Below are 72089 nucleotides of genomic sequence, written 5' to 3' on the forward strand. Positions count from 1 at the left end.
ATAAAACAGGGAAAGATCAGTATTGAGGGGGGAGATTTGAGAGCTGAATTCAGAAGCAAATTGAAAACCAGATGTAGTAAAGAAGAGTAAACAGCCCATAAAGGAGCATGGTACTACGATGAGTGTCCTGAACTAGGACCAGAGACCTGGATTCTAGTCCCACTTCTGCCTCAAACTCTGAGCAAGTCACTCCATCTTCCTGGGCTTGTCTCTTTGTATGTAAAGTGATGGGCTCAGACTAGGGGACCTTGAACATCCCCTCCCTCTTCTATAGCCATAGACTCAGTGAAATCAGAGACTTATATAAATGGAACCTTCCAGACTGGAACATGTATTTAGCTTTTCTAAGTAAAAAATGCTTTGAATTGAGGGGAGAAAAGGTTCCACTCAACACTTGGCGAGCAGTATTTGTTCTGTAAAATAATTAGCAAGTAAGCATTATTGAACTGGGTTGTCCCATAATTACAAGAGAATTAAAAGGGGAAAAAAAGAATTTAGGAGACTCAATTTTCCCTCACATAGATCAGAAGAGTGATTAACATAAACTATGGGTGGATGGCTAATAAAGATATAAGCAGGAGGAGAAAGCTAAGATCAGATTAAAAGAGTGCCAGTCCAGGGGTCAGGAGCCTTGAGTTCAGTTCCAACTCTGACTCTTCCAGGATCTGGACATGTTATTTCTCCTCTGTACCCCAACTTCCAAAGGAACCTAAAGATGATGGATGCCAGCCTCTCATCATGTGTTCATCCACCTGTAATCATTAAAATAGTCTTTCTGCTCTCTGTATGTCTAAACTAAGAAGATCCAACTAGGAAGAAGAAGCTAGTTTATGTATTTTCAGGAGTAGTGCGGGGAACTGGGCACAGAGGTGACTGAAGAGCTGAGAAGGCAGAAAGAGGAGAGCAAAGCAAGAGACATTAGCAACAGCAAGGAGCCACTGCCACACTGAGCTGGAGGGACTGAAGAGAGGAGGTGCTGTTGTTGGAACCCAGAGGCTGTGGTCACCTGATAGAAGCTCCAACCACAGTGGGTCCATCTGGTGGAAGCTGGAGGGGCCACGGAGGAGATGTGGCCACTGTCAGAGGTGCCAAGATCTAAGGGATAGACAGCGGCAGAGAACATCCCTGGCAAATGCAGACTGCCGGGGTCAGCACTTCCTCCACACAGAGCAGGGAAATGGCAAGAAAAGGATCTGAGGACAAGCAGGCCAGGACTGGCATGAAATCCAAAGTCTACCTTCTTACCGTGTTCACCTATGGATACTGCAACAGCCTAGGGTCCGGGTCTTCCACACATTTGAGGACATCCCTGCTGTCATGCCTCGTTTTCTTTCTTTCCCAGCATGATGATCAAACTTCCTCACACAGAATGGTTTTCAAACCTCTCTCATCATCCTAATTCCTCTCCTCTGGGAGCTTCCTGCTCTGTCCCCTTAAAATGGGGCTCCAGATGTTCACAAGACCCCAGGTGTCCATAATACCAGGTCATACACAGGACTATTCCCGCCCTTCTCCTGGCAATGTAGCTGTTCTCTCACTGTTGACTCACACTGAGTTTATGAACAATCAAGACGACATATCTCTCCCCTGTGGTTCCAAGTCTTCTCTGACTTGTCCTAGCAGGGTAATGTACATATTTGATAAACACAACTAAATTCATCTTCTAAATCACGGATTAAAAAAAAAAAGTAGAACAGACCAAGGACAGAACCTTGCGTCACTCCACTCAAGACTTTTGTCCAAATGAACTCGGAACAATGACTCAAGGCTGACTGGGTAGGGTTGTTCAACCAGCTTCAGATTCACCTAACAACAAGAGAATTGGGCAAGATTTCATCAAAATCTTTACTTAAATAACAATTATGGCATCTGTGGCAATCAGTTCCCTTCACTTTGCACCTGAAGAACAGAGAGTACTCAACTAATATTTGCTACTTTGAAGGCAAATAAAATTATCTTGATTTATACACCTCAACACCTAGTGACCCTGTGTAAAGGAAGTCCACATGGTCATTTTAATGAGACATGAGAATGTATCCATATTGGCTGCTGGTGAGCACCGTTTTCTTCTCGAAGTTTGTTCTAGACTTCTGCTAGCAGGCACCAAAAATGTCACCAATCTGTTACTCCTGGCATTTATTCCTTTCTTCCTTTTGAAAACTGGGGCAATATTGCCCCATCCAGTATTTGAGTACTCCCCTATTTTCCTGAAAATCCAATATACCCCAGAAGGAGCTGGGCCAGAGCATAAGAGAAATTGGGCCCACATAGCTTTGTTCTTTCTCCCTCATTCTCTTCCTCCTTCCTCTCTCAATTTCCTTCTCCCTGTGAATCAGTTATTTATTTATTTATTTATTTATTTATTTATTTATTTATTTCTGGGGTGGAGGAGGAAGAGAAAGACTCCTAAGCAGTTTCCACACTTAGCACGTGGAGCCTGATATGGGGCTCGATCTCAGGACCCGGAGATAATGACCTGAGCCGAAATCCAGAGTCAGATGCTTAACCAGTTGAGCCACCCAGAAAACCTTGAATCAGTGCTTTAGAGTCACTATAACTGCATTAGCTGCTCCAGAAGCTATCCTATAGGCAACTCATGAGGGTAAAAGCTAAGAACATAGAACAACTTAATGCCCAACTGCCCAGGTCCCCACACCCTGTCTCCTACAAGGTGGCTTGATTTGGATAGGGCTGTGCAGGGGACATACTATCCACAAAGAAAAGGTGAAAAGAAATTTTCCACTCCTCTCCTCAACACAGAAGAATCCCCTCTGGGCTCAATGAGTGCTTAGAAAATGCAAAAATGAACTCAAATGACTCACTTCCTACTGAGAAGGGACAATGCCCATGACGATTCTTGATAATCTTAAACTCTTGATATATATACAGCAATTATTTTGTTAGATGCAATCGTCCATCTCTCTCCCCACTATGAAAAAACAAATGAAGTTGTTGAAAGTTCACAGACATTGATTAAAGATGTACACAAAGATTTAGGCATGAAGTGTTCACTAATGCTGTCAGTTATACCAGAAAATTGGAAACAACCTCAATGCCCAATAATAAAGGATTGTTTAACTACATGATGGTATATCCCCATACAGTAGAATACTGTGCAGATATTAAACATCGTGGCAAAAAGTAGATGGAATGATGTTCATAACATACTATTAAAAGGAAAAAGCAAGTTAAAAAAGCAGAATGCTACACACACAGAGAGAAAAGTTTTTCAAAAGATGTGTTATAGTTACTATAACTAGTGCAATTATGACTAGATTTTAATTTTTCCACAGTGATACTCCTGAAATGAGGAATGGAGGACAATAAAAATTTATTTTTGCTAGCCAGAAAGAAAGAGGAAAGGCCCCTCCTTTCAAGGTTGTCTTCTGCCAGATGAATATGAAGCCAGTTCAGACCCCACAGTCCAGCTTGCCTAGAGCCCATGAAGGCCACCTCACTCTGGGCAGAGCTTCCTGGGTGCCACGATCCACCTCAAGACAAGTTATTTAAAATGGGGCTGTCCTAGCCAACCTCTCATCCTGAAATACCAAGGGCCAAGTCAGCCTAGAAAAAATGGCAGTGCCAGAGCCCTGTGGGGTTTTGAAGCCGAGCAGCAGCCCTTAGCGCATGAGAGGAACCTCCCTCCTCTCTCCAGGCTGCTTGCCCAAAGGTTTACAGACAGCTCCCTTGCCATCCCACAAGAGGAGACAGGCAGATGAGTCACAGCACTGGCTTAGATTAAAGGAGTATTATTGTGTTCGCAGAAATGGATCTACTTTATTATCCGTTTCTTGACACCTTACATATAGATAGGCTTTTCCCACCAGACTGGGCAAGTGTCTTTAAAAGCCAATGACTTCGTTAGCTAAAGCTAAGGAATGACCAATAAGAGTTAGAAACTCATCTGTCTGAAAAGCTGCCAGGCTGAAAAGATGTAGTGGAAACCCTGAGGAAAGTGGTTTATAACCCTCAGACTTTAGATTCAAGTCTGCAAAGTGATGCCATTCTTCTAAAAATATACAGAGGAACTATGGAAATCCTTTCCTCTTTTCTAAGAGCTTTTCCTCTCCTTCTTTTTCTTTTTAAAGAAATATACTAGGTCTGGCTTGTAAAGGAGATTCACCACCTCAGATTTCACTGTTTTCGTGGGGGTGACGGTCGTGAGATACTATTTTAAGGACTTCCTTCTCTTATACAGATTTTTCCACACTGGGAGGACAGATAAGGTATGTTCCACTAATGTTCCTCATTAAACCCACATGTGTGCCAGCAGTCATTTCCCTTTGTCTTGCTCTCCCATGACAACAGATTGCATGTCATAGGAAATTGGAATGGGGACCTTATTTGGTTTGGATCTCTCTTCTCCATTGTTTAATTCCACATTCAATTTTTCATTCTAGGTCTGCTTTTTTTTTGCAGAAATATACTATGACTGAATATAGGAATAAATAAATGAATAGGTGTTGTTTTTCTGGGCTCATACACTTTTCTGAAGCACTTTGACCAGCATCCCCCACCCCCGGCATTCTATCTCTAGGATGAATGTACTAGTTATTCAGTAAAGATCCAATGACTGATGGGCCTGTATGTACCATAAATGTGTGCTCTCCATACCTTGTTTACTGTTAACCAAGTTCCAGTAGTGGCTTCCCCATTTCCTTTATTGCTGTGATGTACAGATACCTCCGTGGGACTCTGTCTCTCTCATCCCTCAACCTAGACCATCTGTCCATTAAAACAAACAAATAAATAATCATTAAAAAGCTTCTACCAAGTGCCAGGAAAGGATGTGTAAGAGAGCAGAGAAAGTTTCACATTTCCTGTTGTTGAATCTAGGGTTGGCTTTCAGAGGAAGCTGGATGTCTTTTCAATCTAATATACTCTGTTCTCTGCTACCGTTCTTGTTTTTCCTTAAGAATGCAAAGCTATGGGGCATAACTAACTGGGTAGCTCAGTTAGTTAAACAAATCTCTTGATTTTGGCTCAGGTCAAGCCTTTGGCAAGGTCTTGAGCTCCAACCCTGACTGGAGCTCTCCAGTCAAAGCAGAAAGTAGAGTCTGCTTGGGGTTCTCTCTCCCTCTCCCTCAGCCCATCCCCGCCCCCGCTTCAGCGCACAATATAAATAAATAAATAAATTTTTAAATCTTAAAAAAAAAAAGGAATGCAAAGCTATGATGGCAAACTCTTGAAAGGATACCAGCTATTATTTTTTGAGTATCAACTTTTACACAACTGTCGCTGTTACTTTTTTCATTTAAAAATCCGATTTTAAAATATTTTTTTCTAAATGGGATCCATTAGATCTAAGAAGTAATGTTCTTCCCACTTATCAAACATTAACTGTGTGTCAGGCATTGAGTAATAGCTTCCACAGTCATTATTTCATTTACTCCCTTACAACTATCCTATGAAGGAGATGCCAACATACAAGGAAACTGAGAGTTTAAGCCATTTGCCCAAGATCACACGGCTAGAATGGGCATCTTTTGACTATTCCACAGAAACCCATCCAGCTTTTGTCAACTAAAGCCCATGAGTTTGGCCACCTAGAAAAATGTTTTCTGAGGACGCAAAGTAGAACCGTACTTGTATTCTATGAAGCCCATACCTTCATTAAAAGAGGCAGTCATCAGGTAGCCAAAAGGCCAAACTGACTTGTTACACTCTACCCTACCAGCTGGGAGCAGGTCTGGACATCAGACAAGCCTGATTTCAAGTCACAGCTCACTCACCCACTGGACATGCAACCACAGAAAATTATTTGCTCTCCCTGATATTCAGTTTCCACATGTATAAAATGGAGACAGCAATATAGGTCGGATTCTATGAAAATACCAACTTTCAGCTCTTTTTGAACCCCAAAAAAGGCATCTGCACGTGGTTCAACCCAAACTCTTCAGTAGGTCGCTGTACAGATTAAACAAGAGCGCACAGGAAACAATTAAATGGCACTTTTAGGTAGACTGTGTCCTCCTGACTTCATTTCGCTCACGTCAATATAGTCTGCATTTTCGGTGGCACATTATAAACATAGAGGCTGGCCTGAAGTTACGGAAGTGCTGGGAGTTGATAATTCGGGAGACAGTATGACTGCATGGATGGTCGAGAATTCACCACCAGCGATCTCCCGATCTCCTGAGGCCTTACAGCTCCAGCTCAGGGCGTCCCCCCCCCCACCGGCCCCCGTAATTTTGTCTCTTAATTACTAAGTAAATTCACAAATACCTCTTTCTACAAAGTGAAAGGGTAGGCGCTTCGGAGCATGTGGCGCACTCCTCATTAACACGAGGTTTGAAAATCCCACTCTCCGCCCGAGTCCGGGGCGCCAAGGGGCGGGGCCGGGGCGGGCAGGGTGTGTCCGCAGCGCGCGACGGCCCCGAGTTAGGCTCCCAGCTCGGGCCCCCAGCTGGGCCCCGCTGCGCTCGGCCGCCAGCCCGTCCGGCCCACGCGGGCAAGAAGCGCAGCCGGAGCGTGCGTACCTGCCGAGTCCTGTTCCCTTCCTCGCCAGGTGCCAGGCCCTGCTCTCGGCTCCTCACGTGCATTATCTTATTTACTCCCCCACAACATTCCCGGCAAAAGGCAACTGTCATTTCCCCATCTGCCAAGTGAGGAAACACCTCAGGGAGGTTGAGTTTCTCGCCCAAGGTCCCGGAGCGGTGGACTCGGATTCCAGCCAAGGCAGCCCCAGGACTCCCACACGGAACCCTTTTTTTGTTTGTTTCCCTTACGGGGTAGGGGCGCTTTTTCGCCTCAAAAGCCAACCAACTTGGCCATCCGCAAGCGACCGCGCTCGGTCTCGCCAACCGGCACGACCTCACCGCGCGCTCAAGTCCAGGGCTGCGGGCGCGGGGCGCGGGTAGGAGGAGCGGCACCGCCCCCGGGGTATTTAAGCCCTGTCTGGAGTCCACGGGGCCGGCCGCTCCCGCTCCTCCCAGCTCGCGCCTCCCCTCCCCCTCCCCGCTCTCTCCCTGCGCGCCCCCACCCTCCGCCCCGCGCTCGCCTGGCGCGCAGGCAACGGCCGGCCGGGCGCTGGGAGCCGGGCGCGGGCGGCGCTCGCCTCTGCGGAGCCGCCCCCCGGCCGCCGCCGCGCATTGCCCAGCCCGCGCCGCCAGCGCTGCCGCCGTCCGGCTGCGCGTCCCGAGTGTGCCGCGGTCGCCGGAGCCTGGACGCCGGCCCCGAGCAGCCCCGCAGACGGGCGAGCGGCTGTGGACGTCCGGCCAGCAGCCCGCAGCATGGATTCGGATTCCGGCGAGCAGAGTGAGGGCGAGCCCGTGACCGCCGCAGGTACCGAGGGGCCGCGGCAGCCCAGCCGGGAGGGCCTGGGCCGGGAGGAGGGGAGGTTGGGGCAGGAAATCGCGAGTATATCTCGGAGCTGCCGGGCGGGAGGCCGATCCCTTCCAGGCCAGGACCGGGGATTGCTCCGCGCCGTGAGTTTGCCGTGAGGTTTTCCACTGCACTTGGGCGCGCGGGAGGGAGAAGAGGTCCATCTGCGGGTGGCTCTCCGCGTAGCTGCGTCCTGCGGCGGGCTCGGGTCGCCCGGGCTGGGTGGGGGTGGGGAAGAGTTCGGGAAATCCGCGTCCTGTAGTTTGCTGCAGCGAGGGTTGCAACACATCTGCCCTTTGAAATAACTTTCTGTGCGCCGACCCTGTCCGCGAACCCTGGCGCCAGGGACGCTGCGGGACAGGTGACCCGGTCCGAAGGCGTGACAGGGGACTCCGGCAAGGAAAGGACCCGCGGGTGGACGGGCAGGGGTCAAACCACAGCTAGTGGCTGCGGTTCCCGAGGCTGCTACACCAGCGGAGCAGAGGGGTTCGCCCATCGCTGCCCCACAGAGGCAGAGGAGGTCCCAGCGGAGGAGTCCGGGAACACAGCCACGGTGGGGGGGTGGAGGAGGGGGGTGCTGCGGGGGCGCAGACGCAGGAGTCGGGCTTCGCCTTTAAGAGTCGCCGCCGGCTTTTCACAATTGATAGTTATCGAAGCAATGGGTGGATGCTTACTTTGGAAAAAATGAATGTCCTCCCCCGCCTCTCCCTGATACTGAGCAACAGGAGGAAGCCACCCACAGCCTTGGGTCGACTTACCGCTGGGTTCTGCCCGCCTTCACCGGTCGGCTCCACCTGCCGCCCACGGGTCCACGCACGGTAGAACTGATCGCCCAGCCCACCTGTCCCCGGCTCTCGGCACCCTCAGGGGCCCTGAAGGCTAGCCGCGGCCGGCCGGCGGACTTGTGACCTTAGAGTTGACCCTCCTGTCAACTCTAAGACCCGAGGTCCTAGACTAGTCCCCACTCTTCCTATGTCAGACCAGCATCCTGAGAGTGGGGACCAAGTGCCAGGAGGCACTCTCAGCCCAGGCGTCCAGGCGTGGGTGTAGGAAAGGCAAGCTCAGGAACCAGGCAGGACAGCGCCAGGCGCTGTGCCAAAAGCCCTGCATAGATGATTCCTCTACATCTTCACAGCATCTAGCCAGGTGGTTATTAGTTCCATTTTACAGAAGCCCAGAGAAGCTGCGTAGCTTGCCCACATCTCACAGCAGGGAGTAGCCAAGGGCAGAGTGATTCCCTGTCCACTACATGGTACCCCTCCGCCTCTCACAGGTTGGCTGTGGTCAACACCTTTGGGTGGGTGGAAGAGATAAGGCTGGTCAAGAGGCACGGTGGCATTACCAAGATGCCTGCGTTGAGGATTCCTCCGTGTGTGTGTGTTTGAGTGTATGTGTAAGGGTCACCTCCTTTGTGCAGGTAGGTGTGGATATAACAAATTGACCTGAGCCCTTTGCCTACTTGTATGTTTCTGTGGCTAGGAAGCACCAAGATTTTGTATCATGCGGGACTTGTGGATCTCCTCACATCTGTTTAAGGTTCCAGTAGGTGTTTATGTATGTATCTAAGTCTATCTGGAAAGCTGGGGCAGGGTTGGGGGATGCTGACCTTGACACTTTACTGTTTCAAAATCCCAGGAACTAACATGCTGTCCCCACCCCACCCTCAGGTCTCTTACACAGGTTGATGTTTCAAGGAGAGGAGAAGGAAGCTTAGAGAAAGAAGAGGGAGGAGAAGAAGGGGGAGGAGACACTCCAGAGGAGGAGTTGGTGCTTTGGTAAAAGGGGAGGGAAGGAGTTCTCAAGAGTCCTGTTTCTTCTCCACCAAGTCTTCCCAGCCCCGGGTATCCCAGATGTGTGTGTGTCTGTTTGTGTCAGGCCCCTGCGCTAACAGCAGACCTTACCACTGAGGTCAGATGGGTCCCATGAAGAATAGGACAGCCAACTCTATGAGCTGTCACCATGTGTTTGTGCCTTGCTGTTTCCTACAGTCATTTCTTCTCTGTGTGTGCACGAATCTCTCAAGCTGAACATTTAATTGAATATCACAAGCCATTCTGCTAAGTGGCATTCCATCTCATTATTCATAGTCTTAAACTATTTTTCGTGACAAAGCTTCAGAACTAGATGCTAATTCATTGCTTTGCTGTAGTTGCATCCTGTCAAATGGAAACCCTTGCTGCAACTTCAGATACAGGTTAAATGAAGCTATGTTATCCTTAGGGGTTGACCTTTGTCTCCATAAGGACCTTTGTCTCCATACAGGTACATCTGTGGACCTGTATCTATGCAAGCTGGGTGTGTTTGTAGCTGGGGACAACAGAGAAGTGGGACTTCTTGGAGTATTCATTGTGTGTGTGTCTGTGTGAACCTACCTCTTGAGGAGTTAAGATGTGAGGACTGCTTCTTCCTGAGTGGCCTTCCCTTCTAGAACTTGTAAAAAAAAAAAAAAATCCCTGCCATGAGATGTACCCTATTAAGGTCAAGAGCCTGTAGTCTTGGAATCAGAAGGACCTAGGTTTCATTCTCTACCTGTTGGGCAAGTATGTTAACCTCTCCAAACCTGTTTCTCCATCTGTCGAATGGAGATAACAGTAGTACCACAAAGAGGTTGTGAGGATTAAATAAAATACCACATGAAGTGTTCCCAGTAATCTTTCAGTACATGGTAGCTGCTATGTTGATTATCACCTGACTGGATTATTTATTGTAAGAATACTGCTAAATAATGTACACCAGTGCTTTATAAATTGTAAATCAGTAGACATGTGTAACACGTATTATTGTCATTATTATCATATTAATGTAATTGCCTGAGAACGTTTGTTTTGAATTTCACTCTCTCATTCTCTCTGGGGTGTGTGTGTGTGTGTGTGTGTGTGTGTGTGTTTGCTTGCTAGCTGGTTTGGGGGAGGTTATCTTTAATTTACCTCTTCTTATCCTCCTCCTCTTCCAGCTCAAGGCATGAAGATGGAGACATTCAGAACTATTACCTTCACCATCCCCCTTTCCTCTAACTCTAGGTAAAGTAACACAAAGCAGAAAAGCCCTTATCCAACCCACCGGCAAACTTGGAGATATCCACTTTCATGCCATTTCAAATGAAACAAGAGGAGGTAACCCTTCCAACCAGTGAACCGTTTTCCTTCAAGGTAGCAGGAGGCCCAGGAAGTCCTCATCATTCCCCTTCCATTTTTACCCATCTCAGTCACCTTCCCAGTTACAAATTGGCAGAAGAGTAAGAAAGTCTCCGAGGACAACCTACTCTTGACCCCTTTCAAGAGATGTTTCCAAAGATCTCCCCGGTGCCTGTGGTACCCTCATCGAGCAGGACAGCACTGTGCATAGTGGGTGAAGCGGGGAGATGAGATTTGTCTCCAGCTGCACTGTTTTTCAGGAAGCACAGGATGAGGCTTCTGTGTCATTCTGCTGCCTGAAACTCTACTCTGCCTTTCTGTCATTTGGGGTTCTTTCTATGATTAGGAAAGAGGCAGGGTTTATGGAACACTGGATTCATTCCAGAGACCCAACTTGGCAGTCTGTCATTTGGCAAACCCACCATCCATCTCTCAGAAATTTTAGCACTTGGTATATTAACTCGACAGTGATTAAGAATCTTTCCTAAGAAGCAACAAGCAAGTAAACATTAGCAGTGTCAGCTTTTTCTCTTTTAGGCCTGTAAAACAAAGACAGTCTACCCAGCTGAGGGCAAACAGGCTCCTTCCACTCACAGCTAGGTGGTCTGGGGCCGTCAAGCTGGTGGGGTTTCTTCACAATCCAGACAGGTGCAACAGAAAAGCATTTCCAAGCAATGGAGTCAAGATATGGTAGGGAAGCTTCCACACAGTAAAGGAAATGGGAAGACAGCAGGCCTCTAACCCTGCCTTTTCTATCCTTCACATCTCCTAGGTCCTCAGTGTGGTCCTTGTGAACATAGTAGCAAGGTGGATTAGGCAGGTAGGGTTCAAGTAGGTAGGATTCCGTAGGTGATTAAGAAGAGGAAAGGTGTTCCAGAAGTCAGACACCACTTGAGCAAAGACCCGCATAAGCAGGGAGGTGACTGGAGTGGAGGGCATATTCTAGGGAATACTGGGAAATAAAGGTATTGGAGTGATAGGGAGGGCCACATAGAAAAAGATTCTTAGTGACTAGTCCTGATGGGGCCAGAGAGGGCCCTGATGAGCTGACCGTTATGCAGATACCAGACTGACTGAGAGCTGGGTTTGCAGGAACCGCATCCGACAGACACGGAGTGCGGGACTGCCTAGGCTTGGAGCACCGGTGACTGGGGTGGCCGCAGTATCAGGGCAAGTGGCAGCTCTCAGGAGAAGCAGAAGAGGGAAGATGCAAGTGCCATTTCTGAGAAGCAGACAACAGAAGTGCTCACAGACTGTATAAAAGCAGTGAAAGGAGAGGGAGAGTGGAAGAAGACTGGCATGTTGAGTCGGGGTGAGGGCCAGGAAATACAGAAGATGGACTCCCCGACCCACGCTTCCCAGCCGACCCCTTCTTTCCATCAGGCACTTAGCGGTGGTGTTTTGCTTACAGGCACTTGTCCGCTGTGAACAGTAGACCATGCTAGAGCACTAGCTTCAGGGGATTATGAGGTTTGGCAGTCTGTTGATTCTCATTGTTAGGTTCCTGGTGGAGACTGTTGGGTAACCCTTGTTAACTGACAGATTGACAGTGGATGGGCTGGCCAGCCTGGGACGGAGACCATCTGAGGATGAGGTACCACGTGCCTGTTAGTCACTGTCTTGTGTCTTTTTCCTGTTTGTGGACATTTCCAGGGGCCTCTGCCTTGTCCACACACTGTCTGTAACTGCTTTATGGGTCAGGACCTTGTCTTGTGCTTTCAGGTTCCTGAGATTTTATGGGCATAATAAATGAATGTGCATCTTGAGGAGCCTCCTGGGAACTCTGCACTGAGAGACCAGACAGCCAGAAACCTTTCCTATGCAGTGGAACTGCCAAAGCTTGCCTTCGGTGTTTTTTAAGATTTCTAATGCTGTCTGGGACCCCGTGTTGGGAAGTATGGGGAAGGCAGAGAGGTAAGGACACTATCCATTCTGGCTTCCAGGGCTTAAGATCAGATGGGGAGACAGGACACATACAGAAATGGCCACAGCCTGCACCAGTGCATGAAGACTCCTGACCCCTTGCCCTGGGATTGTACCTAGCCAAATTTCTGTTGTCTTAGTAACAGCCACTTCCCATTGTGTGCTTTGGGGTTATTCTGGTACATTCTCGTCTCTTGTCCTGGATTGTTAGATCCCTAAGGGCAAGGATGGGGTCATTTTCACCTGTATCACCTCCCACTAACACCTTGGATCCTGAACACAGTGGTAGGTTTCTGGCTGGCTGGCTGGCTGGCTGGCTGTGTGCCTGCATAGATAAGTGAAGACAGGCACAGCACAGGGATACTGCAGGTTCAGTTCCAGACCACTGCAATAAAGCAAATATTGCAGTAAAGGTAGGCCAGGGAATTTTTAGCTTCCCCAATGCATATGAAAGTCACATTTACACTGTAGCATAGTCTCTTAAGTGTGCAATTGCATGATATCTTTAAAAAACAATTTACATACCTTTATTTAAAAATCCTTTATTGCTCAGGCACCTGGGTGGCTCAGTCAGATAAGCATCTGACTCTTGATTTCAGATCAGGTCATGATCTAAGGGTGAGATGGAACCCCACGTGGAGCCTGCTTAAGATTCTCTCTTTATGGGGCGCCTGGGTGGCTCAGTGGGTTAAGTCTCTGCCTTCGGCTCAGGTCATGATCTCAGGGTCCTGGGATGGAGCACTGCATCAGGCTCTCTGCTCAGCGGGGAGCCTGCTTCCACTTCTTTCTCTGCCTGCCTCTCTGCCTACTTGTGATCTCTCTCTCTCTCTGTCAAATAAATAAATAAAATCTTTAAAAAAAAAAAAAAGTAAAATTGGGTGTCATAGTGGTACTTGTAGCCAATGTGTAAGTTTCTAGAGCTGGAACAAGAATATGTGTGAGTGTATAAATATAAAGCCCTATTTCCTATGCTATTTTTTTCTTTAAAAATATGGCACCTGTTTTTTTATTTGTCAGCAAAACCAAATTATATTCACACTTTCCATTAGCACTCTCCACTAACTGGTTCCTTTTCCTCCAGAGTTACCATTGGCTCCTACTTGAATTCACATGCAGATCTCTATAAAGACACTATATACATAATTTGGTTTTGTTTTTTGCAGTCACTTAGCTTGTAGCTCTTCATGTAAAATGCCTATGTAGGTGGGTGTTTGGGCTGTATTCTGTGCAAGTATAGAAATAAAGGATAGAGAAAAATTTAAAAAACAAGTTTTCTCTAACAACCTGATCTAAGGAAACATATGAGAGTGAGTACCCTTTTCCCCACATATATTAAGGTATGCCAAAAAAATCTATTACTTTTTTATACATCAGAGATGGGTTTGTTTGTTTGTTTATTTGTTTGTTTGTTTTTAGGCAGTTGCGTGGTCCAAATTCTGATGCTGCTTTCAAACAGTCTTCACGTTCATATTGGCTTGCCTAAACATCATTGCCTGGGAATAAATTTGAGCCTGTTCATGGAAAATCTCCTAGTGTGCAGACTATAAAAATGGAAAGCTTGGCGGCACAGAAAGTGCTAGACACACCCTAATAGAAACCAGTATTTTGTAACTCGGTTCTCCAGAAAAAAAGAAGAAAAAAAGACACTTTGGTGGTGTCCAAATACTGGTTTAAACTGTTGAAAAACCCCAGGAGCAGCCACTGTCTTGTAGGTTCTCTTCTCAAAAGTAAAATATGCTTTCTGTGAAACTGTTCTAACCATGCAAGGAAACATTTTGGTGATACGTAGTTTTATGGAGATTCCTAATTGATATTTTTATAGTGGAGGCCTCTTGTTTCACGCAAGGGAAGAAGTTCTGTCACGGGCTGTTCTGGTGAGCACGCATGTCCAGCAGGTCTGATTTGGGGTCTGTGGGTTGTGCTGGGAAAGTCAACAAAGATTTCAGTGTAGAATGTGGGAGGGAGATGATGGGGCCTTCTGCAGGGCAGACCTCAACAGCGACTGTCTACCAGTGTGCTTCCTTGGTTTCCTTAGGATAACACTGACACAGCGAGGGAATACTGGGGTTGGGGTTATAGAGGAGAGGGCATGGGGTTTAAGAAGTTGTTGCAAATATCTAACAAGATGAGAAGCTGTGAGGATGCTCTTTGCCAGCCAGAGTCCAGTCCCAGAGGGCTAGTCCTAAATGTAAAATAATAGTGATGTTTTGAATTTTATTCATTTATTTCACATTAACTAAACACATATAATGTATTCAAATCTGGACTGATTATTTATGTGATATTGAACCCTTATACCAGCCTTCTAGGATATGTACTAGAAATAGCCTCATTTTATAAACTCGGAAACTGAGGCACAGAGAGGTTAAATAACTTGCTCAGGAATGTGCATCTTGTCAGTGGATATGAAGTCAGGGGAACTCCAAAAATAGTGCTCTTGTACAAGGTAGATTAGGTAGTTAAGTTGTTGGATGCCACCAGGCTCGTTTGTATCCCCCTCCAGCTCCCACGGGGCCTAGAATCCTGACCGTTAGGTTCCTTCATGAGGCTCCTTCTGGTAGGACGTGCCATCTCCAGAAGGCCCTGTGTTAAGCACCAGACATCACCTGCACTAGCCCAGTTGCACATTGGCAAGGACTGGCTGGCCCAGATTCCTGTTCTAGAGCTGGTGAAGTGTGGTTTGGGAGGGAGATGGAGAGAGGGGCACCAAGCTCCTACCGGGGAGAGAAGGTTGTAGAAGGACCCTGAAGCCATGCACATCTCCAGACCAGGGGACGTGGTGGGTGGTGAATGTAGCAAACACTAGGACAAGAGAAGGACTGAAAAGCAGTCAGGAGAGGTGCTGAAGACAGACAAACATTCTTTTTATCAAAGTGTACTTAAGCTTGCTGGGTCCTCAGGCATTTTTTTTCCACTCCAACATTAAATCATCTCAGATAAAGAATTCCAAGGGCATGGTAACCCATTGGATTCGAGGATGAGCAGAAACCCAAGGATGAGCCTGCCTCACAGTGAAGAGAAGTTGAGATTCAGAGCTTGATTATTGGGGTTTGGGTGTCCCTGTAGTCTCTTACTTGCTGCTTTTTAGTAACATTAGTTTCTGACCAAAGGAATGCAAGCTCATGGTAGAATATGTGTAAAAATCGGTACAAAGAAGGAAATTAGACTGAGCCCTAAGAATAGATGTGCTTTTCCGAAGCCAAAAAACAATCCTGAAAAGATGCAAGGGAACTTTCTTAGGGGAGGGAGCAGTCTTTTTAAGAGAACAAAAGCCCCCCCAACGCAATGTTTTCTTGGGGACAGTAAAGCCTCTGGTTATGCTGCCAAGCAGTGTCAGAACCAGAGCTGGAGACCAGATCCTCTGGCTCCTCTGTCCTTCCCAAAATCATACATAATTTTTAGAAAAGGATCAGAGTTATTCTGGATGTTGTGATATCAAAGAGACCCCTGCTCTGTGTCCTCCCAACACCCTGTCCTGTGTTCTTGCCACCCCTTCCCCACCAGGCACGTCTGCCCAGAACTCAGGCCACCACAGACCCACACTAGGCCTTACCCTTCTGCATGGCCCCTCCTCCCCTTCGTCAGAAGGGCCCTACACAGAGCCCTCAGAAGATTTTCGTGGTGTTTAATAGCCAAAAGCTGTTTACTGGGTTTTATAGATGCCCAGTGACAATTGCAAAGGCTAATCTACTTTTGAGTTTAATATTTACTGGCTTCAGGAAAGATTTATTGACTTCTAGTTCTCCAGTTATGATTTTTATCTGTGTTTAGATTGGCTGTTTTTGTAAGGAAACAGGGAAATTTGTTCATCTGTGTTAACCTCTCTACCCTAGGATTTAAGGGTATTCATATTGAATGATTCAGTCTCCGTGAAACAAGGCAGGCAGAGTTCAGTTAAAACAGAGTCAACTTTGAGAGAGCCCAGAGTAGGATCCAGTGGGAATTCAACAATAATATCTTGGCTTTTTTTTTTTTTCCTTTCGAATTCTCCGACCATATGTAATCCTGGTTTTCCCAGACCCTTCTTCCATTGCTCCTCATGTGTCCATCATTAATACTTTTTTCCTACACATGTCTCTTCAGGCTGAGCCCTCAGCCTGGTCTTTTCTGACAATATACTTTCATTTGGGAGAGACTATTCATTCTAAAGGCGCAAGGCCAAAAATTCCCAAAGCTGCAGTCTCGCCCAGTCCTCTCTCCAAAAAAATCCTGCCTTTCAGGGCATCTGGGCCTCTCCTCCTCACTGGCCAGGAGGCCCCTCATCTCAGCACCTCCACACCCAGACCATTACCTCTCCCTCAGCTTTCCCCAGGTTTTCTGTGGCCTCCTTAACCACTAAGTTATTCGGAGTGAAACAACGGTAAAGGCGGAAGAACAATGAAATACCCTGTACACTTGATCCACGGCAAAACCAGGACATGGATAAAGCAGGCATTATTATTCTCAGTGTACAGATGAAGATACAGAATCAGAGATTACCCAAAATCACAAAACAGGTGCTGAATTTTCACTATTAAAAACTGCACCTCCACCCCCACCAAAATGAAGGCAGCAGCAAACCTACGTATCCAACCTAAAAAACAACATTCGGTCAAATAGCTACTGAACGATTAAATACATAACGACATTTCCACAATGCAGACTATTATTCAGCTGTTAAGAACAATTTTGGGGGTGCCTAGGTGGCTCAGTGGGTTAAAGCCTCTCAGGTCATGATCCCAGGGTCCTGGGATGGAGCCCTGCATCGGGATCTCTGCTCAGCAGGGAGCCTGCTTCCCTTCCTCTCTCTCTGCCTGCCTCTGCCTACTTGTGATCTCTGTCTTTTAAATAAATAAATAAAATCTTTAAAAAAAAAGAAAAATTAATTTGAAGAACATATAATAATATAGGGAAGAGTTTGCAGTATCATGCATAATGAAAGCTTGATAATCTGTGATCTCACTTGTGCTCCATACATGCATATACACACATATTATATGTACATATATTTACTTATACACACGCCCCTATACATACATATATATACTCTCGTTTTTATAGAGAAAAGGGGAAGAGTCTCCTTTACACTCATTCACATAAACTTTTTTTTAACTTTTTAATTCTGGAACAGAATTAACCATTCTGTATGATGAGTTTATGGGTAATTATAATTTCCTTCTTTGTACTTTTCTTCCAGATATTTCACAATGAGTATGTATAACTTTTAGCAGGACATGTTAATTTAAAAGCAACAATCGAGTAAGATCTGGTGGCCTAGGCCACTGCTCATCCTGTGGGCTTTCTTTTAGTTTTGTCCCAGTTCCCTCCATCTTCTTCCTCGAAAGTAGTTCTTCCCTCACTTCCCTGTGATCTTCTTTCCCCTCAGACAAGTCCTCCCTGAGTCCCTCTCAGGGCTTCTTCTGGTGGGGGCATGCTCCAGGCTTCTCAGCCCTCTTCGTGCTCACCCACTGCCCGGGCTGTGGCCCTCCACTCTCCCTGGTGCCTCCCCAATCTGGGGCCACCTGGCCTAGCCTTCGTGGAGAATAGGTAATGAGTAGGTAATGAGCTCATAGATTTGGGGTTCAGAGTCCGGCACAGGGTACCAGAGCCTCTCAAGCCAAATGCAGTGCTGGAATGAGCTTGCTGACTCAGCCATCTTGGCCCCTGAACGTGGCCTCACTGATGCTAACTGACTGTCAGTGTATGCAGCTGGCATGACATTTCTCTATCCCTGACCTCTATCCCAAATACAAATGACTATGACTTTCCACTTCTTCATTTACACATTGATTTTGTGTCTTTATTACTTTTACAATTAGAAAAAAAGAGGGGTGAGCATTTAAAATCCTATTATAGAAGGATTATTAGCTTTTAGGAGGTACTAGTCTACTGCTACCATTGGTCTGCCATTCTGAAACAAAATTATTATTGAGGAGCTGTATGATATTAAATATCATGTGTATCTATTTGTGTGTGTGTGTGTGTGTGTGTGTGTGTGTGTGTGTGTTTCTAATGGAATTAGAAATTTAACTGAGGATTTCTTATGCAGAGGGTTTCTTGGAGCTGAAAATAAGAGACATTGTGGCCCCAGTGTTCTTTTACTGCCTCCCTATGTCCACCTTATTCTACTCTAGCCAATCAAATAGGGTTAGCCCAGTCAAGAAGCTTATAGGAAACAGAACTGCTAACCATTTCGATTCACCTTTATCAGAATTTTTAACCTAGGATTTTGTCTATCTTTACTTTCTTGGTTTGTAATATACAAAATGATTTATTTTTACCTCTTTTCAGATATAAAAATATATATTGACTATGTTCACCCTCCAAGAAAACTTCATCCTCCCATTTAAAAAAAAAAAAAAGTCACTTAATTTTCCCATGGAAAGCAATGTCAGTTCTTTATTAAGCAGCCATATCTCCTTCTTATCAATTGCATGTGAGTGAATATGACCACTGTGATTTTTAAAAGAGAGATCAGGGAATAGGAAAGGCAGAATAATCAAGATAGGAGTGAGTTCTTAGAGAAAGTAGGTATTTATGCCAATAATGGATGATACATCCTAAGACCAGCATTTGTAGTAAGCACCCAGGAATTATCTCCAGAAAGCTGTCACCAAATACCCCCACCCCAGGCTTTCCTTCACCCCAGGAGGGAGTTCAATGATGAACTGAGGCATGGGTGGGATGAAGATGTCTGGTTCCAAACATCCTTGGGTTTTGTTTGTTTCATTTTTGGTTAAGAAAATAAAATCACATAAAAATAATTCTGCCAAATTGTCATAACTCAATGAGAGAAACTGGAGTCTAAGTCTGAAGATAGTTGATAATTAAGGGGCCAAGATTATCTTAAGGCAGCCTGGAGGCAGGCAAGAACGAAGAGCAGCTGGTCAGGACATCAGGAAGTCGGGTCACATGGCAGGGAGGCCAGAGGGGCAGGGGTTGCAAGAAGGGCCACTCTCTTGAGTCACTAGGCCTGCAGCGGTCCTGCCTTTCATGGTTGCCTAGCCTTCTTGGACCTCTTCACCTGGAGGATAGTACCTCTTAAAGAGTCCAACATTGAGAAAAGCTGGCTCCCCAGCAACAGCCTCCTGACCTCTTACCTCTTGCCAGAAGCAAGTCTGACTCCTGACCTGTCCCCTTCTGTCCTGTCTCCCTGGCCCCAGATCACTGTCTCATCCTTAATGCTCCCCTTCCCTGCAGCCTTTCCCACCCAGGTGCATCTCTCCATTTCCTCTCCCTGGACCCCCCACTCACCTCACAAGCCCTCCTAAGCATTAGAGGAATGAAGGCAGAGGAAATTCTGAGACATGCGGCCATGAGTGGTCATGAAACAAAGATCTTAAAGCTTCCAGAGAGAATAACCAGGCCCTTTTACCAATGGACTAGTTTTCCAACTAGCAGCACCAAGAGCTAAACAACAGTGGTACAATGCCTTTGAATTCTCAAAGCAAAGGATTTCCCAGGTAGAGTTCTGAACCCCATCAAACCATCAGTCAAGTGTGTGGATGGAATAAAGTCATCGTAAGACACATTAGGTATCCAGAACATTACCCTACCACTTTCCCTTCCTTAGGGAGCTGCTAGATCAGGAGTCAGCCAGCTGAGGCCCCCAGGCCATGTCTGGCCTGCCACCTGTTTTTGGATGTCCCATGAGCACTTTTACTTTTTCTTTAATGGCTACATTTAAATGGCTCTATAAGTACCCAAATATATTTTGCCTTTTGGCCCTTTGCTGTCGGGCTCTTTCAGGTAGTTTGCTGATGCCTGTGCTGCACAATGTGTTCCACTGAAACGGGGTATAAGTTAAGAAAGAGGAAGCCATGAGATAGACACAGGAGAGAAGGGAAGAAGGATGGAAGGAGCACCAGGGTGGGGGCCTAATGGGGGCTTAAGAGGGAGAGGTGCCCAGATTTGGACCAGCGCACCGAGAGCACCCCAGCAAGTCTCCAAGAAAGAAAATTAAAGTAAAAGATGAGTTGATGTGTCTGAGCCCATTGAGAACGTTGTATTGTGCTAGGAACTTTGGGAGTAAATTAGTGCTAGGCAGATAGAAAACCAACCGGAAGAAAAACAAGGCAGTGTTTAACTCCTGAGAAAATAAGATGAATAAAAAAGGAAATGCAGTCACGGAAGCGATAGAGCATACATGAGTCAGCTATGAACGGTATCCAAGTCACAGTAATGTAAATCACTGAAGTCTGATTTAACCAAATATTATAAACCAGAACTAAATGGGAAAGTGGAAGGAGAAATGAATGGGGGAGAGCTAATTTCTCAGCTTCCATAATAGGAAGTTAAAAGCGAAGTGGAGGACTAACAGTATAAGCATGTAATTTATGTCTTTATGTAAACATAAAGAGGTAATTTTTAGTTGAAATAGCTAAAAGAGTTTGAAGTGTTTTGCCATGAAGAGCCAGCATCCAAAGTGGGCCAGAAGATGCTGCATTTTGGATAAGCTCTAGAGTGACCAGACTTTTAAAATAATGTACACATATCACTTTGAAAATAGATTTCTAAAATAATAAAAAGGAAGCGTGACTGGTGAACTGGAAGAGTGATGTCCTGGCAAGCATGCCCAGGTGGGAAAGAAGCTCAGTGGGGGGTCACCTCAGGCCCCTGGTTGGAGGAGACAGGCTTCAGTGTCCTGGGGCCACACTGGTTCTTATTATCGTTATTTCTCCTGACCTAAGTGTGAAGACATTTCAATAAAATGTCAAGACTGATAACCACTTGCTCACGCAATGAATGTTCTCTGCGTTTCAGTCCCTGGCTGGAGCCATCGGATGACTACATCATGATGCCTGCCGCCCAGCCACTCACAGACAGGCGGCACATGACGTCACTAATCCAGCTGGTGTGCGGTGGCTCTGCACTGGGACGAGTAGACTAGAGGGAAATGTGGTGGCAAGGATGCATGCTCAGAGGTCAGAAGTCCTTCTGTGGAGCCTGGCTGGTCAGATAGGAAGCAGGACGAAGGGGACGAGGGAGGCATCCATGTCCAAACACCAGGGAGCAGGACGTGCAGAGGCGCAGAGAGGACCTGGGAGTGATCAAGCCTGGTACTGGGAGACCTGGGTGTGGCCGGCAGTCAGGAACTCAGAGTCTAGAGAGAATGAAGCTGGAGAGGGGAACAGAACATAGATTCTTGGCCCTGCAAGGTGGCATGCCATGATAGAGCCTGTCCTTGTCTTCCCCCCACAACATTGCTTCCTGACTTGTCACTACTGGTTTTTTGAGGTTTAAATTTATTTGAGCTCCTACTATGTGTCAGAGACAGAACTGTGGACACAGCAGGCAGGTCTCCACTTCTGCAGTTTGCAGTGGATAAACCAGTGAAATCAGGCAGGAGGTCCTTAAATAGGCCCTGTGTTGGGGGTGGGGGGTTCTGGCTAGAAGGACTGTTCAGGGGAGGGGTGTAAGGGAGAGCAGCACAACATGTTTGCATTCAGGTAGAAGCTGCATAGAGTAAAGTGTGCGGGGCTGGGGCAAGGATGATCCATTTTCCTTTGGGCAGAAAGGTGGGATGACAGGGAAGTGAGACCTGGCAGGAAGAGCTGGCCCTGAGGGTTTGGGCAGAGCTCCCACTGGCAGCTATGTCAGCACAGTGTGGCCTGCTGGGGCTGGCAGTCTGTGGCTTGGTCTGTGGGAGCTGAGGCCAGCACAGGGACAGGCCTCGGGGAGAGTCTGCTGACCGCCTGTTCTGTGGTGACCACAGGCTGTGGTCTGATGGAAGAGGCAAGGGCCCCAGGAAATTTATGGAGGGGACATTCTGGAGGGAAACCACAGAAAAGGAAAGCTGGAGTCTCCAACGTCAGTGCCCTGGGTTTTTCAAGGAGAGAAAAAGGAGGCATTGCATTGCTGAAATGGGCAGTTGCAGAGCAGAGCGAGAGCTCGGTGGATGAAGGAGAATCTGAGAGAAAGGAGCCTGAGAATCCAACCTACGGGTATCTGCTCATATGTTGTGTATGCTCGGTGCTGTTCTTCTATGGACTTAAAAGCTCCATTTCTGATTCTGAAAAAGTTAGTATAAAATTAGCAGAATCATCTAGTCCAGCTCCCCTGGAAACCAGGAAGGTGAAGGCTTGGGCCCATGATACACAGTAAGCACAATGGGGGCAGTGGGGCAGCCTGGGGTCGGCCTCGGTCCTCCACACCCTGCTGTCTGCACAGTGACTGGACACAGGGATAGGGGAACAACTCCATGGCCACAGCTCTGTATCCTGACCTCACAGGCGGCCATTGTCAGCATCTGGGGGTGACCACACCAAATGACTTGATTTGAAATGGTAAAACAAATCATTTAGAGACATCTCCTGCCATGGGACAAGTATGGAGAAAGTTTAATTTAGAAAGGAAGCCTCAAAGAAAGACACATTTGTGTGTAACTTCCAGGAACACGAGTTCTCCACAACTTGTTTGGTTCCTGAGTGATGTGAGTGGGACCCTCTTGGCTGACAGCAGTTCTGTCTGAAGAGGGGTCCCAGCTGAGCCCAGGAGTCCAACCTTGGAGACTTTGCAGGTGAATGAGAGACCTGCCGTCTCACCTCCCCTCTGCAAACTCCATTCCCTGACATGGCCTTTCCCCTGGGCCAGAAATGACCACGGCCTCAGTGGATATCCCGAATGTGGTCTGACTTACGTCTTAGATCTCAAATCCATGGACAAAAAAACAAAAAACAAAAAAACCCCACAATTACTACTGAATATATGTAAGGGGTATTATTAATGATATATTACATGTGCCCCTTTCCTGTTCTTCCGCTTTCAGATTGACTGAAATCCAAAAATGTCATTGTACAAAATTTATTATTTCACTTTAAAAAGAAAAGTAAGTAGAACATTGAGCAAGGCACTGTATTGTCTGCCAAATCATCTCCCATCTAGAAGTACCTTCTGGTTTCTTCTCCCTCATGTGTTCTGACCTCTCTAGTACAGCTACTGTTTATTTATTTATTTTCTTTTTAAATTTTTTTATAAACATATAATGTACTATTAGCCCCAGGGGTACAGGTCTGTGAATTGTCAGGCTTACATACTTCACAGCACTCACCATAGCACATACCCTCCCCAGTGTCCATAACCCACCCCCCTCTTATTTATTTATTTTCTTTAAACTCACTAAGCTGTGTTAATCTAATCACAGTACCTTCCAAGAGCCTCATTCCTTTAGGCTTACCTGCCCACTATCTCAGGCCATTATTTTGTTTATTTTCTTTTCCAGTATAGACTGGAATGTGTTCCATCTTATTGCCTGATTTTTTTTAAGGTTTTAGGTTTTATATCTACACTCCAAACTTGAAGAATTCCAAAGGCTGACATTTTTATTACATCAGTCTGTTTACAAATTTCACATATTACCAAGTTGGCATCCTCCCATGGCTCTGAATGCAGCATCCTACTGGTGTCCTTGTTAGCAGTCTGCTGGCCTGAGCCTGGGTTTTCAGCGCCTGCCATGGAGAACAGTGTGGGAGCCACCGGCAGAGAGGGGGTCACCCAGAGAGACAGATGTGGCCCATGCTACTGTGATCCCCTGCTCCTGGTGTTAAAATATCGAGTAAGCCTGAAGGGATGTGAATGGGAAGGCTCCGGGGGTGGCAGGAGGGTGGGGGCTGCTGCCATGGAGAGAGAGCTCCTGCCGGAGTTGAACACAGAGGGTGTGGTGGGCAGCACCGCTGGTGCCGCGGGGAACGCTGCCACGTGCAGGGGTGCAGATGGGCAGGACCCAGCTGGGCTGCACAGGTGACTTTCTGGGAAAGGCAGGGCATGAACTTGTGCAGAGCCCGGAATGTTCAGCAGGTACGTCATGCCTCCGCACACCGCGCCAGTGTGGATCCTGAGCAGACAGACTCTGGGCCTCGAAGAATGAGAAGGAGCACCTACATCGTTCAATCGGTTACTTGTTTACAGACATTTCTTGAACAACTTGTACGTGGCAAATGCTGCCCTCACTGGGAGGACACACAAGTCCTCTGAGCATCAGTCCCAGAATAACTCAGTGCTGATCACAGTGCAGCACTGGAAAAGGACCACACTGGACATGGGTGCGAGCATGGGTGCGAGGGTCCCCCGTCCTGGAAGGAGGCGAGTGCTGGAGAACAAACCTTCGCTGCCCCTCTGCCGCCTGGGCAGGGATCCGTGGGATTCCGTAATGGGCACGGAAGACCAGGGCAGCTGGGGTCAGGGCACTAGCCCCAGAGGAAGCCCATGAATTTCTGGTACTGCTTGGCTGTCACCTGCCTGTCTTCAGCCATTTGGGCTAGGGCAGAGCCATCCATGTGAAGGGATGAGCTGCCCTTTGGCGTCTGATTTCAACGTGTCCTCTAACGTCCAACAAGCAGGCATCTGATGGGATGAGGTGGATGGAACCAGGACTTCTGTGGGAGGTGCTCCTCCTCGTTGTCTCCTGCCACCTCATGGCTTAGGAAGGGGCAGTAGAACGGACTCCTGGATGTGCAGGTAGACACCTTTGGACACCCTTTCCCCCATCACACACCTGCTGCTGGTTATTTGTTACTTTCTATAGGTTAGAATATAGGGTTCTTTGATCATGTGTCTGTGGATATGAAAGTGTGTATGCCTGGGAGAGTGTTTGGTAGAATATACACATGGTGACTGTGACGCATGGAGGGGTTATGGGAGACTCACTTTCTTCCTTTAGTGTATGCATCTTTTCTGACTTTTCTCAATACTCATTAATCATTTTTTGTAATAAAATTGTTAAAGAAAATATTTTGAGAAATATTTTATCTTAAAATAGAACAAGGAGAACAGTATTGAAAATTATACCTGTGGATAGTGTTAATTGCTTTATTCCTGAGAGTGACCCATCATTCACAGCAGCTACCTATTTTGTGGGTGCTCTAGGGAAAGAAAAGAAAAATCTAGAGACCTTAAAATAAATGTTAAAAAAAATCGTAAGTATGTGTTGATTTTAGGGGATTATTGCTCTTCTACACATGAATAAACATTGAAGAAATTGATTCTCCACTCATCCCCAGTCTCAAAACACAACACTTGTCACAAGTGGCTTTATGGGTGAGTTTTACTAAACCTTTAAAAAAGCAAGGAAGCTACACAATCCATTTCATGAGGCTAGTTTACTCAACATCAAAATCAGACAGGGACTGTACTAGGAGAAAGTTATAGTTCAATCTCACCTTTGAGCATAGTTGCAAAATGCTGAATACAGTACTTACTATGGAATTCCTCAGTATATTATATGTGTGTATGTTACATACATACTTATACACTATACTATATATAATGTACATATGTAATATGCATTATGATGAAGGGGGTTTTATTGTGGGAAGGCAATGATGATTTAAATCAGAAAGTCATTTAATAATTGGTTAGATTCACATGTTAAAAGGGATAAACCATATGGGGATCTCAATAGGTACAAAGGAAGCATTTGATAAAATTAGATACACATTTCTACCTTCAAACAAAGCCTTACTAGCAAAACTGGAGCAGATGGAAGATTCTTCCACTTGATAAGTGGTATCCATCAAAAACCCATAGCAGAGATCATATGTGGCCAAGGTCAGGGGTCGGGAGGATTTTAGAGGCAATTCTGGTAGTTGAGAACAAGACAGGGATGCCAAATAGCACGCTTATGATTCAGCATTACACCGGAGGCCCCCAACAGTGTAACAAGGCAAGAAGAAGAAATGGGAGGTAGAAGAAAATCATTTTGTGCTGGCAATGTACTTGTCCATATAAAAACATCTGAGAGATGCTACCGAAAATCAATTAGAATTAATTACAGAACTCAGGAAAATTTCTCAATTAGAGATAAATATACAGGAATCAGTTGGATTCCTACATATCACCAACAACCATTTAGAAACTATAATAGAAAAAAATTATACTTGCAGTAGCAACCAAAACCGTATGATACCCAGAAGTAAATCTGACAAAAGATATGCGAGAATTTCACAGGAATGACTCTTAAAGCATTATGGAAGGACACAGATCTGACAAATGGAGAGATATATCATGCTAATGGATGGGAGGCTTGATAGCATAAAGATCCCTGTTTGCTCTAGGTTAATATACCATGTTCATGGCACTTGGTCAAAAGATCCTTAAATTCATGTGGAAGAGTAAAGGCAAGAAGAGTCAGGACAATTTTTTTTTTAAGATTTTATTTATTTATTTATTTATTTGAGAGAAAGATAATAAAAGAAATAGAGTGCAAGCAGGAAGGAGGGAGAAGCAAGCTGCCCTCTGAGCAGGGAGCCAGATGCAGGGCTCGATTCCAGGATCCTGGGATCATAACTGAGCCAAAGGTAGAAGCTTAACCGACAGAGCCACCGAGGTACCCCAGTCAAGACAATTTCTAGGAAGAATAAAATGGTGGGGGGGAGCCTTCCCTGCAGCCTATCAAGATTTATTATGAGTTCCAATAGTGAATACGGTGTGGTGCTGGTACTAAAATAGTTTAGTAGAACACAGTACAAGACACAGGCCTGTTGTAATTTGGAAATTTGATAAGAAAAAAGGTGACCCAATGGGTGAGTGGGACAAGGATGAACTATTCGATAAATTGAATAAATTGTGAGGAGACAAATGTACCTCATGCAGAATGCAGGAATAAATGCCAAATGGATTAACGACCTGCAGGTGGGAAGCAAAACCTTTAAACTTCTGGAAGATATATGAGATTCACTTCCCACCTCGTGGCAGGAAAGGATTTCTTAAAACAAGATACAAAACCCACTAACAATAGAGGAAAACATTGATAAATTGGACTATGTTAAAAATCTTAACTTCTGTATGACTAAAGACACCACAAATAAAGTGAAAAGGTAATGCTACAGACTGGAAGGAGATGGTTGCAATTCATGTGACCAGCAGAGGATTAGAGTCCATAGCATACTAAAAGCTCCTGCAGGGGAGCCTGGGTGGCTCAGTCGGATGACCGTCCCGTCTGCCTTTGGCTCAGGTCATGATCTCAGCGTCCTGGGATCGAGTCCCGTGTCAGCCTCCCTACTCAGCCAGGAGTCTGCTTGTCCCTCTCTCTCTGCTCCTCCCCCTGCTTGTGCTTGCTTTCTCTGTCTCTCAAATAAATAAATAAATAAATTATTTTTTTAAAAAAAGAAAAGAAAAAGAAGCCCCTACAAATTAGCCAGAAAAAGACATACAATCCAGGGCGGGGGGCGGGGGGAGCGGTGGCTGGGAGGGTAAGGCAAGAGTTAGTAAATTCTACAAATAAGCAATTCACAGAAGAAGGACCTGAATGCTCAATATACACAAAAATACGTTGAATTTCCCTAGCAGAGAAAGATATATTACAACAAACTACTACTTTGTACCTATCAGATTGGCAGGAAATTAAAAGGTGGGCTGTTTGAAGTGCTGATGAGGAAATGGAACTGCAGACACCCCTCAGCTGCTGCTGAGAGTGAAAATTAGTGCTGTCTGCTGCGAGGCAACCGGCAGCCTCGGGCCTAGGAGCCAGCGGTCGCCTCCTAGATGTAGAGCCCAGGAGACTGACGTGTGTGCACAGAGAGACAGGTCTGTGGACGTCTTTGCTCGAAGAAAGGGGAAAGAACTGAATCGTCCCTCATCAGGAAACATGGGGATATCGTATAGTCACATAAGCAACTCCATGCCTGAATACGATAAATCTTGAAAGCATGATCGTGATCGAAGAGTTGCAGAAAAATGTGTGTGGTCTGATATCCTTATCTGAAGTTTTAAAACACTCTAAACAACATACTGGTGATACATGCTTTCTCGGGAGGCAAAACTATAAAAACGTGGAGGAGACAGACACATCAGCTTCCGAAACACAGTTAGATCTGGGGAGATCAAAGGGAAAGAGGCAGTTGAAAACAAAGAGGGCATTTTCCCTAGCTCTGTCTCCCAGGACAAAATACTGAGATTTGTCACACCTGGGCAGGGGCCAAATGACTAGAGTTTGTCAGATTATCTTCCATTCTGTCTACGTATTTGCTATGTGTCATGGTTTTTAAAACATTAATTTTTCTGCGGGGAAAAAATAAACCCATTTCCATTTTTCAAGTGGGCAGTAATTCAAAGCACATTTAAACTAATTGATCTTTGTCACTCGAGAACGGCAGTTTAGTGTGGCGGGGTGAAGCACGGGACTCTGGGGCCGGCTTCCGGGTGTGAACCCAGCTCTGCCTCTCCCGGAATGGTGGCTTCACATGAGCTATTTAATCTCTCTGCTGCGGATGCCTGGGATGGAAGACGTAGAATGCCATTGCTGCTGCTGCTGCTGCTGCTGCTGCTGATGGTGATGATGGTGATGACTGGCATGTGCTCATAGAGTTGTCGCAAGGGTGTGATGAGGTTGTGTGCATTAAACACTACAGAAGTGGGCTCTCTTATCATGCCTGAATATGACCTACCGTCCAGACAGACCCCCGTTAACTTATTAGATGCAAGGGAGAGTGGGGGAGGGGATGAACAAGCTCTGGTTCAAGAAATCACGTAAGTAGATGTTGTGTTTGGTGGTGGTGGTTCTTCTACTGCAGTAAGACAAAAATCTCTCTCAAATCTCCAAAATTGACCTGTGGAGTTGGAGATGACTCAACCCCCAGCGACTTCACCCGTACGTATCTGCCTCAGTTAGCTCTGCTAAGTAAAATCCTCACTCGTTCACTTTTCAGAGCTAGCTGTAAATCAGTAGGAAAAACAAAATCAGTATGTAACTGTTGAAATATATAGAATTCCCTCTAAAAACAAAAGCGACATCTATCTTCAGGTTTTGATGAGTATGTGGCATTGTTCTATCACATAATAAGAATGGTTTTTGTAGTTAAATGATGAAATGTAAATCTCCTCGCCAGATGGGGACTTAAATTGAAGCCTATTTAATGTCTCAAATAAGTGAGAAATCACAGACATTCGGAAGCCAAGGATGATTTTCTGAAAGCAGGTGCCAGAAGGCCAAGATGGCAGGTTTTGTCTGGAGCTGATCTGAACTTGGGCCCAACTGCAGTTCTGCTGCTTACTAGCCCCATAGCTATGAGTGAATTACTTAAATCTGCCATGGCTCAGATTCCTCATCTGTAAAATGAGACTCACCACCCCTCTTGAAGCACTCTTGGGAAGATCAGATACATCCCGTCCACCATCCCAGGTACATAATCTGCTCAGTAGTTAATAGTATCTGTAACGTGATTCTTAATTAAATGAGCTGCTCAGTACTGATGGGTGGGGGTTTGAAGGGAGTCTAAGACAAAATGAGATAAGGTGCTGATAGGTCTTACTTACAGCTGACCCTGCCAATTTCTCTTCACCTTACTTAGAACAAGAAGTTATTTCAAAGCCCAGGAATTTTTTGAAATGAAAACAAACAAACAACAAGAAAACAACTTGGTCTTCTCCTTAAAGATGATCAAATGCTGCTCTTAAAGAGTAATTATTTGGGACTCCTGGGTGGCTCAGTTGGTTAAGCATCTGCCTTTTCGGCTCCGGTCATGATCTCAGGGTCTTGGGATCGAGTCTGCACGTTGGGCTCTTTGCTCAACAGGGAGCCTCCTTCTCCCTCTGCCTGCTGTTCCTCCTGCTTGTGCTCTCTCTCTGACAAATAAATAAATAAAATCTAAAAAAAAAAAAAGGAAGAATGATTCAGTGCAAAGTGTTGCAACAATCAGAATCAGCTCTCCTGTAAGAAGTGTCCCGTTTTGATTACTATTGCTTTTCTACATTTTTGCCCAGCATCCTGAAATGTCCCGTACAGCTGGGAGGATTCATCATGCTTGGACCCCCCAAAAACACTCATTTCTAACCACTGGATGAATGACTTTCAAAGACTGAGCAGCCACCCAGGGCAAAGCCCAAACGCTGTGCCTGCTCCCGGGCCTGGGTCAATGGCAAGATTTCCAGCCAAGCCCGAGCTGGTGGGGAACAACTGGCCAGTGCGACACCCCGTCCTCCGCGTTGCTTATCTGGCAACCTAGTCCTTCTTCCTTCCACCCTCCCTCCCAGTCCTGCCATACCCAAGCCCACCTCTCACTTCCTACCCTCATTTTTTACTTACTAGAAGGGGCCGTTTGGTGGTGGGCCCAAAGAGGGGAGAGAGAATCTCTAGGAGGGATACAGTATGGCCCCCACTAAAGGGATTCCCAACAAGCTGTGAATAGAGACTATGCTTTAACCAGCTAATGTTAGATAGTTGCATTTTTAAGAAAGAACCTGTTTATCTCCAGGGATCCCCCATTGACAAATTCCTTAGGGAAGATGGGTCTCTTCACTGGCTCCTGCTTGATGGAAAGAAGTAGAGTTTGGGTGGGCAAATGGGACGCTCAGGGTGGGGCAGGTTGATGTGAGGTGCCTACTGGGCAGGCTCCCGTGACCTTCTCCAGCCAGACTGCCCTACGGCTCTGGAACTCAGCATGCTAAAAACTGAATTCATCCACCCCACAAGCTTCTAGATGCCTCTTCCAGTTGATGGTGCATTCCTTGCCCCCTGCCCCCAGTTAACCTAGAAGAAGCACTCAGCGTCATCCTTGACTCATCCCTGCCCCCCCACAGTCATCCGTGCTGTTCCCGAGTACCCCCCCCACCCATAGGACAAGCTAAAATCACAATTACAAGTGCATTTCACTAATTGTTATGGCTTCCTACCACCTTGGGGAATATCTCAAGGCAAGAAAAGTTGTTTCAAATCATCTTATTAGAATTTTTGAAATTTTTACGGCCCGTTTCTTGTCAGATCTGATTAGATCATTACTTTTACCTTATAATTTGGCTGTGGAAAAGCTCTTACGATGAGAATGATAATCGTCTGCTCTGCCATTTCCTTGCTGTTCACTTATGCTGGCATGATTAGTGTATTGTCTTCAGTTTTGGTGCTTGCTGGAATCTTCTGAAATCACTGGTCCATTTTGTGAGGGTTTAGTTGAAACTAAATAATGTAATCACTGAGTCTGTTTAATCAAACACACATAAACAAATGCTGAAATAAATCAAAACTTGTGAGAGGGGATAAACAAGTGAGGGATACACTAAACACCCCCCAAATCCTGAGAGGGGGACTTTCCCCACTTCCCTTATGTGTCCCAGTCAGCCTGCGTGTTCAGTGTTAGGAAAACTTCACTTCTCTCCTAAGGAGACAGAAACAGAGGTTCTAACATTTTCATTTTGCACACTGCTCCCCTGCATGTCAGGGTGACCCCACCTGTAGGACCCACAAGCCACCTGCTTCTTACTGCAGTAGTGGAAATTGGGGGGACCTCAGGTCTTAGGCGCAGAGGTGAGCCCAGGAGATACGCACTCAAGGCAGGTGGCTCTCTTGGGTTGGGGGGGAGACCCAGCCTCGAGGAAGTCTCAGGGTGTGCTCTGGGTGTGCTCAGGGGTGACCTGCAGTCAGAAAAATGCATTCCTGACCCTCCCAGGCCATCCACGTTTTACTGTGATGCCTTTTAAACTATCCCAAAACATCTTTTTTAAGTCTCAAAAAATGCTATCTCAAGTATGAAAGGGACTAGACCAACAAAGGGGTTTTTTTCATGGGCTTCTAAGCTTTGGTTATTTCTCTGTGGAGAGAGGGAAGGATCCAGGTTTTTGCTTGTCCCCACTTCAAAGACCCCACCATCACTCAATGATCTCATTTCACTGTACCTCCTCTAGTGCCATGTTTTTAATATTCCAGCAGTACACAAGCCACAGCTTTATACGAGGAAAGGACAGTGCTTTCTAGTTGACGCCACTGGAGATGCAACGACTCAATTAGTAGTTTTCCTGGAAACCATAACTCTGTTAGGTTCACATTTCAAAACACTACTTAAGGTTGCTTAATAGTTTTGTCCCCATAGCTACATAGGGACATCCAAGAACTGAAGCAGAGCCCGTATCTTCTCTAGAAGGTGTTTTGTCATTGTCATGGAGATCCAGTCCTGCAGACTACCTCTCCCCCTAAGCCAACCCCTTTCCATCATTCACACAGAGAACAGACGAGGAAGCAGGCAGGGAGAGGAGAGGGTGTCACTCTCCCCACTGGGTCCTGGCCACTTGTCAGTAGTGAAGAAGGGAGCCTGAGGGACATGACCAGTCCAGTCAGCTTTTCTGGGTGTGTGTGCAGGTGAATAGAGAGGAAGGTGCTCATGAAAGTTCCAGTAGTTTGTGAGGCTGCTGTATCCGAAGTAGGCTTGCTTTTTTCCCCAACAGTTACATGTAAGTGATTAAGTGCCAGAAATTTGGACCACCACCGATCACCCTCTGCTCAGGGTTTTGCCCTTCCCATGTTCCTTGTCTGCTGGGTCTCCTGCTTCAACAGATGGTGCTTATTAAGTGCCACATATTGTTTTCCTCTGGGTACCGTCTCCACTCCTAACTTCTCCTTCTCACTGTTAGCTCACTCTCTTCCTTGCTATCATCATCTTAGGCTGTTTACAGAAGTGACATGATCCCGTGTACAGCACAGGCCATGACAGATAAATTTCCAGTTTTATTATTTTGACACAGCTATCCACACACGCCTTCAAGTTTTCCCCACACTCCTTTACCGGAAGCAGAGAAGTTACGGAGTCCAGAGTAGGGAGAGGTGGGTGGAGTCTGTCCCCCAGCCCCTCCATGCCTCAGCATATCCTGGGCGGATGCTCAGAGCTCCTCATCCCTCATAATCAGCGTTTGCTTTATTTTTCATAAAATGTACTACCTGCTCTTACCATGCTAGAGCTCATCTGCCTCTTTTTCTGCCCACTCACCCAGCTCGGTAAGATCTTCCTGCTGTGTGTCACCACCCGTTTGGCATTTCACCATCTGGGAGAGCTTAGTGTTGTCTCAAATGTGGAAACATCACTTGTACTATGGCTGAACATCATTTATAGAAGCATCAACTCAGCCGGCCCCAGCACTTTTCTGTTTAGTGAGAGACCCACTTAAATTATCTTTTGCTTTCTCTCTCCAAACTAATTGGCCACCATTGTCACACCAGTCTTCCAACATGGCTCTGGTACTTTTCTTTTCTCTGTGAATATTCCAAGAGGGCTTATTCTCAGAGCACTGACCTCACATTGCTCTCACTTGAGCTTCTCCATCCATCTTAGTGTAAGGAAACCCCTGTTATGCTTCAGTGATCAATTTCACAGCTTCCTCCATCTTGTCTCATGGTACTGGCCAGGGAAGCTGTATAGTAGCTGCATGCTCACATTTTTATCTCCATTCTCAGAGACTCTGAGGTGTTGTAAACAACTCCTTAGCTTTTGTGGCTAGGGAATGGGAACTTTTGTACAAACATGGTTAAGAGAATTATCCCTGGCCAGAACAGCCCTCCAAAGGCTTGTACACAGCAACAAGGGGACAGTCTGCGCCAAGACCTAACCTGGATCTCTTGGTGTTTTCCCAAGACAACTATGTGTCCACCAGTTAGGCCTGTTTCCCCAAATATCCAAGTACACTTACAATCTTGGCTCCCAAAACTTGCATTCTTTCTCTCAGCCAGCACTGTTTCTCCCTGACAGATCACCCACATAGTCCCCCCTGCAGAAGGCTGAGAGAGAAGAATGGAGGGAAGGAAACAGGCCCAAGATTTCTCTGTGCAAAAGTCTTCTGAAGACGACTGCCTCTCTGGCTCTCCTTGTTGTACACACCCTCCATTTAATCATGCACACATGTTGGAGACATTGGCTCTCCTCAGCCCTGCCCAGCCGATCCCTGGGAGTTGTAAAAGTTGACCAGAGTGTCTTGATTTTATTTCTCTCAATCCTATCCCAGCATTTCTCGTAATATATACAAGATGATTGTGTGTGTGTGTACAAATTTCGTAAGGTTCAGGAAGTTTGAGAAGTGGGTAGACTAAACAAAACTACACAGGTATCTTTACTGTGGTCTTCTCAAAGCCTTTAATAAGCTACCGGGTATGGCAAAGCCTCAAGAGCCAACCGTAATCTGTGGTCATCCACAAAGTCATTGTAACTCACCACAGATCCTTCTATCCGAGAGCACCTAGCACGATGAGTGTTCTGGTGGATCCGTGTTGGCCATGTCCTGATCAGTGGGTCTTTCACACAGCATGTCAGAGTCACCTTGCAAGCTTGCATTACCAGCCATCTCCTGAAGATTTTCCTACTGGCAATCTGTGGTAGAGTTGGAGAATCTACTTGCTTGTTGTTGTTTCTTAAAGCTTTCTTGGTGATTTTGATGATCCATAGCACTTGGGTTCCTCTGCTCTAGACTATTGCTATTTCTGGCTTCAGAGATGCCACGCCTGTGACCCTCCTGAGCCCTCAACCCTGGAAGCCTGTACCCTAAGTCCCCTTATACATAAATAACATATTCTTATACAGTAGAGAGGGCTGAAAACTTAGCAGGAGAACCACCCCAAAGCCTTTGTGATTAAGGGGAAATTACTGGCCTGTACCTTTGACTTTAGAAACCACTTTGTAACATGGTAGCCACCCCCATCTGTCCACATTCAAGTCCCCCTTTGGCTGTCCCCAGCTGTTCTCACTCAAGCCATTCTGGGACATTTTGCTTGTTTCTGCATTTTGATTAATTTGTCTGTGTCTCCCATCCCTGTGGGACCATATTCAGAGCAGGACCCAAATGGATATTCTGGGGCAATTTCCTCCATAAGCACTTCATATAGAGCCAAGCTAGCCAAAATATTAGGCAGACTAATTTGGCCAAACTCATTTATTGCCAAACTAATAGGAAGTGCTCAATAACTACAGAGCAATCAAAGGACAAAAGGGACGTTGCCCAAAATGAGCAAAAGGGGTTAAGTTTACAGATATGAAAAGTAGAGAGAAGGGCAGATTTTGGTAAATGTGGCAACATGAGAGTACAACTTACCTGCTGAGATGATAGGCAGGTATGTATGATTTTCTACCACCCTCAGAAATTTTTCTTCAATTACTTCTCTGTTCAATTTTTAACTCAATGATATATGCCTCACTGGTGGTTTCGGAATAGGGTGACCGACTTTTCCCAACATGCCTGCCACTGATCTAGTTCCAGCCCTGAAAGTCCTCTATATGGGAAACCCCTCCATCCTGGCAGCCCCGGGCAGCTGGTGGCTCTACTCAAAAGACAAAAAGAATACCCTGACCAGATAAACTTGCTACATCACGTCTATCCACCTGAATTATTGCTGCTGTAACAAAGCAAATTACCACAAACTTATACCTCTAGAGAACAGAAATCCCAAGTGGGTTTCACAGGGCTAAAAATCAGTGTATCCACAGGGCTACACTTTTCCTGGAGGCCCCAGGGGAGATTGTGTTTCCTTCCCTTTTCTAGTTTCTCGAAGCCAGCCATGTTCCTTGGCTGGTGGCTCCCTCCTTTATCTTCTCAGCCAATGACCACATCACTCTGACCCTTTACTTCCACCATCATATCCCCCTCTGTGTCCCATGCTCTCCTGCCTCCCTCCTTCACTTTGAAAGACTCTTGTGATTGTATCAGGCTGACTGGATGATCCAGGGTAATTTCTCCATCCCTAAGCCCTTAACTCAGTCCCATCTGCAAAGTCTCTTTTGCTGGGTCACACTCACAGTTTCCAGGGACCAAGACACGGACATCTTGGGGTTGGGGGTTATTCTGCCTATCATACCCAACCCTCTAAAAGTTGATAAAACACCTCAGTGTATTAAAGGAGTGTTTTAAAGTCTCAAAGGAAAAGAATCTAACTGCTTAACCCAGTATTTTCCAAACTTATTTGGTCAAGAATCTCCTTACCCCAAAGAGTGCTTTTTATCATCTCTTGGAATCCTGCTGCTCTTGCTGAAGAGAATTCCATGTAGTGTGCACACCGAGAGTCCAGACCTCCCATTTGATGTGCAGACAAGGATGATTTTGAGGGAATTGATTTATAGATCTGATTCCTCTTTCTCACCTCAATACATACTCTTTTCTACACTTTCCTACCTGAGGTCAAAGCGTGGTGGACCTCTCTCCTTTCCACTCTTGTAGTCAGAGTTCTAACCCATGAAGACTCATATGGGGGCTGACTGATATGCAGCCGGGGTGCAGAACCTCCCTGGTCAGACACAGGGAGGACAGGAAGCTCTGGTGCTGGTGGTGCCTCTTTGAATCAAGGTGCCATAATCCACCCCTACACATTTCATTTGGAAGTGCATCTCCAATAAAAATTTATTTTTTATGTTTAGTGTTTACCAGCATTTTAATATTATATATTGTACCCCAAAACAAAATAGCTCACTCTAGAAGAAATGTTTTAAGACATGAAGATTTATGATCACTAGAATCATCTTTTAATTTAAATTTCAATTTGTATGCATCCTTTTGCTGTAGAGAATTGTGATGAATTGATCAAATAAAACATTTTCAAGCATAAAAATACATTAAAATTCTCTGGGTGTCATGTCATGAGATAAGGGGGGGAAGAACAATGTAATATTTCTAATTTTTTAAAAAATTTTATTTAGGGACGCCTGGGTGGCTCAGTTGGTTAAGCGGCTGCCTTCGGCTCAGGTCATGATCCCAGCGTCCTGGGATCGAGTCCCGCATCAGGCTCCTTGCTCTGCAGGGAGCCTGCTTCTCCCTCTGCCTCTGCCTGCCATTCTGTCTGCCTGTGCTCGCTCTCTCTCCCTCTCTCTCTGACAAATAAATAAAATCTTTAAAAAAAAAAATTATTTATTTGTCAGAGAGAGAGAGTGCCCAAGAAGGGGGAGCAGGAGGCAAAGGGAGAGGGAGAAGCAGGCTCTCCACAGAGCAGGGATCCTCACCCAAGGCTCTATCACAGGACCCCGGGATCATGACCTAAGCCAAAGACAGACACTTAACTGACTGAGCCACCCGGACGTCCCTAACATTTCTAATTTTTAAAGAAGAGCTTGCTCTTAACATTTTAAAATGGATAATAATGGGTGTTATATCACTGTAGTGCTATGTTATTTTGGACATATTTAAAAGAATGCTTTAACAGGCTAATTTTTAAATACTTTATAATAGCTAGAAATTATATCTTTTAACATTATAACTATTTAACCTTAAGGTGAAAAATACTTGCTGTCAAGTTAAGGGTGCAAGGAGGTGCATAATTTTTTCAAAATTCTTATGGGAGTATATGAGCAAAAGGTGTGACAGCTACTGGTCGAGAGAAGAATGTTGGCATTGCTGGAGGGGAAAAGACTAGCAAGGAAGCCTTGGTAAAAGTGTCAGCTTCATTTCATCTAGGTTGCCACAGAATGGGAGAAGATATTTGCAAATGACAGTACAGACAAAAGGCTGATATCCAGGATCTATAAAGAACTCCTCAAACTCAACACACACAAAAGAGATAATCATGTCCAAAAATGGGCAGAAGACATGAACAGATACTTCTCCAATGAAGACATACAAATGGCTAACAGACACATAAAAAAATGTTCATCGTCATTAGCCATCAGGGAGGTTCAAATCAAAACCACATTGAGATACCACCGTACACCAGTTAGAATGGCCAAAATTAACAAGACAGTAAATAATGTGTGTTGGAGAGGATGCGGAGAAATGGGAACCCTCTTACACTGTTGGTGGGAATGCAAGTTGGTACAGCCACTTTGGAAAACAGTGTGGAGATTCCTTAAGAAATTAAAAATAGAGCTTCCCTATGACCCTGCAGTTGCACTACTGGGTATTTACCCCAAAGATACAGATGTAGTAAAAAGAAGGGCCATCTGTACCCCAGTGTTTATAGCAACAATGGCCACGGTCACCAAACTGTGGAAAGAACCAAGATGCCCTTCAACGGACGAATGGATAAGGAAGATATGGTCCATATATACTATGGTGTATTATGCCTCCATCAGAAAGGATGAATACCCAGCTTTTGTATCAACATGGATGGGACTGGAAGAGATTATGCTGAGTGAAATAAGTCAAGCAGAGAGAGTCCATTATCATATGGTTTCACTTACTTGTGGAGCATAAGAAATAACACGGAGGACATGGGGAGATGGAGAGGAGAAGGGAGTTGGGGGAAATGGGAGGGGGAGACGAATCATGAGAGACTGTGGACTCTGAAAAACAATCTGAGGGTTTTGAAGGGGTGGGGGGTGGGGGGTTGGGTGAGCCTGGTTGTGGGCATTAAAGAGGGCACAATGCATGGAGCACTGGGTGTGGTACATAAACAATGAATTCTGGTACACTGAAAAGAAATTAAAAAAAAAAAAACAAGTGTCAGCTTCAGCTAACAGAGTGAAGCACCTGGTGCACTCAGCACTCCTTCCCTGCCCCTCCCCCCCGCCCCCACCCCTGCCCCCACCCCCGGCCCTGCCCCTGCACCCAGAGCCACCAGTGCCTGAGGCCCTGGGCACACAGGAGGGCTGAGACCAGGGCTCCCCTCTTGGTTCCCTTTGCACCTTGACTGTAGGGAACGTCCGGCGTCAGGGTCATTTGACTGGGAAGCTGCTTGAAGATTCTGTGGTTTCAGACTTTAAAGAGCGTGAGCTCCCTGGGCTGTAGGATGCTCCTGGCCCCGACTGACTGCCCTACTGCTGCTGACCCTGCCACACCAGCCCCCCTCCAGCCCAAGCCCCTCAGGACCTGCAGGGAGAAGCCCCAAAGCAGTAGAGCTGTCCTGGAAAGGACCAGGGCTGAGGGAGCAAGGCGGGGCCCATGAGGAGGGGGTATGTGGGTGTGGGGAATTCGTGGGAGCCTTGTTTAAATTGTGTGGGAGTGTTTTTTGAGTCTGTCTGTGAGACCCGAGCATCTGGGTGTTAATCGCTGAGCACTGAGCCACAAGCTCAGTGGGGCAGACCATGTGGAACATGGGGGGGCAGACCATGTGGAACATGGGGGCTGCCAGGTGAGGCTTGCGGGACCTGGCTGGCTTGTAGGGCCATGTGTCCACTCTGCCTGTCCTGTTATTTCCCTGTGGCCACAAAGCACTGGATACAATCTCTTTGGATCCTAGAAGGGTCTTCAGTCCTCAAAGGAAAACTTTTTTAATATAAATTCGCACTGTATTTTACTACCTTCTTCTTCTGCAGTGTTTCTCTGGTATTTCATCCAGCAGACGCCACTTCATCCCTGTGCCCAGAACAGAGCTGGGAGCTGTGGGAGACACCGTCTCCACCCTCAGGCAACCCTCCTCTCCTCTGGGCCAGTAATACACGTACACGCTATAGCGGGATGGGCAGTGGGTTTCTCATGTCAGCTCTAGCTAACTGTCCACATCACGGAGTAGTTCATCAAATCTAAGGCACCACTGATTATAAGAGGTTCTTTTATGTGCTCTTAAGAAAAAAGGGCTGCCAATTAAATTGTGGGTGACTGCTTTCTTTTTTACTTAGAAATGTTATACTTATTGAAAGGTCCTTTTGGACTTGCTTAGACATAGGGTTTTGTTTTGTTTTTTAACATCTTTTACTCTTGTTCATTCATAAAGTGGAAAAGAAGAGAACCTGATTGACTTGGAGGTGTTGGTGTGTGTGTTTTGCACACAGTGCCCTTCTGTTGTCTCTGTCAACTGAGGGCATCTGAGTGCTCTTGACTTCTCTCCCCAATCTCTGGCTCCTGTTGTGCAAATTGCTTGCGTATAGATAAAGACAACCACAGTGCATGTGTCCCTGGCAACAGTGACTGTAAGACACACAACAATTTCCTAGATAGGGAACATGAAAAAAAAATATACCTTAGACTCAAAATATGGATTCTGAGACTCAGTCAAAAAGACTGCCGTGATCGGGCATCCATGTCCATCCAGGGAATGGCATTGGCGTCGGTGTGATGTGCTTGTTGTAGTAATTTGCACAACTGAATAGTGGAGTTCTCTGTGAGCTAAGAGGGTCAGGAAAGCATTGTGCATGAAGTAAGTCTAAAAAGGTGAGATTTGGCCTAGGGAAGAGGAGGCCACTTCCAGAGAAGGAAGAGGGTGATTAGAAGATTCAAGAGGATAAACAAGCATGGTATGTGGAGAGGACACTGTAGCAATCCCAGGCTTGGGTGGAGTTTGGTGAGGGAGCGGTGGGATATAAAGGCTTGTTTTTGCTCTAGGAACGTAAATTCAAATTAGTGTCTTTCACTTGTGGAATCATAATAAACAGCTCTCATATTTCTCTAACTTTTCTCTCTTTCCTCACACTAGGTCCCGATGTTTTTAGTTCAAAAAACCTTGCCCTTCAAGCCCAGAAGAAGATCCTGAGCAAAATCGCCAGCAAAACCATGGCAAATATGTTGATCGATGACACCAGCAGCGAGATCTTCGATGAGCTCTACAAAGTCACCAAAGAGCACACCCACAACAAGAAGGAAGCCCACAAGATCATGAAAGACTTGATCAAGGTGGCAATCAAAATCGGAATCCTCTACCGACACAACCAGTTCAGCCAGGAGGAGGTGGCCGTCGTGGAGAAGCTCAGGAAGAAGCTGAACCAGACCGCCATGACCATCGTCAGCTTCTACGAGGTGGAATACACGTTTGACAGGAACGTGCTCTCCAAGCTCCTGCACGAGTGCAAGGACCTGGTGCATGAACTGGTGCAGCGACACCTGACACCCCGGACCCACGGGCGCATCAACCACGTCTTCAACCACTTTGCCAACGTAGAGTTCCTCTCCACCCTTTATAGTCTGGATGGAGACTGTCGGCCCAACCTCAAGAGAATGTGTGAAGGAATCAATAAGTTGCTAGATGAGAAAGTCCTCTGAATGCCTTCTCTCCTCCCAGACTTTGCTGAGTCCCAGTTGCAGCACCAGTGTGGTCCAGGTTCGAATCAAGAAACCAGGAAACCCTTGTCCAAGATGCCCATGTCCTACCCTAGTTCCCCATCTGCCATTGATGCCGATTTCACTCAGGTGTGTTTCTCCCCTGAGCTCACTGACGAGCTCTGTACTTCCAGTCACCTTGGTCAGCCAGCCCAAAGGACATTTCATCTCTTCTCAGCGAAGGCTGCTGTGCTCATCGAGCTGAGCTCCCTTCATCTTGGGGAGCGGAAGGAGCCCTGGACCAGGAGCTGGAGGACATGGATTCGGTTCCTGGCTTCACTGGGACAGCTATCCTCAGGATCCTGGGACCACGATGCCCACCTGCCCACCTCCCAGGGCTGCTGGGAGGTTCAAATGAGGCAACATATGCCCACACTTTTGAAAACTCTAATGTAAGGTCTTATTATTTTCTCTCTGGAATGTGAGAGGGATCCACCTGGATTTAGACTACTAAGCAGCAGAGAAGAAAAGAATAATAGTATCTAGTGGGCGGGGTTTACAGTCTGTCTCTAGATGTGCTGTTTCGGACACAAATGAATACAAAGGTGTGAAAAAGCATAGCAGCAGACTGGAAAAATGTTTTCCAAGAGCTGTGTTTTTAGGTCCCAGATGCAGGTTTATGATCCTGCAGAGGGAGTCTTTCCAGTGGGGTGGGGGTGTGGAGATTTTCCCACTCCTGACGCAGGGGCAGAGAACTGTGCTCCCTGCAGGCTAGGCCTCCCCCTCTGAGGGGCGGCGCCCATGAGGTGAGGTGTGGGAGGGCTCATCCTGGCAGCGTGGGAGCCGGGCAGAAGGAACCCCTATCCACCTCTCCTGGCCTTTCACATCCCATTGTGCTAGTTTCTTTGGTTCATCAATAAATTGAAACAACCCTTCAAACAAGAGGTTTTGGAGTTGTGATTCCAACATAAAATACCTTGGAGTTAGATTAGAATAGGTTAAGAACAATGGGATTGAAAGGCAGACAGTGCTGGGCAGGAGCTGTGCACTCAGACCCTAGGGAGGGCAGGCACAAAGGGGGCCCCGGGGAAGCTCGCTCACAGACATGTGGCCACCTTCTCTGACCTGCTCCCAGCCTCACTTTCACACTGCGGCTTCTGACATCTTTTTATCAACTCTTAACAGACGTCAGGACAGGGTATTTGCCGCCTTCTCCTGACTGCAGGACACCACATTAGGAGACTTGCTCTCCCTGCATCACTTCCCATCCCACTCTGCTTCTGGTACCTGATGATTATGTCAAAATACCACATTAGCTCAGCCGCTGGCTCAGCCCATCAGAATACAGCTTGTAGGAGGCTGTGAAGTGACATCCTATGAGCCTCAGTGGCCATGCTGCCTCGTGTCAGCTTCAGTGCACACCATCAGTTAAGTTCTTCCACTACCAGCACTCAAAAGTAGTTCATAGGAGGGGCGCCTGGGGGACTCAGTCCGTTAAGCATCTGCCTTCAGCTCAGGTCATGAACTCAGGGTCTTGGGATGGAGCCTCACGTTGGGCTTCCAGCTCAGCAGGGAGTCTGCTTCTCCCTCTGCTCCTCCCCACTCACACTCACTTTTGCTCGCTCACTCTCAAATAAATATTTAAAAATAAAATAAAAACTAATTCATAGGAAGGATGACCAGGAGGGAATAGGGACCAGGTAAGTCAGCCCCTAGCACCCCCTCACAGACCTGAGGACTGAACGTTGATACCTGGGCCCATGTGGGCTGGGGACGTGGTTCAGCAATGGAAGCTGCAGGTGGCAGGCGCCTTCCTTCCCAATCACCCACCAGGCAGCAAGCAGACCAGCAACAGCTGAATTTTCACATGGAGTCTTCAATGCCTGCCTCGGTGTACTTGTTTAATTAAGGACTCCTTCCTAGTTTTAGAGATGGTTCTAGAAGCAGCAGGTCCTTTTTCACTAAGCAGCTACCCAGGGAAATCAGACCCACCAGGACTGGGTGGAACTATCTTCTGCCCCATCTGAGGCACAGCAGGGAAGAAGGTGGCCACTCCAGAGGCCACCACAATATATCAGTTTCTGACAGTCTGTGAGTCTCTAAGGAAACTGGGTCCTCATTGTTCTCATCTGAGAAGGACCACCACTTCCACCAGCATGTCTCAGTGAGTGCAAAAGCAGAGCATAGACCAAAATCTTTTCTGCTTCCTTAGACACCCCCGCCACGCCCCGCACTGAGGCAGCCAAGGGGGGGCTTTAAGTGTGTGGCCAGTTGGGTGTAGCTCAAGCTTATCAACGGTAGCCAGGGGGAACTGGGCTATTCAGGCACAAGTAACCCACATGCCTCCAAAAATAGCCCAGGCCAATCCCATGTGTACAATTTAAACATAACCATTGGCATATAAACTCAAGTGATTATCAAGTGTCACCAACCAGCTGAAAAGCTTACAAATTTCAGACACTTTATGTAACAATCTAGTGAACCAAAAAAAGAATCACATTATTGGTTTATCCTAAGGACTACCCACATCACTCTGTGGCCCTGAAAGCCTGTTTTGGCTGGGGAAAATAAATACACACACACACACACACACACACACACACACACACAGAGAGAGAGAGAGAGAGAGAGAGATGTCAGAGACCAGCAGATGCTTTCTAAAACAGGATTCCGTAGATGTGCATTTGTGCTCAGAACGCTACAAAATTTTTCAATAATGAGAACCCACAAAAGCAAAGCTAGAATATCTGCATTCAGGTGGCACCAAAAAGAACACAGATTTCAAGAGAAGCAGTGGGACAAAGTCATGGCGCTGAGCAGGCCACGTGCCCTTCAGAGAGCAATGCGGGGCTCAGCAGGCAAGGGCGCAGACAGTGCACAGCCTTTAAGAGTGGGGGTGGCAGGATCAGTCTGCCTCTGTCCTCGGGGAACATCCCTAGGTCTTCAGCCATCTGTGAGCACCTAGATCTGTCCCCTGGGAGGACCGCGGACTTGGGCTGAAATATCCCCCAGCCCCCCAGCCCTGGTTGTGTGCCCTTCCTCTGGCATCTGAGCCCTGCAGAAACACATTTCCTGCCGGCTGTGCCTGCCGTGTGTCTGTGTCGCCTTTCCTCCCTGGGTTTGCATCTGTTGAGTCTTGACACCCTCAGCAACTCCAGGTCTCTGCTCAGTGACAAATCAAAATGAAAAGACTTCTCCATCTGTGCTTCTCCTCCAAACTCCCATCTCCCCCATCTGTACATTCTTCAGAAGCAAATCAGTACATTCACTGGCAACTCAATGAACTTCTTACATCCATTTATACTTTGAAAAAAAGAGCTCAGGGCACCTGGGTGGCTCAATCAGTTGAGTGTCTGCCTTTGGCTCGGGTCATGATCTCGGGGTCCTGGGATGGAGCCCTATGTTGAGCTCCTTGCTCAGTGGGGACTTTACTTCTCCCTCTGTCCTCCCTCTACCCCTGCTTGTGCTCTCTCTCAAATAAATAACATCTAAAAAATAAAAAATCAGGCCTGCATGCCCTCTGCGCCATTATCTTTGGGGGTTGTTTTGTTTTGTAATTCAACAAAGTCTCAGGTATCAAGAGCAAAACCAGTCAGTGAAAATTCTAGGTCAGCTAACTTGGGCTGTGAGGACACTGGATTAGCAGGGGCTGTCCAATAACGAACAGGGACATTGACAATAGAGTCGTGAATCAGATAGCCTTGAAAGAGAGGGTATCCCAAGGCCCTCCCAACTCCGAATTGTGTGGGGCCACAGACCAGACCCACCTCCTGCTCTTTCCTTAGAGGGAAGTTTTTTGTTGTGAGAGGGAAGACTCTCCTACAATCCATTCCTCAAAATGGCATCTCGGAGTCCCCAAGAATTCTGGTAGGGGGGCGGGGGGAAAGAAGGCATGGTAGCAGGGGAGAGGGAAGAGGCCATGAGTTCTAAAGGGAATTTGAGATTTTTGTTTCATTCTGGCAACTTTTTTTTTTTTTCCAAATGACATCAATGTAAGTACCTTCTGAATCTTGTGGGGATGAGACTTCATAGTTGGAGGATGCCATCAAGCCTCAGGGTCAGAGGCCAACCCATCCTGGCAATCCTAAAGAAACTCAGAGGTACAAGAGAAGCCATCACTAGCGATCACAAGCACTGTTCCCTCCAAGGAAGGGAACAGAGGAAAAACCCTACAGAGAGAAGTTGCCTGTACCCACTCACACTCTGTCCCAATGCCAGCTTTACTAGAGTGCAGAATCCCAGGCATGAAGAGTATGTGTGGTTATGGGATCCCAGGAGCTAATTCTTTGGCTGAATTTAAGAAGGTACCTTGGGACCCAGGCTCTGGTGTCATCAGATTCCTCTGCACCCAGAAGAAGGAAGAACCAGCCAGAGTAAGCCATCTCTCACTCCCCATTCCCAACAGCCCCTCAGTGAGCTACTAACCTGTTATTTCCCTTCCTTGTCCTTCTTTTGCAGTGCGGTCAGGGGTCTGCAGAGTAGGGGTCCCGGCCACCCACCCAGGCAGCCAGAGCTTGGGCAGCCGGGCCCCCCAGGCCGTGGTATAAAGCTCCTCCTTGCCGACTGCCAAAGCCCTTCTGGACCAGTTCCTAGGACAAGAGAGTCTGGGGTTTGGCTCCCAAGGAGGGGCTGGATGGAAGCCAGAGCTTGGCACAGAGCGAAGGCTGGAGGCTAGCCGGGGAGCAGCAATTCGTTATGTTGTGGAAGGAGAAAAGCACTCTTCCAGGCTCTGTCACTTGGGAAGGAGGAGCCTGTGGGCTGGTTCTCTCTGTGTGACTGGGGTCCTTCCGCCTCCCAGAGCTGCGTTTCCCTAGGGGTCTTACTCCTTCAATGGTAGGATGGGGCAGCCCCTGCCTTATGGTTCAGCAACAGTGACAACTTGATTTTAGAACTGGATGGTGGGTTTGGTTTGGGGGAGACAGGTATTTGGAGGTTTGGTTTTTTGTGGCTTTCATATGCAGTGCAAAACGTAGGACATGGGACAAGCCATGAGCCAGAAGGTTTAGTCTCAAGCTCACCTGCTACCTGGTAACCTTGTACTTCACCTCCCTCAGGCCGTGAAAACAGAGCTGACCTAGATCACTAAGAACCCTTCTCTTTCCGTAGTTCTGTGTTCTGAGCATTGTGGGAGAGAAGTTCTGGGCATTTTTTTCCCTGTGTGGTTCTTAAAAGGGAAACTATTCATTCGTTAAATGAAGCAATAGCTTCCAAATAGACTGAGAAATGACTCCTTGATGATCCCCTTCAGGACTTTTGATCATAGATACAAGTTCATGATTTTAGAGGGGAAAAGCTTTAAGCTAGAAAATGCAAGGTAAAATTAGGACTCCAGGGGCACCTGGGTGGCACAGTCAGTTAGGTGTCTGACCCTTGGTTTTGGCTCAGGTCATGGTCTCAGGGTCCTGGATCCGGCACGTGCTGGGTTCTGCATTCAGCATGGAGTCTGCTTAAGGTTCTCTCTCTTCCTCTCCCTCTGCTCCTCCTTCTTGTACTCTCTCTATAATAAATAAATAAAATCTTTTTTTAAAAAAAAATAGGACTTGGGCACCTGGGTGGCTCAGTGGGTTAAGCCTCTGCCTTCGGCTCAGGTCATGATCTCAGGGTCCTGGGATCGAGTCCCACATTGGGCTCTCTGCTCAGCAGGGAGCCTGTTCCTCCTCTCTCTCTGCCTGTCTCTCTGCCTACATGTGATCTCTGTCAAATAAATAAATAAAATCTTTAAAAAATAAAAAATAAATACATAAAATTTTAAAAAAAAAATAGGACTCCATAAGGACCAGAGAAGGGAACAATGTGAGCGAAGGTAGAAAGCCAGTCAGTCTGCCACTTAGCTGGGGCCCCCTGGGATTCAATGTCAGGACCAACCATCTACGGAGACATACATTTCAAACTGAGAAGTGTCAGCCTCAGTAATGTATCTCTGTAGAGATAACAGCGTAAAAAGCACAGTTGTAAATAAGTCATTACTGATGTGGGTCAAATATCATAGGAAATGATCAGAATTATTTTTAAGTATATTAATAAAGCCATTCCCCCAACAAACAAGATTTTTATGGAGTTCTCGGATCTTTTTCTTCCCTTGAATGGTAAAACTCTGATTTCCCTCTATGTGGTAAACACATTACATCACTGAACTAACTCTATTTGTACATACAAAGGGCGTGCTTTGAAACATCCTCAACATGTGTCTGTAGAGAATGTAATTCATGCACCCTGGTGTAATGAACTTTTCTTTAGATACCTTTATTGAGATGTAATTCGTAAAACATACTATTCACCCATTTAAAGTGCACAATTCAGTGGACTGGGGTATATCCACAGATGTGTGCAACCACAAGCACACAATTTCAGAACACTTTCATCCCCTCAGAAGGACGCCTGGTCCTCTAGCTACTGGCTTCCTCCCCCACTCAGGCCTCACCAGCAATACAGAAGTTGCTCTTCCCCTGCCCAATAGCACAATAATAAACTTCTCAATATCGGAAGTGCAAGTTCTCAAGCAGCATCTGTGCTGTTCCATGAGGACAACCTCACGGTGTCCTGACGGGCAGCCTCTGTGGGGAGCTGGATCCGGCTAAGTGTGAGGATGGCAGGCTGACCAGACACCTGCAGTTGGCAGCTCCCTCATCCTTTTGCTGCTCCAGCAGTGGACCCCAAGTCGATGGCCATGCTGGGGGTGCCAGAGAAGGAGCTCGGGTCTCATGTGGGGCAGAAGGCCTCAAGGTGTGGACCCTGAACCACCTGCTTCAAGATTCCCGAGAACAGGGAATTGTTCCTTTGAAAATGCACAGTCCACCCCAAAACTACCTGAGCCAAATCTCTGCATTATGAACAAACTCCCTGGCAATATTTAGACACAGAGTTTGTTGACCCCAGTAGAGAGGGCTTGACTTGCCATCCTTTGCATCTCTATGCTTCGTTTTTCCCTCCTGCTTCTTCCAGCTTTGAGTTATTAGTCCCTCACACTCTCCCATTGTGTCCACGAGGCCCCCCCTAGACTCTCACTGTTCTCTTGTATGCTGTCAGCTGGGGCTATCAGAAGTCCTGTCCTCACAGGCTGCAAGGGCCTGAAGGACAGCTGTCTTCACCACGGTGGACACCACCCATTCTCTCCAATGCTGAGAGTTGCAAAACTGTGGGGAAGGTGGCAGGAGACCCCCCCCATGCTATCCTGGCCATGCTGTGAGTTTCACATTTGCCATATATTTTTTTCCTATTTCTTGTCTCTCAATTAATGAATTACCTTCTAAAGTGGCTCTCTGAAAATTTTTTTCTAAGGAAAATGACCTGGGATGCTGATCTGGAAATGTAATTTGGTCCAGTTGCTCCAAGAATAAAAGTCCCTCAGGGGCACGTTAAAGATGGCATCCTCTGCTAGGCCCTTCTCAGGCCCTTTTCTTTCCAAGGCTCCCCTTGGAAACGCCAGTGAGGAGCAGGATTCTTTGGAACCTGGAGGGCTAGGAAGCAGAAAGACCTGCCTTTCTGATCTTAAAGTCCATGTGGGCTCAGCCCAGCCATCCCCGGGACTCCCAAACAGAAAGGAAGAAGGGAGCTAGGGCACACACAGACACAGGAAGAGGGTCCCAGGAACACAGAGGTTTGGTCCCACATGATTGCAAACTGAACAGGGCTACGCAATCCTTTTGGTGGTCCCTATCCAAGCTCTCTTGCAGCAAAGGGGAGCTGGCTTTCTGCCAGAGGAAGAAAGCTGGAGGCTGCCTTTCAGAAAGATATCTTAATAGCCAATGGAGCAAAAAAGGAATGAGGGAGCTCCAGCCCTGTTAGGGGTGAGAGCTCACAGGCCTCCCCACAGAGCCAAGTACCCCTCACTCTGCGTCCACTAGCACAGGACAGGACTAAGGTCCTGGTGTACCACCCCACCCGGCCAGGGTGGAGTAAGGCCCTACAGAAGTGAGAGCTTGACCCAGACCTCTTGCCTCCGATCTGACAATGGCAACTCATTTCTGGAGAGACCAACCAAGTGATGGTTCAGATTGTGAAGCCACACCCTGATGATTCCCCAAATTCAATCAGTGAAACTGATTTCATTGAAATCAATGAGCTGCTTCCCTCCATTGTACAGAAATGGAGGCCCCTTCGCTCATCATTTGTCAGGGGCAGGGAATTTTGAGTTTCCATCTTGCTTCTCCACACTGTGGCAGCCATATTCACTCTGTTTTCCCAACTTTTCTGCTGTAGTAAAATACACAGAACAGGAAATTTTCCACATTTACCAGTTTTGAGTGTACAGCTCAGTGGTATTCAGTCACCACCATCCGTCTCCAGAACCCTTTTCATCTTGTAAAACTGAAACTCTGTACCCGTTGAATAATAGCTCTCCACTCCCCCTCCCCCTGGCCCTTGCAAATCACCGTTCTTTCTGTCTCTAGGATGTTGACTCTGAGTACTTCCTATAAGTGGAATCATACAGTACTTGACTATTTGTGGCTTCTTTCACTTAGCATAGTGTCCTCAAGATTCACCCCTGCTGCAGCATGTATATGTTCTTCCCCTTTAAGGCTGAAGAAGATTCCATTGTGTTTATACCACATCACCCTTATCTAGTCATCCATCCCTGTGCACTTGGGTGGTTTCCACAAGTCTGCTATTGTGAATAATGCTGCTATGAACATGGGTGTACAAGTGCCTCTTTGAGGCGTGCTTTCAATTATTCCCAACGTGGAATTGCTGGATCATATGGTAATTCTGTTTTTAATGTTTTCCATAGCAGCTGTACCTTTTACATTCCCACCAACAGTGCACAAGGGTTCCAATTTCTCCACATCCTTACCCACATTTGTTATTTTCTGGGTTGGTTTATTCTGGGGGGCGGCGGTTATTTTTATAGTAGCCATTTGAATGGGCATGAGATGGTATCTCATGGTGGTTTTGACTTGCATTTCCTAACTGATTAGTAAAGTTGAGTATCTTTCATGTCCTTATTGGCCATTTGTATATCTTTGAAGAAATGTCTGTTCAAGTCCTTTGCCCATTTTTGAATTAGGTTTATTTTGTTGTTTTTAGGAATTCTCTATATATTCTGGATATTAATTTCTTACCAGACATATGATTTTCAAATATTTTCTTCCATTCTGTAGGTTGCCTTTTTACCCCGCTGATAGTGTCTTCTGACGGACAATTTTTTTTTTTTGTAATTTTCATGAAATCCAGTTGTTTGTATCTTCTTTTGTTACCTGTGCCTTTGGTGTCATACACAAGACATCATTGCCAGATCCAATGTCATGAAGTTTTTGCCCCATGTTTCTTCAAATAATTTTATAGTTTCAGGTCTTAAATTTAGGTCTTTGAGCCATTTGGAAATAATTTTATTAGCACTTTATTGTAGTTTTCATTGTATGGTCTTTCACCTCCTTGTTAATTCCTATGTTTGATGCTACTATAAATGGAATTCTTTCCATAATTTCTTTTCCATATTGTTCATTGATGGCATATAGCAATGCAACTGACTTTTGTCTGTTGGCTTTGTATCCTGCTTCTTTGCTGAATTCTTATATAAGTTCTAAGAGGGTTCTTTTTGGTGTGTGTGTGGAATTTTTAGGGTAACTGCTACTGTACTAAGAGCTGAAATTGACCAACATTAACCATCCAAACCTTCCTCTGGAAGTTACAAGATGGTCTTATGCAATAGACCCCAGTGTTCTAAAATAGTTAGATCAGACAGATTATTCCACTACAATTGTTGTATAGCAGGTGAGATCAAAATCCCAAGAAAAGGAGAGAAGTCTCATGCTTTATGTATATGTATACCCATGTGTGGGACACAAGCACCTGTTTTTTAAATTCCCAAAACCACAGAAAAAAAAATTTTTTTTCATTTTTTAAAGTCAAATCCAGTTGACAAATTTCCCAAAACCTTCTAAGTTAACCACAAACAACAGGAATTCTTGAAAGATTCTTGGTAGATGTTAAGCTTTCCAAGAACGTGAACAAGAAAAACCAGTCTATAAGCATGCATGTGTGATGCCTCCAAGCCTAGAGCAGGTCCTCTGACCACCACTAGTAGAAGGAAGAAGTGGCGGCATTTCACTTCCCACCTCAGCTCTCCCTGCCTCTCACCCTGAGTGATAGTGATCTCATCTGCAGACTAATTCATGCCAGGATGATGTGAGGGGAGACTGCAGCCCCTTCACCCAGGACAGAACTGTAGCTTGACTGGGCTGCTGAAACAAGGCCTTTGTAGGAATTGGGTTCCTCCTGACTCTCCTCCCTTACATTGTAAATGCCAGGAAGAAAGGACCCACAGGGGAGTGGGTGACCCTTACAGTCGTGGCTGGCCAATTCCTCACTTGCCTGAGAGTTCCCAGAGGAAATGCAAACAAATCAGACCACACTTGGCTGCTGGCCAATGAATCTTTGAACTTCTTCAATAAAAAGTCTTTAAAACTTTGGTTCTGACCCAGATCTTTTGCTGCAGGATAAAAACTGCTAGGCCTCAAGTCTCTGTGTTTAGGGAAAGTGTGTCTGTGGCATTTGAATAAGGGTGTTTATCTCAGAGATGGTTCCTTGAGTTCCACCAGGTTCTATAAAAAGCTCACTGTGCCTCACTTGCAGTGTTCAAATCTTCCTGAATATTTGGTATTTCCCTCCACCCCTCACCTGTTGGCTGTATCTTCTTGTGACTGTCCCTAACTCTGTCCTCCTCCTTGTAAGTCCCCTGTTGTGCTTTATAAAAAGGCCCAGAGGTTGCTGACTTTCCGCTGAAACCAAGACGAGAGAAAAACTCTCCAGCAGGAGGTGTTTGAAAGGTATTTGTTGGGGCATCTTGGCGGTTCAGTTGGTTATGTGTCAGACTCTTGGTTTCAGTTCATGTCATGATCTCAGGGTTGTGAGATCGAGCCCCACATCGAGCTCTGTGCTCAGCAGGGAGTCTGCTTGAGATTCTCTTTCTCCCTCAGCCCCTCCCTCCACTCATGCACACACACTCTCTCTAAAATAAATAAATAAATCTTTAAAAAATAAATAAATGCTTCAGTCACTGGTATTCATTATCCAAAGTGGTCCTAGAACCTCCAGGTTTAATTCTTTAAATAAATTTAAAGAATTGGTGAGCTACAAGATGCCATGTGTTTCTTTTAGGCTAAATTGCACATCGGATTTTTTTTTCCATTCCCTCTTTGTTGCTGCTTACTTCCGCAGCAGGTAATACAGCAGGTACCTGCCTTCCAAGGCCAAATCTCTTGCCCTTATAAACACAAATCTCAGGAGGAGAGAGAACCAAGTTTTCCAGGTCTAGGCATTCCTTAGTCCTGTGTGTCCTCCAAATCAATACCTTTACTGCCTCCACTTCCATACCTTCCTGGAAATAATAATGAGTCCACTCAGAGCCTCTGAGAGGAAGTCTGGAGGAAGTGAGCTGCCAACAAACCACCAGGCAGAGGTTTCTCACTCTACTCTAGCACCAATCTACCCCACAACATGGACATTCAAACAGCAGCCAAATCCTCCCCAGTGTGTCCCGAGTATGATGCTTGAAACTCAACCTGAAATCTGCCTGCGCCAAACCCACAGCACATCTGGGAATCAAAGGCATCAATAAAGTTTCCCAGAGAATCCAAAGTAGGTGGAAAAGGAGAACAGGAGAGGATTCCAAACTCAAGGAAAGGAAGATCAGAGATCATACCCAGGCATATTTTTAAAAGAAAACTGGAGTGAGCAATAATTGTTAACCCATTTCCATAACTGTGCCTTTAATTAACACCTTTACAGAGTCAGGCCCAAACTGTTCATTTTTACCTGAATGACTTTTAGTGACAATCAATGGGAACCAACTCCATTTCAGAATTAATTTTCTTTTATGGCACATTTCCAGATGTGTCACAGGGCATAAAGTGTTATAAAATAGTATTCTCTATTATCCTTAGAGTATCAGTATAAATTTATATGTACACAAATGTACTGGGTCGAGGATTTTAGGACAGCACCAAATCATTTATAATGATGTACATCACTAACTAGAGAAAAAGAGGTTCTAGATAGGCCTGCTGCTTGCTTCTCTATTAGGCGTCCTTTCTTTTTGCATTGGCGGCAACACACGTCATCTCCTCCCCCACTGAACAGATTTACTTTAGCCACCCATAAAACAATTTCATACTCTACCATAATGTTTATGGATTAAATGTGATACTTGACCTCATTTTGTTCAATTTTCATGTTTTTCTTGCCATTACATTTATATATTTACATGGAAATTTCTAAAATTGGCCAGAACTCTGATGGAGCAGACAAATTATGACAGCAGATGAAATAACATATTCATAGATTATTTATGATGTTGTAACTTTCTAAAGTGCTGTGAAGTCACCTTCTCATAAGAAGATAATATTGCTAGTGCTGGTATTTATGGAAAGTTATAAATGAACATGTTGGATGCCTGTTTTGAGTAATGGCAGCTTTCAGGGTTTTGGAAGAGTCCTTCACTGTAGTCACTTTGTTTGACATCATTCTTTCCTCTAGGGAATTTCTTCATGGCTGTTTAAGAGGAGGCTGACCCTGGAGGGGGGTTGCCAGGGCTGTTTATAAGTGGGTGCAGTCACTGTCTCTTGCCTGGGTAAAGAGTGGTTTCTTAGAGTATAGTGTGTCCCATCTTGGGCTACCTTGACTCTCACACATGCTGATGGGAATGTAAAATGGTGTGACCACTGTGGGAAACAGTGTAGTAGTTCCCTCTAAACTCCAACATGGATACCATATGACCCAGCAATTCCACTCCTTGATATATACCCAGGAGAACTGAAAACATATACTCATAAAAGTCTGTACACTGATGTTCATAGTAGCATAAGTCAAAATGTGGGGCACCTAGTGGCTCAGTCAGTTAAGCCTCCAACTCCTGATTTTGGCTCAAGTCATGATCTCAGGGTCATGAGATTGAGCCCTGAGATGGGCTCTGTGTTGGGCGTGGAGCCTACTTAAGATTCTCTCTCTCCTTCTCCCTCTGCCCCTCACTATCCCCTACTCATGCCCGCTCTTTCTCAAAAAAATCAAAATCAAATGAAACATAATTGCCCAAAAGTGGAAACAACCCAAATGTTCACCAACTGAAGAGGATAAGCAAAATGTGGCACACCCATACAAAGGAATACTATCTGGCCAGAAAAAGAACAAAGTATTGTTAAATGCTACAATATGAACAAACCTTGAATACATTATGCTAAGTGAAAGAAGCCAGAGACACAAAGGCCACATATAGTATGATGCCATTTTTTAAAAATATCCAGAAGTGGTAAATCCATAGACACAGAAAGAACATTAGTGGATTCTAGAAGCTGGGGAGAGGGGAAATTGGGGTTAACTCCTAATAGACACAGGGTTTCCTTTTGGGTTGATGGAAATTATATAGTGATAATGACTGTACAATATAGTTAATATACCAAAAAATACTGACTTATACACTTTAAAATGAAGGGTTTTATGTTATGTGAATTATATCTCAATTAAAATGGCCAAAATCAAAGGAATATATTACAGTCTTCACAGAATAATATCAACAATGTCAAACTTAGTAACTACAAAATGCAACTCTGAAGAGGACTGCAAACAATTTTAAGAAAATTAGTCAGATATATCTTCTAATGCATTCTTCAGAAAAACACCTCTGTTTTTTGGACAGAATAGGTGCTGAGGTTTTGAGGACAGAAATAGCTAAGAAATGTGACTGTGTTACAAGAAAAATAATTCTGCTTATGTTATCTTTTAAATGATGATATCAATATAAAGACATTAATTTTTGCTTTAATGTAAATAGTTATGCTTTCCAAAAATTTGTTAGAAACAGCTTTTTATTTATCTGTTTTATTAATCCGAGACACCCAGGTGGCTCAGCTGGTAAAGCGTCTGCCTTCAGCTCAGGTCATGATCCCACTGTCCTGGCATCGAGCCCCGCATCTATTTTATTAATCCACTAATAAGCCAATTTGTTGATCAATGAAGATTTCAAAAAACTTTGTAATTTTAAATTCTATATAAAGCTCTCATTCACTTTCAAAAATATCTTAGTTTCCACTATAAATTCCATGGTCACCCTACTTAGAAAGAAATAATCAAGAGTAATAAGTAATAGTTCCTTTGTAGCCTGAGGAACCAAGACACTTCACACCCTTACTGGGGAGAAGGTCCCTTCTGAACAGCTTGTGGGGCTCCTGCAGACATCTGTGTCCCCTCGCTTGCCCCACTCTGCCATCCAGATTGTTCCCCCAAATGAAGAACTCCCGAAGGGCAAGGACCCAATCTCATTCCCCAGGACTTAGCATCATGACTGACCTTTGAAAGGTACTCAACTGATGAAAGAAAAGAAATCAGGGAAAGAGGAAAAATGATCACTTTTTGTCAGTTCTGTGCTCTGTTCCTGCACCCAGTCCCCTCTGTGTTCTAGCATGGGGTCTGGGGAAAACTGGGGGAAGCCTAGCATCAGGACTGGGCTTGCCCCCTCTCCTCTCTGAGCTTCTGGGACTGGCAGCCACACTTTTCTGGACTTTTCCATAATGCCTCAAACTGGGCTTCAGTCAGCTGGCCCATTCCCGTGCCCCAGACTCACACCCCCTGAGCTCTGGCCCTGCAGACATGGGCTTGCTCCCAGCACTGCAGTCAGGAATGGGTGGTCTGATGATTCTACACTACACCCTGCTGGGAGTGACCCAGGCACACTGGCTGAGAAACTATGCTCAGAGGTACCACCTCAAAAGTTGATGTGCTGGGGGGTACCTGGGTGCTTCAGTTGGACTGTTGATTTCAGCTCAAGTCATAATTTCAGGGTCATGAGATCAAACCCCAAGTGGGGCTCCGGACTGGGCATGGAGCCTACTTACAATTCTCTCTCTCCCTCTGCTCCTCCTCACTGCTGGGAAGCACATGCCCATTCTAACAAAACAAACAAACAACAAAAAAAAAAAGATGTGGCTGAAATAGTTCATTAAATTAAAAAACATCTTTTACATATATAAATAAAATGGTCAAGAATTTCAAACATGTTTATTTCATTAAATAATTATACATACACCTCTGCGTGTATCTGTATATGTATGCTGGATTAATTTGCTTATCACTCATCTTTGGTGATGATTGTTTTCCAATACAAAACAATAAAAATGGTGAATCATCAATCATCAATGGTTAACTTGTTGAAAATAGTTTCCCCCTGGCTTTATAATTACTTGCTTCAATTAAATAATCACACATTTAAATATTTAAATAATCACAGCATTATTTAATTTGTTGGCCCAACTGTCAAACTAAAATAAAAACAAATTACTGTAATTTCTCCGTTTTCTTTAGACTAGCTGGACTTTCAGCATTCACAGTGGCTTCAAATCTTTAAGTAACCAAGAAAAGAAAAAACAAAATATGTCTCTCTCTAGTCAGAAAAGAAAATCCCCCATCAGTCTGCTCACAGAAGTTATGGCACCCTCTAATTGGCAGAACTCCCAAAGGGCCAGCTGCTTCTCACCAAAGCCACAAGGTGGGGAAGAAGAAAAGAAAAAAAAGAAATAAGAAAATGGGCAGAGGATGTTCAAGGACGAATATAAAATCCCTGTAGTCCTAACTCTTCTGCTAGGGTCTGTGTGACCTCGGGCAAGTCACTTCAGCTCCCTGAGCCTCAGTTTCTTCATCAATAGGAAAATAAAGCAGTTGGGCGGATTAAGCACATAACAGTGTTTGGAACAGTTTCTGACCCAGTGGCACTCAATAAATGTTACCTTGTTGTGACAGCAAATTACTTTTTCTTGGAGGCCTTTTAGATTTGATTAGGGGTAGAGAGTCACTGTGGACAGGAGGTATTAGGTCAGATGAAGCTGGAAGGCGGAGAGCTCCTTCCAGTCTACTAGTTGAGAAGCCCCTAATTAGAAAGAGGTTGTTATAAACTAATTACATACTACTTAAGACAGGACAAATAGGCTTCATTTTGAGTGGCAACTTAGATTACCGACGATTTAAGAGGTGGATGACTGAAGGGCTATGGTAGGAAGGATTCTGAAGCTGAGGCTTGAGTCCAGAAGCAGGAGGGATGTGATAGATGGCAGCGTCTGTCCTGAGCTTAGAAATGTGATAGCAGGTGCCACTCTTGATCTTCTGTGCACAAAGGACCCACCTGCAATGACTTTGACAAAAGAACTTCAATAGAAACTCAAATAATAGTACTTCTTAAACCAAGAAATAATTTAGTAGAGAATCACTTCATTAAAAATACACACACACACACACACACACACACACCCCTAACAAAGAAAAATACCAGTACTAAGAAGATACATGGCATTAGAGGGACAACTCCTGAGAGATACCCTGCTTTACTGACTTAGGCCCTTGAAATCCAAGGAAGAGGCTGGGAAAGGTAACTCTGTTGGAGAGCCCAGGAGCTGACATTTTCATTAATAAGTTCAATGTTCATGGAAGGAAACTTTAAGAAACAACAAACCTCAAAAAAAAAAAAAAAAAAGGAAAGAAAGAAAAGAAACCACAACCCTCTACCCCTGCCCTCCCCCCACAAAAAAACCTTCTATTATGCACAGAGAAATTAGCAGTTCAGAGCCCATAGTATTCTCCCACAAAGAACATTCCCAATAACCGCTCCCAGTGCTGGGGAGAGCTGGGCTCAGGCTGGCCTACCACAGCACTCTTAGCCTGGGGCTGTTCCAGGCAGAGGCTAAGGCTTGTGCCCTTCTGGCCTGTCTGGCATGGTCTGGTGGACACAAGTCTTCAGAGGCTTCACACTGATGGGAAGATTTCAGAAATCCTCTTCTACTCCATTCTGCTTTCTTAACCAGTGCTTAACTGCCATAATAAGGGGGCTCTTCCTTTCAATGCTAATTGCATCCCCCAATTGTAGGTACAATATCTTTTTTTTTAAAAAGATTTTATTTAGGGGTGCCTGGGTGGCACAGTCATTAAGCATCTGCCTTCGGCTCAGGTCATGATCCCAGGGTCCTGGGATCGAGCCCTGCATCGGGCTCTCTGCTCAGCGGGGAGCCTGCTTCCTCCTCCCTCTCTGCCTGCCTCTCTGCCTACTTGTGATCTATGTCTTTCAAATAAATAAATAAAATCTTAAAAAGAAAAAAAGAACTTCTTTATTTATTTGGGGGAGGGAGTGGCAGAGGGGGATAGAGGGACAAACAGACTCTGCACTGAGTGTGGAGCCCGACACAGGGCTCTCTCTTATGACCCTGATATCATAACCTGAGCCAAAACCAAGAGTCAGACGCGCAACTGACTGAGCCACCCAAGTGCCCCAGTACATTATTTTTAATAACCTGGCCAAACCTAAAACATACAGAGGAGTGTTCCAGTTCTACGTCCACACAGAGTAAAATATGCCTCTTCCTTTCAAATTCTGTAGTGAATTTGATCAAGTGACTCAGGAACGCCTAAGATAGGAATGTGTCCTTCATGAAATTAAAACCTAATTAAGGTACTACCTCTTCTGACCAAGAGTAAAAAGGACTAGATTTACCCTCCTGCCTTCAACAACTGGGAAACTATAGAGATTACATGAAATCATGATCTTCAGACACTGGAAAACACCCATTGCAGGACTCTTGATTTCTCTGAAAGAAGGGAAACAAAAACCAAGGGAAACAAAACCAAAAATGATTATCCCAGCTAACTTCCTGGAAGCAGCTTCAGGATCAGGGCACAGGATTGGGAAGGAAAAGTCCCAAGAGATCAGGGAGGCCAGGATGGCTAGAATTTGGGATGCAATAGTTTTGTTTCCACCAGCCAAAGTGCCCCCATGAGACTGAGGTAGTATCTTCAGAAAGGTGTTAATCTTAATAGTGTTAACCCTAAAGACTGCTCTGGACTCAGCCTAAGAAAACTTAAAGGCAGGTGCTGAAAGGATCAAATTGATTCCAAGCAACTTAACTGCACCAGAACAAAACTTCAATTCTCTCTGAATTGCCTTTAAAGTTTAAGAATGGATTTAATATCAAGATTAGAGCAAGGAAGGGATAGAATAAGCACTGATTGTTTTTTTCTAGATTTGACCTCTATAGGGCTGTAAATCAAAATCTTAGTTGAAAGTTAGATCCAAGATGGCACTAATAGAAATATAATGCAATCACTTACGGAGCTTAAGCTTTCTAGTAACCACATTAAAAATAAAAAGAAACCTGTGAAATTAATTTTGATAACATACTTTTAGTCTAATATATTTAAAATACTATTTCAATATCCTTAATATAAAAATTATTTTACTTTTGCACTACATCTTTGAAATTCAATGTTTATACTTCAAACACATCTCAATTCTGACTGGCCACATTTCAAGAACTGCCAGATGATGACATACAAACGGCAAGGCCTGAAAGGGTACTGAGCACAGGAACTTCTGCCCCTGTGAAACCCTCTAATCACTTAGGTCTTTCTGATAACCAACCCCATCCTGAGGCTCAGTCGGAGCCAAAGTCAGTCCATTAGCATAAAATCAGGTCTGCTCAAAAAAGGATCCTTGTGAAGCCTGTGCAGTTGAAGACGGGTCCAATATTTGGGTCCAAATCATTTCATTTTTCCCATAGCTCATAATAACTCTTCTACTTAACTCAAGCCACTATTAATCAACTACAATGAAAAAATAAATTCTTAACCTTGATCTATCAGGTCTTATGCCTTGATTATCAGTGGGGACCAGCTTGTTCCACTCACTGGTTTTGCCCTCAACTTCATTAAATTATATAGTAGCAATTCAGGCCAAATCCCTCCCCCTAAGACTATATCACACCTCACCTCTGTTCCTTTCTGCTTGTCACACAATGTAAGGGATGGAGACGTGCAATCAAACAGATTTCCAAGTACTTTTCCTTCACTGAAATACCAAAAAATCTCTGGGATCTAGTCTGCCCATTTGGCACATGTCCTGCCAGACTGCATCAGGGAAGAACTTCCTAAGGTCAGCTGTTTAGTGGCCTCAACAATATGTTCTGGAGAATGAAAAGTACTCATCCAGGGGTGCCTGGGTGGCTCAGTGGGTTAAGCCTCTGCCTTTGGCTCAGGTCATGATCTCAGGGTCCTGGGATCGAGTCCCACATCGGGCTGTCTGCTCTGCGGGGAGCCTGCTTCCTCCTCTCTCTCTGCCTGCCTCTCTGCCTACTTGTGATCTCTCTCTGTGAAATAAATAAAATCTTTTTTAAAAAAAGAAAAAAGAAAATCCACTTAGGGAAATAGTTTAAATAACTAAAGAAAATTGATTATTTTCTTGGAAAGAAGCCCACAATCTAGCTGCAAAAGAACTCACTATATTTTGAGCATTACAGATGCTCCAGGAAACTCATGGCTATTTGACATCATTCATATTTTTCCCCTGCCCAGGTCTGTCTTCCCTGTATCCAGGCCACAATCTTTAAGTTCTCAGGGTTCTCTACATCCATCTTTTAGGTACCTTCCTATCTTGGATCCAGGCACCCACCATAAAGTTTCTCAGGTGATGCATAGGAAAAAACATTTCCTTTTAAGTAATTCTGTTTCCTGTTTCCTGCTGCTTATTCAGAAGACCTGTTCTTCCTAACTTTCCTGATGCTGTTGGCCTTGTTAATGTATGTTGCCCCCCCCCCATTATCACAGTGCTCACTCTTCTAAAAAACAGGCAATGCTAACTTAGCTGGTAAATCTGCCTTATCATATTCATTAGCTACCTATCTTAAGCTTCACTGATCAAATGTCCAGTTTTCTGTCCTAGAACAAGTTCTTTTAGATCAGTACAGCTTCATGGACATCTGCTATAATGCAGAAACATCCTCCTCCAAGTCATAGTATCTGTAATCACACTGTATTTGCAGAGAGATTTCTTAAATGGCATGGCGCCTTCTCATAGGACTTAGCTTTCAGGTCGGTAAAGGTCCCATCAAGCACTCATGCTTCCTCTCTCCCACCTGGTAGAAATTGGCACAAGCTAGTTTCACCAGAACCCCTTTCTGCTGACCTGTATCTATAAGCTAGGTCAGATCACTTTGCTTCATTTTTCGGAGAGCCATGGGATTGCTAAAATCAATCCCTGGATATTACCTGGTCTCAGATTACTTATTTTGAGAGGACAAGTCATTCATTCAATAAGCTAAGCCCCTAACACTGAGTGCCTATTATGTATCAGGCAAAAGGAACATAAAACATTTACATGGTCCTTAATCATAAAAAGTTCATAGTCTCATTATGCACACAAATAAACAAGTAGCTTTCATACAATCATGAATCCTGGCCCATTTGGCAACAGCCCACCCTCCCTTCACGAGGCCCTTCTTTTCAACTACTGCAGCAGGTGTGGTGCATTTTACCTTCTGTGCCCCAAAGATGGGGCTGCCAATTTCAGAATTTGTCTGCTATACATTATAGCCAACGGTAGGCACAAATCGGTGAGATTTAATGCCATTTTTGATCTAGCTTTGTGTTTTAGGATACACATGCAGAAATGGCCAGGAGAAGGAGAGTCTTTGGTCACTAAGTCACCAACTGACTTACTGTGTTTCTTGCATCTTCTGGTGGCTTTAGGGAGAGGGAATAATAGAAACAGAACACTGCTTTGAATGCTCTGATCAGGCTACAGAGGATACGGACATGCACCTGAGGATCAATCCACACTCTAACCTGTCAGAAGCCCACAAAGTTCTCTTTGAACATCACATAAAAACAGCACTATCTTTACTTTTAACCAATTAGACCACATTCTTTGGGACCATTATGAGTAAATTACTCTTTTCATCCTATTCCAGTTGTGTCTGTTCTGTTTCACCAACCCCATCAAATCACTGAGTAGGATTTAGTGATTACTCAGCTGTTTAGACAATAAAAAACACACAGACCAAAGAACAGTATAGATCATTTTGTATTTATTACACGTTTAACTGAATTTTTTGCAATTACAGAATTCAACTCCAAAATAAGGTAATTAATGCCTGTTAGGCTGTCATTCTCACTTGCATTTTTCTCTCCTAAAATTTTATACAGCAAAACACCTTAAAGACATGTGAATAGGTTCAGTGCACTTTCAGTGGCTCACAATTATGAGACAAAGACCACATTTATCCATAAAAAAGACAAAGAGCTCAATATTGTATAATATTACGGACATGAAATAAAAGAGAAGAAAAAATACAATACTGCATTTTCAGCACAACTGTTTTGGTAGAGGCTAGCAGGTCACTGCTTAAAACGCTGCCGCTCTGCAGGGCACATGCTGCGCTCGGCAAGCTTGGCACATGAGCGCTTGGGGACTGCGCTGCTTCCATCTGTGGTATCTTCAGAAGGACCCTCACTCGGGGCCCACGTTCCCCTGAGCCTGATCTGCTCGCCCCCACAGGGACTACTCTGGTGGGAGCCTGTCTGCACTGTATTCACCTCCAGGTTCATGCTTGCTGTCGCCGGCCTTCTCACACAACTGAGGGTCCCCACCAGAGCTCTTACTCCAAATGTTGCCCCCTCACATGACTAAACTGCGACTGTACAGTAAAGAGATCGTCTACCCACAAAACTCATTCTCCCTACTTTAGAGTCACAGCTCCTGCAATGCAAAAAAGGTTGGTGATGCCTGATTTAGAATTTAAAACATTGAATTAATCTAGGCAAAATATATACTGCTCTGAAGTTCTTTACAATTTACTCTCTTTTTGGTGTTGTTTTTAAAACCATAAAAATATAAACATTGTAAACATTCTACTAATCACTTCAGCAGAAACTATGACACCCTATTTTCCATTTAGTGAGTTCAGAAAGAACAAAAGTGGCATGAAGTTCCCTGTGGCAGGCCAAAACAACGTCCCCACCCTAACCTACCATTACACATGTCCCACCATTAGACAGCTCTGCTGGCCAAGCCATGTCTTTCATGACAACTGCCGCTGCCACCCCTGAACAATCTTGCAGCCAAGCAGCACTATAGTTCATTGTAATCTCTCCCAGGCGGTTGTCCGTCTGCTTGCTGGACACCTTACACCCACTGCTCCATACTCAACCCCGCCTTTATGATCACACAAACACATAGAAGTAAGGACACAAAAAATTAGAGCACCTCCTTTGCCGTACACTACTCTCCTCTACAAAGTGAGAGGATACATCTTATTTCTTCGTCAGAGTAAGAGCAGAATTAGGGGGGTGTTGGTGACAGAGGTAGAAATAAAGAAGCTGATAAGTTTAGCCCCCAGTGTCCACTACACCCCAGAGAGAGCTCATATCCTTCACTACAACGCTGGGAACCTGAAGATGAATCTGATCTTCTACTCAAAAGGAGAAACCTGGACAGGAAATTCCAGTCATTTATCATTGCTCTTGTAGCAAGGTTTCACTGCATGTTTTTAAAAGCATAAAATTAACAAGGTGCTACCTTTTTAAAAACAAGTAACTTTAATATTAATTTTTTTAAATAGCACTTGAGTTTTTAGGGAGGAAAACACTAGACATGAAAACCTAATGAAATCTATCAGCTCTGGGGAATCCCCTTAGTATCTGTATCAGTTATGATTAGTGAGATAATTTAAACCGAATTCCACACCTGTGTGACAAACAGTCCCAACTAACCAGAGAATTAACTGCAAGGACTTAAAATTATATTACCAGAACAGTGTCTAAGGTGAAGTGTCAGAAAAAGTGAAATAATAAATATTTTCCACAGCACCATAAGATTTTATAAAATACTTACTATTTCAGTTTTTAACTTTAACGTACAATCTCAAGATTGTGGTCCATCATTCATAGTAGGCTTAACCTCTTTTACTGATAAGAGTTCTGACAAGAGGCCATAAAGGCACAACTAACAACAAAAAAATGATATATTTTACTGAAGAATCTGTCTGGTATACTTAAGCAGTCACTGCTTTGGCTCTATCCACTGAGTACTAGCGGACTCAAAAAGCCAGTAAAGATGACTTTCCCATTTGTACTCACAAAATTCAGCTTGTCAAAAGGACCTAAATGGACCTAAATGGACACTAAGATATTCACCATAACTAAAATGTCCTTTTATATCTGTTTGTTTTAGTATTGTGTGCTCTTATAGGTTATGTTTCCACATGACAATATTTTGTAAATGGCTCTGGGTTTTTAAAATAAGAATACAGTGATTCACTTTGAATTTTAAAAATAAATGCAAGTGGGAAAATAAACAAATTTTGTAGCCAAATTATCTGCAAGTATGTGTAATGAGTTATCTACAATAAAAACTATATCACAGATTGAATCCCCCCAATATCCAGCATGCTCATGGATCTCCTGAACTGTCAGTGTGTGCTGTGCCAACTTAGTTCAGTACTGATTTAAGCAAAACATAATTGAAAGTAATTACCTGCCTATCAAAAAGTTTACTGCATTCCAAAGCCAAATATGAATTAGGTTTGGGATTATCAATGCCATGTCTGTCTCCCCTCCATTAGTGCAGAAAACTGAGACTTGGCTTTACTACAAATCAGCTAGCACTAGAGGAAATTTGCTATAAAATTATTTATAACAAAATAAATATTTTCAGTCCCTCTACACTAAGTGACATATAAATCATTAGCAATTTATAACATTAGTTTAGGTCACTTTTTTTGGGACCCAAACGTACTGTACAATCCTGAGTAAAAGGTTAAGGATACAGTTCCTTGGGGATCTTTCTTGATCAGGATTCATAAAGAAAACACATAAAACCATAGCTTATAATAAGCCCCGTTTTCATTAGAAGTACCAAGAGTTCTTTTTACTTTGGTAGGTACGTTTATCTATGTAAACCATTTATTCTGATGGAGTAAAATATAAGCAGAACTTCTGCTAGGATCCCTCCATCACCTTCTGACACTGATACAGTAAATAGTCAGGAAGAGTAGAGCAGGAGGATCTAAACCACAGGGCTAATATGTCACCATGAACTCGAAAATGCAGCAAGCAGGGGATGGATGGGAGCAGCTGACAGGCCAAAAGCCCTTCATTGCCTACAACAAAACAAAAATTAAAAATTCTTTAAGACAAAGGGACTTAAGTAGACATTTCTCCAAAGAAGGTATATAAATGGCCAACAGGCATGTGAAAAGACATTCAACATCACTGAACAGTACAGAAATGCATTCCCACTCATATCTAAGATATATATATATGAGTATATATATGTGTGTGTGTATGATATATATATATATATCATACACACACACACACACACACACACACTCTCGTATGTATGTATAACAACCGCTGGTGAGGATGTGGAGAAATTGGAACCTCTATGTACTGCTGGTGGGAATGTAAATGGTACAGATGCTGTGGAAAATGATATGGCAGTTTCTTCAAAAATTAAATATAAAATTATATAACCAAAAGAACTGAGAGCAGGGACTGGAACACAGATTATCTGCACACTCACATTCAGAGCAGCATTATTTCTAATAGCCAAAAGGGGGAAGCAACCCAAGTGTCCATCAAGAGATGAAGGGATAAACAAAATGTGGTACATTCATACAGTGAATAGTAAATAGTGTTCAGGCTTAAAAAGGAAAGAAGTTTTGACACATGCTACATGAATGAACCTTGAAGACAGGTTAATGAAATAAGCCAGTCACAAAAGGACAAATATTGCATGATTCTGCTTATATGAGACACCTAGAATAGTTGAATTCATAGAGACAGAAATAAGAATGGTGGTTGCCAGGAGGTAGAGAGGGAGGGGGAATGACAAGTTAGTGTTTAAAAGGCACAGAGTTTTAGCTAAAGAGGAAAAAGTTCTGGAAGTGATGGTGGGAACAGTGTACAACAACATGAATGTACTTAATGCCAAAGAACTGTACATTTAAAATTGGTTAAAATGGAAACTTTCGTCATGTGTAATTTACCACACACAAAAAATTACTTAATAATATCTGAACAACACACTCATTTGAAAGGTACTCATAACAGGAAATACAGCTCTACGAAATCGGATACTCATAGAAGCTGATTTGTGTTCTGACTATGAGCAAGCCCCTATAAACACAAGATTGCCTTTTCGTAACTCTACGAACCTATAATCTCAACAACGTGAAGTCTTAGTTTCTGTTGCAGGGTCTTTAGGGCAGAAGGCAGGGCAGCTTGAGATTCTGACACTTTAACATTTTGCTTCACATCATTTGCGAAGGATAACCAGAGTTTGCCAAAGTTTTCAGTTGAGATTTTTAATGGCCTGAAAATAATTTTTAAAATTAGATTTATGTCCAGAAGAATGAAATAATTCTAAACAAACAAATACATATCAAATAACTCATGGGAATAGAACACAATCTTTGTAAACCTGGGTCCTGCAAAATTTATGTTTTAAATTAACTATAATTAGAATGTTTACCATCCTCCAAACTGATGAAAATACTGAAAAAAGATGTTATTAAAGTGTAGATGTCTTTTCAATAAATCACTCAGCTCTCTCTTTGTCTAAGTATTAGTAATTTCAGTAAAATTCTACCAAGTAATTTCATGAATCATTTAAACATAAAACTTTCATGTATACTTTGGATTTGGGGACAGTAAGACACTATCAACATCGTGTACAAGAGTATGAATACAAGTATCTAGCACCTTATGTAAATTAGACCAAGGAAAGAATTTTAATAAATGTACTTTTGGAAACGGTTCATGAGGGGTGCCTGGGTGGCTCAGTGGATTAAAGCCTCTGCCTTCGGCTCAGGTCATGATCCCAGAGTCCTGGGATCAAGCCTGCATCGGGCTCTCTGCTCAGCAGGCAGCCTGCTTCCTCCTCTCTCTCTGCCTGCTTCTCTGCCTACTTGTGATCTCCGTCTGTCAAATAAATAAATAAAATCTTAAAAAAAAAAAAAAGAAAACGGTTCATGAGACTGAAGATCAAATAGCGAACACTGGGTCTCTGGGGGTAGAATTCTAAGGAACTTTCAAATTCTACTTATATTTTTCTATAGCATTTGAATTTTTATAATAATTGCACACTTATTTTATAATTAGGAAAAATATTTTTTAAGGATACATAGGATTTTATTAATACACACTGAAGAACTGTTTATTGTATATATTGTACTTTTTCAGGTCACTAATGCTCGTCATGGGATACACCTTTAGTCAGAGAATATAAGTTTTTAGAAGGCTGGATTCTATCTTATACAGCACCATACACAGAAATATATTCTTTGAAAGAGTGACAGTGTTTTTACTAAAAGATTTTAAAGAGTAGGTAAAAATTATAGCAGTGTAACACAAATGAATGGGTGAAGGTTAAAAAAAAATTTATAGATATTCATTGACATTCTGCAATCTTGGTTCAGGCAACCTTCAATTTAAAAAATGCTTGAATACAGTAAAATTTAGGGACGCCTGGGTGGCCCAGTTGGTTAAGCAGCTGCCTTTGGCTCAGGTCATGATCCCGGGGTCCTGGAACTGAGTCCCACATCAGGCTCCTTGCTTGGTGGGGAGCCTGCTTCTCCCTCTGCCCATTGCTCCCCCACTTGTGCGCTTTCTCTCCCTCTCTCTCTCTCTCTCTCTCTCTGTGACAAATAAAAATCTTTAAGAAAAAAAAAAAAAAAAACAGTAAAATATATCCATAAAACCAAATGAGAGCAGAAGAGTGAAGAAGTTATCTTCAATTATTCTGATAATACTGCATAGTGTCTAGTATAATGCTAAATACTGACAATATCTCTAACAGAAGTTTAATAACCTTGAGTAATTTTCTTATAGATTTCTAAAGCTTAGTAAACAGATTTTATGAAATAATTATTCAAATCAATGAAATATAAATGAGAGAAACTTTAAAAGCTTTTTTTTTAAAAAAAAGCAAGGCAGAATCTCTGAAGTTATTTCAGCTTAAACATTACTTTAATGTTACTTTCTCTCAGAGGTTTTCCAAGATTACTAATCAACCCCAGCCTAAATCAGGGCCCATATTATAATTGCTCTTCATACCATTTACTTTCTTTTCACAGCACATTTCAAAATTAGATATGCATTCATGTGATTGTTTAATGTCTCTTCCCCAGATTGAACACTCCCTAAAGGTAGGGAGTATATATTTATTATATTCCCTAGCACCTAGCACAGTGTTTCTGTCCAGAGAGAAGGCCTAATAAATATTTGCTGAATGAATGAATAACTTGAATTAACTTTCCAGAAGATATTTACCTAATGAAATCTAATAGTGATAAGTTTACAGAAAATTCAAGCTGAACAGACGGGGTATCCATCATCTGATAGTTTATAAAACCAGAAAGATTCCCTTCTGTAAAAGGTTCCTCCATCTGCACGCTATATTGAAAGGTTTTGATGCTTCCTGCTTCTATTGGGGGCAAGCAGCATCCAGGTTGCTCGGTGATCTGTAAATAAAAATAATAAAAGTACTGAAGAAGGGATCAATACAGACTATCATATGAATACCAATTTTCTACTTTATTGAAGTGACACAAAAACACACTACTGTAAGTTGCTGAAAATAAACCACATCATGAAAATGACTGAAACTTTGACAAAAATTCATTAGCACAGATAATTAAGAAATAGTATATAGGTAAAAGATATGTAACAAATTGCAGTGAAAATCTCTGTAAAATATAGCAACAACAATATAAAAATTATTAAACTTGTCTCTTTTGGTTCTCAATCCTGGCTAGCACCAGATGTTTAAAGCTAGGAGATTTGGCGCACCTGGAACGTTCAGTCAGTTAAGTGTCTGCCTTCAGCTTGGGTCATGATCCCAGGGTCGGGCTCCCTGCTCAGCAGGGAGTTTACTTCTCTCTCTCTCTCTCTCTCTCTCTCTTTCTCTGCCCATCCCCCTGCTCCTGCTCGTTTTCTCTCTCTCTCCTCTCAGATAAATAAAATCTTTAAAAAATTAATTTTTTTTAATTTTTATTTTTTATAAACAAAAAATTAATTTTTTAAAATCCCAGGGGAGTTAAAAATGTGTGTGTGTGTGTGTGTGTGTGTGTACACACACACACACACACACACACAGGTGTCTTCCCTTCTCAATCTACACACTTACTCAAGCTATGGGGATAGAACTCAAGCAACTGGATTGGATTTTGTTTTGTTTTAATTTCCTTAATTTTTTATTCATAGTACCATTACCACAATTTACAGGGCAATATACCTGATATAATGAAAAGAATAAGACAAAGACAAAGCTGCAACAGATAAAAGACCTTAGGAATGTACATCTAATTGATACCACATTGCATTAATCAGTAATTGCACTTTTTGCAAACTGTGGCTATGACGGTCCTGAACAAGAAGATTTTCCTATTTAAGTTTAGTAACTTTTCTGACTTTGGATCATCATTACTTCTGTGGCAAATTTTTACAGACCCTCTAATGCTTTTGGGACAACTGTCCCAAAGTAACCTGTAGCTTTCCTGACAACTCCTCACTCCTCTCCCGGCTAAGAATTATAGCCCTTTTCTTCTGTTTTTTTAGAACCTTTTGCTACCAAATCCACCACTTCCGCCACTAGATCCATAACCATCACCACAGGATTCCCCAAGCTTCTTCCAACAAAATGCCCCCCTTCATGGGTCCATAATTGGATTGCCGTTGTCCACTATAACTTCCAAAATCATTATAGTTTCCACCACCACCATAGTTACCACCTCCAAAATTTCCTCCTTCATTATGACCATCATATCCTCCACCATCACCACCATTTCTGCCTCTTTGGTGTCCATATCCTGGTCCACCAACACCTTGGCCTCCTCTACTACTATAACCAGGACAACCACCACAGTTGCCACATCACCTCCTCTGTAACTGCCTCTGTTGCCACCACCTCAACCACCATAACTTCCTCTTCCACCAAAGTTTCTACCATGGCCAAAGTTAGCACCACCTCCAAAGTTTCCTCCACAACCCATGAAGTTGTCAGATCCACCTCCATGACCTCTTTGTGATCCAAATGACTGCACTTCTTGTTTAGAAAGGGCCTTTTTCACTTCACAATTATGCCCATTAATAGTGTGATATTTCTGAACAATTCTATCAACTGTATCATGACCATCAAAAGTTACAAAAGCAAATCCTCTTTTTTCTACTCTGTCTTCCATAACTTCTATGGTTTCAATCTTGCCATACTTTTCAAAGTAGTCTCCCAAATTATATTCTTCTGTATCTTAATACCACCAACAAAAATTTTCTTCACTGTTAGATGGGTACCAGGCTTTACAGAATCCTCTCTAGAAACAGCTCTCCTTGGTTCCACTACACACCCATCAACCTTGTGTAGTCAGGAACACATTGCTGCATCTACCTCTTCAACATGAGAGTAAGTCACAAAACCAAAACCCCTAGAAAGTTTTTGTTTGGGGGTCTCTCATCACCACACAATCTGTAAGTATACCCCATTTTTCAAAATGTTCTGTTAAATTAACATCAGTTAGTTTCTAAGTTCAAACCACCAGAAAACAGTTCTCTCAACTGCTCTGGTTCCTTTGAATCATGGCCCCCTCCTCCCAGTGGCAGCAGCAACAGCCGGAGTGGGGCTTGGGGAGGACTGGGCAGCAGTTTTACCTCCATTTTGAGGCTGGAATCTCTTTCATTTTTTTTTAAGTTCCACTGGTGAACTTAATGCCCATCTAGAGTCAGGAACTTCTGCCCTTGTCAGTGGTTCAGGCAATAACCCATTCAATACATTTTAGCCCACAGAAGAAACGGAGTGCATCTTGTGGAGTAACTAACTCATCTACTGGTCAAATCTCATCATAACTCCACCAAGGACTCCCATACAATAATGTAATTAAACATATTTCCAGAAATCACAATGGCAATCTCTTAAAGCTAGGGAAGAAATGCAATTGGTGCCCAAGCACTCAGTATAGAATAATAAATCAATGAAAGAAAAAGGCAACAGACAATATACATATTTATCCTTCAATAGTCTTACTCTTTGATGTTCTGCTTTGTTAATCTGAGAACTTTGTCTCACTGTTTATAACAAGAATGAATGAGAGATTTAAAGAGTGCAAAAAAACACAAAACACACACTGAAAATAATAACACAGTAACACATACCATGTGCCAGGGACTGCTGTAAGCATTTTACAGATATTAATTCATTTTCTCCTCTCAGTAACAGGCAGACACTATTAATATCTTCATTTTAAATGTGAGGAAACTCAAAGTTACATAACCTGACCATGTAACACAGCTAATAAGTAGCAGAAGCAAGGTTCAAAGCTAAGCATTCTGAGTCAATAGCCCACCTTTTTAACTACTGTGCTCTATTGATACTTGCTTTATCTTTATGGCTTTCCCCAATACAGGTGGAAAATCTTTATGTTTCCTTGTCTCTTTTGAATAATTTATCCCTACTCAAAATAATAAAGAAAAAACCTGTCACACCTTTGGGGTTTTATACTAAAGAGAAAAGGATGTGGAAGAAATTTATAAACCATCAAAAGATCAAACATCAGAAACACTAAGTAAGCATTGTCCATTTAAGGCAGAAATAAGGAATGATTCATTGTCTTACCTTGAAATTTTCTGCTGGAGCAATTTCTAAGTTAGCACTTTTCAATTCCAAACCACTCTTATTAGAAACTGACCAGACCATGAATAAACAATCATCTTTCCAAATTTTGTAAGAAGACACTGATATGGTTTCATTATGACAGACCTCCACAAGATCTGAATGCATGTGTTCAGAAGTTTCTTCCAGCAAAGAAGCAGCTAAAGAGGTTTCATTAGCAACTGAGGGTACAGTAGACTGAGAAGGGTGAAAACCTTCCATATTATTATCAGTGAATGAAGAGGGTGAAGAAGACAGCTTGCAATTGGAGAGTTTCTCAACTGAGGGCAGTTCTGGGAGTGACTCAGAATCCAAAAGCTCAGAGTTGAGAGAAAATTTACTTAATTCTTTGTCTCCTCTATCCTGCAAAGTATCCAAATAATAATCATCTTCGTAAGTTGCATCTGACGAAGAACCAAAGTAAGAACAGGTCATATGAGCACTGGTTGTTTCTCCCCTTTTGGATTCCTTGACTTTTGATTTCCTTCTGAATTTGTGAGATACGGTATCTGCTTTTCCTAGCTGTAAAAATAAAACATAATAATTCCACCAGTCATGAATTTTAAACATTTTTCTGTAATTTCAAATGAGCATTTTACTAACTTAAGATTCTATCTGTAACGCATAGATTAACAAAAGAATCAGAGATGAATAAAATGTTAAGCCCTAAAATTCTGACAGCTACCTCATTTTGAACTATTAGCTAAGTC

At 44.2% G+C, this 72089-nt stretch overlaps 2 protein-coding genes and 1 pseudogene across 4 annotated transcripts in view; 1 reads left to right on the top strand and 2 right to left on the bottom strand.

Annotated features, from left to right (window-relative positions):
* Positions 1-7067: 7067 nt before the first annotated feature.
* Positions 7068-41878, top strand: TNFAIP8L3 (TNF alpha induced protein 8 like 3). The gene is made up of 2 exons (XM_032856491.1): positions 7068-7284; positions 40375-41878. Exons 1-2 carry the CDS (start codon positions 7233-7235, stop codon positions 40935-40937), a joined length of 615 nt encoding a protein of 204 aa, XP_032712382.1. The 5' UTR covers positions 7068-7232; the 3' UTR covers positions 40938-41878.
* Positions 41879-61745: 19867 nt separating this feature from the next.
* AP4E1 (adaptor related protein complex 4 subunit epsilon 1) overlaps positions 61746-72089 on the bottom strand; it is a 66318-nt gene continuing 55974 nt past the window's right edge. For 2 of the 3 annotated variants that reach the window (XM_032856493.1, XM_032856492.1), the window contains exons 18-21: positions 71344-71901; positions 68010-68200; positions 65894-66051; positions 61746-64834 (exon numbers count right to left, since the gene is read on the bottom strand). In XM_032856493.1, coding sequence (XP_032712384.1) covers positions 64674-64834; positions 65894-66051; positions 68010-68200; positions 71344-71901 — 1068 coding nt within the window. In that variant the 3' untranslated portion in view covers positions 61746-64673. The remainder of the gene's footprint in view (positions 64835-65893; positions 66052-68009; positions 68201-71343; positions 71902-72089) is intronic. The other variant, XM_032856494.1, reaches the window with a different exon arrangement.
* Positions 68822-70827, bottom strand: LOC116867117 (annotated as a pseudogene).

Source organism: Lontra canadensis, unplaced genomic scaffold, assembly GCF_010015895.1.
Source record: "Lontra canadensis isolate GAN:19392208 unplaced genomic scaffold, GSC_riverotter_1.0 scaffold12, whole genome shotgun sequence".
NCBI lineage: Eukaryota > Metazoa > Chordata > Mammalia > Carnivora > Mustelidae > Lontra > Lontra canadensis.

Coding starts and splice junctions, on each gene's coding strand:
- TNFAIP8L3 (XM_032856491.1), top strand. CDS start 7,233: ATGGATTCGGATTCCGGCGAGCAGAGTGAGGGCGAGCCCGTGACCGCC. Junction 7,285..40,374: donor CGAGCCCGTGACCGCCGCAG/GTACCGAGGGGC, acceptor TCCTCACACTAG/GTCCCGATGTTTTTAGTTCA.